The 72089-nt window shown below is 33.4% G+C and overlaps 4 protein-coding genes and 1 long non-coding RNA gene across 7 annotated transcripts in view; all 5 read left to right on the top strand.

Annotated features, from left to right (window-relative positions):
- The window catches only part of LOC114712753 (probable LRR receptor-like serine/threonine-protein kinase At4g31250), a 2541-nt gene extending 1856 nt beyond the window's left edge, over positions 1-685 (top strand). Inside the window, exon 2 of the mRNA XM_028897295.1 lies at positions 3-685. Within this exon, the coding sequence (XP_028753128.1) occupies positions 3-685 (683 nt within the window). The remainder of the gene's footprint in view (positions 1-2) is intronic.
- A 3442-nt stretch (positions 686-4127) lies between these two features.
- LOC114712772 (uncharacterized CRM domain-containing protein At3g25440, chloroplastic) lies at positions 4128-8051 on the top strand. Of its 3 annotated transcripts, none has more exons than XR_003737278.1 (6): positions 4128-4221; positions 4475-4559; positions 5798-6263; positions 6622-7023; positions 7333-7426; positions 7511-7590. XR_003737278.1 is itself a non-coding variant. In XM_028897311.1 (6 exons), the coding sequence occupies exons 2-5, from the start codon at positions 4501-4503 to the stop codon at positions 7637-7639; spliced, it is 1056 nt and encodes a 351-aa protein (XP_028753144.1). In that variant the 5' UTR covers positions 4129-4221; positions 4475-4500; the 3' UTR covers positions 7640-7657; positions 7867-8051. The 3 variants fall into 3 exon arrangements, 2 of the variants coding, with proteins under 2 accessions (XP_028753144.1, XP_028753143.1); XM_028897311.1 differs by lacking the exon at positions 7333-7426 and adding an exon at positions 7867-8051 and having other exon boundaries at positions 4129-4221; positions 7511-7657; XM_028897310.1 differs by lacking the exon at positions 7333-7426 and having other exon boundaries at positions 4129-4221; positions 7511-8051.
- Positions 8052-12560: 4509 nt separating this feature from the next.
- On the top strand, positions 12561-22807 carry LOC114712752 (uncharacterized). Its single transcript, XM_028897294.1, has 12 exons — positions 12561-15674; positions 17419-18033; positions 18115-18790; positions 19052-19110; positions 19721-19795; positions 19907-20044; positions 20459-20593; positions 21116-21262; positions 21354-21449; positions 21539-21622; positions 21732-21845; positions 22046-22807. Exons 1-12 carry the CDS (start codon positions 12561-12563, stop codon positions 22805-22807), a joined length of 6015 nt encoding a protein of 2004 aa, XP_028753127.1.
- A 6630-nt stretch (positions 22808-29437) lies between these two features.
- Positions 29438-47247, top strand: LOC114712773 (uncharacterized). The gene is made up of 3 exons (XR_003737279.1): positions 29438-29512; positions 39552-39556; positions 47236-47247. It is a non-coding gene; the product is annotated as an uncharacterized LOC114712773 (long non-coding RNA).
- Positions 47248-51672: 4425 nt separating this feature from the next.
- Positions 51673-70820, top strand: LOC114712751 (uncharacterized). Its single transcript, XM_028897293.1, has 16 exons — positions 51673-52017; positions 53690-53914; positions 59373-59519; positions 59616-62486; positions 64208-64822; positions 64904-65585; positions 65689-65768; positions 66482-66556; positions 66660-66773; positions 67246-67323; positions 67414-67509; positions 68577-68711; positions 69251-69385; positions 69476-69577; positions 69670-69756; positions 70077-70820. Exons 1-16 carry the CDS (start codon positions 51673-51675, stop codon positions 70818-70820), a joined length of 6531 nt encoding a protein of 2176 aa, XP_028753126.1.
- The last annotated feature ends 1269 nt before the right edge of the window (positions 70821-72089 follow it).

Raw genomic sequence — 72089 nt, 5'->3', positions numbered from 1 at the left:
AGGAAACAGAAATGGAAACCGGATTCCATTCACATGGAACTCAAGATTGTCAGTGGCAAAAGGGGTAGCCCGAGGATTAACTTACCTTCATCTCAATGCCAAGCCCAATAGCACCATGGCTCCCCATGGAAACTTGAAGTCCTCAAATGTCCTGCTAGATGAAAACGACACAGTTCTCATCTCTGACTACGGACTTTCCTCCCTCATAGCACAACCCATTGCAGCTCAACGAATGGTCGTTTACAAATCACCCGAATATGGGTACTCAAGAAAAGTATCAAAGCAATCTGATGTCTGGAGCTATGGAAGCCTTCTCATAGAACTTCTAACAGGCAGATTATCTGTGTGTTCAGCCCCACCTGGGGTTACCGGGTCGGATCTCTCTAGTTGGGTCCACCGAGCAGTGAGGGAAGAATGGACGGCGGAGATATTCGATAGGGAAATTTCTGTGCAGAGAAATGCACTTCCTGGGATGCTGAGATTGCTTCAGATCGCGATGCGTTGCACCGATAGGTTCCCTGAGAATCGGCCAGACATGAGGGAGGTGATGAGAGAAGTGGAGAAGATTGAGGTGGTTCCATTGATGTCGGAAGATGAAGAAGATGCATCTGGAGATAGATCTATAACAGATGATTCGCTCTACTCAACCAGTACCACCTCAGGGATTATTGGAGATGACAGGTAGAGAGATGCTCAAGCCTGGGACCCTAATCACACATTGTTTTTCCTTTCAAACGTGAAGACGAGGTTGAAAATACAGAAAATGTTATCATGATTCAGAGTAAAATAAATATGTTGATGCATCTAAGGCTCATAGATATTTCCCGCTGTACAATTCGGAGTAGGAAAAGTTAGGCGTAGCTTCCTCTTTACATTTTCTTTTCTCCGCAATAACAATTTGCCGCTGCTTAGCCTGCTTCGAGATCTATTCGAGGACAAAATTATTTGCAAGATTTAGCATACCGGAAGGAAGTTGCATACTTTGCAAGAATCTCAATAGTTGCGACTTTCAAGATGGAAAATCTACAAGAAAATTTTTCAGTGATTCTGTAATATCAGAAGCATTAATACAGCATCTTATTCTTACCGGTTGGTAACTGATGGCTTCGTTTATTATCACAGAAATCATGATCTCGCATATGTTATGGGAACCAAAATGTTGAATTTGCAGTTACAAACCGAATATATTGCGTCTGACACTGGGCTTCTTACTGAAGAACTGGTAATTAAAAAGTGATGGAGTTTGAAATAACGTGACAGAAATTTTATTTAGATTTGCTTGAAAATACTTTATTTTTTAATGGGTTTTCAAATACCCATTAAAAAGGAGGGAACCTGGTTGCATTCTAATGGAACTCAAATTTGACAGCTGCAAGAGGCGTATAACTCCGGACTGATTGCTTATTTATTTTTTATCCTTTCATCTTCACATGCATTTTTGTTAAAATTATCTAAAACAAATACGAGTATAAGATATTTAGATGTCTCCTAAATGCTAACGTCACAATCCAAAAATCTTTAGCGTTATCGGCGTTGGGGTATAGACTAGGTATTTTTTTAGGGAAAATTCCAAAAAAAATCCTTGGAATATAGAAAACTTCAGATTGGGTCCTGAAATTTTGAAAATGACAGAAATGGTCAGTGATCCAATTTGTCATTTGTAAAATCAAGAAGAATTGACAACTTTGTCTTCATTTGTATTCATTCACTATAATGATTTAAGGAATCACTACAAGGGTTTAGGCGTTACCTAGATTCATGTAGCGAATAACTATTCACTTTTTAATAGTCAGGTGTCTTGTTATTAACTACAACTAATTTTGTAATCACTAAAACAATGTAAGCATTACCTAGATTCATGTAAAGAATAACTACTCACTTTTTCATAGTCAGGTATCTTATTATTAACTACAACTAATCTTGTAATAACTAGAACAGTATAAGCGTTACCTAGATTTGTTTAGAGAATAACTACTCACTTTTGCTTAGCCAGAAGCAAAATTGTTAATTCGTCTTAATTTCACACATGACAGATTGGGTCAATGACCCTTTTTATCATTTTTGAAATTCCACGACCCAATCTGAAATTTCTTATATTTCAAGGGCTTTTTCTGAAATTTTTCCTTTTTTTTATATATATGATTCAACAACCAAGCACCTTATTCGAATCAAGCGAGTTGGACTTGTAAAGCCCTCTCAACCAAACAATTATTATGGTACTTGATGTTAGTATGTGTTGGGATCAAGGTGAGAAGGACAGATATTGGATAAAAGTGATTTATAAAATAGATTTTCTTGAATTATGATTTATGATAATTGATTATCAAAGGCTCTTTTAAATCGTTTATGGTTAAATCAAGATTTTAGCTCAACATTTCAGCATTGAGAGATGGTATTTTGATATTTTTAATAAGATCAAGGTTCTGTCCATTGATTGATTATAAGCTTGTTTAGAAAGATTTATAAACAGTTTTTAATTGTGATTTATAAAATATGTGATAAATATATGATTAAAATTTTATCTCAATTTATATGAGATGCGTTTATAAACACTTAAATAAGTAGATCCAAATAAGCTATATAAATTTAATCCAACGAAGACTCATGACTTCTTTGTTTTTTTTTTGTTGGCTAAATCGTATGTATTTATCGTTAAAAGTAATCCTATTTGAGATATTATCATATATTAAATATAAACATTTTTTTTTTAATAAGAATTCAAATCTTAGTTTGCTATATTATAAGGAACAGTTGTTTTTACTAGGCCCAATTTTAATAGAGTCATAATTATACCCACTCGCAACTCGATAAGATTGAGTTCGTGTGGGCCAGCCCAATAAAACTACGAAACAGACGAGCTTAAAACCCATATAACATACGCTGCTCGTGTTTGATTGCTCTTAGCCATAGCTCATGCATCCATTGTGCATTTGTGTTAGTTTGGAGCCAACTTTTGAATTCTAACTAGAAATTTTCCCCCGTGCGATGCACGCATTAAAATATTTTATTAGATTTTAAATCTTAATAAATTATATTATCTTAGTTAGCTCAAAATTCACTTTTTGTATGAGTATGATTTTTTTATTCATTTAAATGTGATTTGAATTAGAGATACAGAATTTAAGAAGAACATAAAAAAAAAAATAAGTAATTATTTCTCCATTTAAATCTCCAATTGATATAATATTTAATTATGATGCTCCCTATTTAATTTGATATATACAAATCCCTATTAAAATATTATTCAAATTCAAAATTAATTATTAATTTCTTCATGTGAGCCTCCAATTGAAATCTTATTTAATAATGATACTCCTCGTTTAGTTCAATATACTCAAATCCTAATCAATATATGATTCAAATCCTATCTAATAATAATGTTTCTTATTTAATTCAATATACCCAAATCCCAATCAAATCAAAATATCATTCAAATCTTATTAATTAAATATATTCAGATTGCATCATATCATACCCGACCCGTTTTTAAAACTAAATCGGGTATTACAAGTTTTCAAGAATATAGTTGATAGTTGATGATAGAGAGAAATATTTATATTTAACATTTTAATATTTGACAGTATCTTGAATATAGTTTTTTTAAGTAAAATTGTTCATAATTTAGACCCCAAAAAATATTCATATGTTTAATTAAATACTATCTCTAGTCCTTAATACGAATATAAGATCTTATTTGACTTTTATTTTAGTTTTAAATATAAAACTTCAATCCATTTTATCTCTCATATTTATGTATTTTTTCTCTAAAATAGTCTTTTTAACAATAACAGTTCTAACCAATATACTTGATTAGCAATGATATTTTAAAAAAGATAATACCTATTTATTACAAATGATTAATTTAACTTTTTTTTAATTTTTTAAATTAGTTAACTAGCTCTTATAATTAAGGTAAGAGGTAATATTAATATTAATATTGACACGGCTTTAATATTGATTCACTCACTTTAATTAACTGACTTAATAATTTAATTTATTATTCTAAACTTTTTCAGGTGGCGCTTCGGACCGACGGGGCCAAAAAAGGGGTCGAGCCTAATGCTTTCATTTTATAACGGAAGAAAAATAATTTAGAATTAACTCACTAACTCAGTACCCAGGGCACCACCCGCGGCGCAATTCCCTGCCTGGGCTGCTGCAAGTCGCCATTTATACTGGAACACTGATGCAGTAAGGAAATCCTGAGACCGTGTACAAAAGGTGCCAATTCCATGTCTGCTTGATTTATCTCAGATTTTAGGTTTAGATTCTTGAGTTTTCTTACAGGAAACTAGAAATATTATCTAGTTGGTTGAGTTGAATGTTCGATGCGATGACTGGGGCACTTCGACTTTTTGGCCCCATGAGAATGCTTCAAGATGTTTAATTTGGATTATCGATTTCTTTATCAATCCAAAATGCTTTAGCATTGACCCCTTTATTTCTCTCTGTTTTTTTAAATCTCGATTTTCAGCTGACATTTGGGATTTCGGCGATTCTATGTTTGCTGGAGCTTCAATCAGAGGATTCAGTCGCTGTTTTCCCTGCCCACTCAAGAGGTTCCTTGTCACTCTCTTTCTCTCTCTCTCTCTCTATTGAACTCATTACTCTATTTGAATCGCATTGGTTCTTTTCCTGTTATGTTTGTTCCCTTGTTCAGTTGCTTATTTTGTAGTTCTGAATTTTCTTTCTCTGCTCGGTTGCTTGTAAAATAATTGGAAAGCAACGATAAGAGAAGAAACAATTTTCCCCTTACTGTTGGATTGCAGTTTTTCTTTTGGCTGTAGAACTTTATGGCTGCTTAGAAGTCAGGTTCCAGATTAAAATTAACACTCTATTAACTGTTTTTCTTTTTTACTAGAGCTGGAAAATGGATTGCTGTAGTTTTTGCTTGGAGTCTCTCCAAAACAAGAATATACAATCATTGAAAACATACATGAATAGAACGTTCAAACTGCCAAGGAGTAAAACTGATAAGAATAAATAGAATGTTCGAACTGCCAAGGACTATGACTATTGCAGCACAAAAAAATTATTTTGTTGTGAATGAAAAACGTTTGAGAAATTTTCCCTTCGCAAAATCATAGTTATTGATACAAGTGCTCACTTATTGCAGTGTTTCTGATGAATCATCATACTGTCCGAACTTTATCTCAAATTCTTTACCTAAAATTTGGAGCTTTCCAAACAATCTACTTTTCAAATTCAGGATGTTAATATTATAGTTTCCATGAATTACATCTTGATTTATATTCTTATCAAGCAACTGCGATTATCTAAGATTACCTGAACAGATGTTGCTAAGTTAAATTGATAGTTTCAAAATTTGAAAAGGAACGTCAGAAGACTTTGAAGGTTTTTTTAGTTTTCATTTTTTTCCCACGAAAACCTGCAAAAATATAAAAATTTCTCTTAGGACACTTCCTAGAAGCGCTTGTACTGTGTACATTGGAAAGCACAGAGAAAAACCTCAAAATTTTTAAAAAGGCACAATTGTGTGTGTGTGTTTTTTTTTTTTTTTTTTTTTCAAAGGCTATAAACTATTGCGTGTAGGCATTGCCTTTGGCTATGGATAACACCATGTATGCCTATTGTGTTCTCAGATTATATTTATATATTTAAAGATCTCAACTCAACACAGCTTTTTTCCTCTTGAGCTGTTAGTTTTAATGGTAAATTATACTAAATTGGAGGAAAAGGTTTCTGCAGTATAACAGTTCATGTTGTGAACTTACTCTGGCTCAAGTAGCTCTTCATCTCTTGGGCTCCTGAATCTATTTATTTTCTCTCTCTGCAGAGGTAGCTTGTACTGGTCCTGCTATCTGGTTGAAAATGTTCCTGCTGTCACATCATCTCCAGGGGCAATCCTGTGTTCCATATCTTCCACTCATGCTACGTGTATGCATCCAAGAAACTACAGTTTGGCAAGGCCTCTTTCAAGTTTGGCACCATTACCTTCTTCCTCAGATTTCCTTTTCATTCAGAGATCAAATATGTCAGCCCAGGGTATTTTTAGGAGCTGGCTGCTAGCTAGGTACATGAGTAATGCCTCATTTGAGCTGAACACAAACAATGATGTTGTAAGGTTCTCACTGGGCAAGACGCCTGATAATAGTAATTCCACAACAACGGCTAAGAAGAAGAAAAAAGTTAAAATGTCTAGAAAAGCAAAATTGAAGGAGCTCAGATTCTATCGTTTGAAGGCTAAAAAGAAGATGAATTCTCCAAATCCAGAAGTGAGGATAAGATATAAGCTTGAGAAGGTTAGATAGTTTTACGTCAGGTGTTAACATACCTTTATGATGACTTTAGATCTGCATATTTTCAAGACATTCTCCGGTTTTCAAATGAAAATTTATGTGATACTGCGGTGGTTCTTACTTGACACTACTGCTGCTTAAAATACCCAAAATAAAGTATCCACTTGTTTTTCCATGGGATTTGGAAGTTACAAGCTTTTTGTTAATGTGAAAAAAGTCTTCATGAAGTTCTTGTTTTTTTAACTGAGACAAGCATGCTTTGACCATGCAGTTTCTCAATTGCCTTATTGATTAGTTTGATAACAGGGCATACATTTAAGAATCTGCAGTGTCTTTTTTAATCATTGGTGTCTTTCTGCAGGCCAAGCGGAAGGAAGCCTGGTTGATTGAGAAGCTGAGGAACTTTGAGGTACCAAAATCCCCAGCAGAAACATATGATCCAGAAATTTTAACAGAGGAAGAGATACATTACCTGAAGCGTACTGGTGAGAAAAAGAAAAATTATGTTCCAGTCGGGAGACGAGGAGTGTTTGGCGGGGTTGTTCTGAACATGCATCTTCATTGGAAGAGGCATGAGACCGTTAAGGTTGTCTGCAAGCCTTGCAAGCCAGGACAGGTTCATGAATATGCAGAGGAACTTGCCCGTTTGAGCAAGGGTATTGTGATTGACATCAAGCCCAATAATACCATGATTTTCTACCGTGGAAAGAACTATGTGCAGCCAAAAGTAATGTCACCTCCAGATACGCTGTCAAAAGAGAAGGTTATTTCAGCTCTGCTATTCATTGGCCTAATTTAATTGTTAATATAGCCTGGTTTTGTATGTTAGACACTATCATTTTCTGCCATTTAGAAGGCACAACTATTTTCCTCTCTTTTCATGGGCTATTTCATGTCAAAATGATCTACTTCATGATATGTTGTTATAAAATTAAGTGTCTTGTGTACGAGCCATCTTTTTCTGATGCCCTCATATACCATGATCTTAATGTGTGATTTGTTTCCATCTAAATTAATATTCATTAGGGGCATTTCCTTAGGCTTGGTTTATAAAATGCTCATCATATTCCAGGCTTGGTGATTTGACACAATAGATGGCAATATGAAATGGTGCAGAACTGACTCATAGTCTTACACTGGCAAATATTCCTTTTTATGAGTGTCTGGTACTATTGTTTTACCTCTTTTCTCGAGCTCATAATGATGCTTTTTAAAAAAAAAAAAAAAAATTCATTAACCTTAATTCCCAGGCCTTGGAGAAATATAGATATGAGCAGTCCCTTGAGCATACAAGCCAGTTCATTGAGAAGTTGGAGAAGGAGCTAGAAGACTATCGTCAACACCTTGAACGATTTAGAAAAGGGAGAGAAAGCACCTGAAGAATAAAGATGCTATGCGTGAGTATCATATTACCTGATTGACAACTTGCATAAATGATGCTTGTTTCGATAGCCCAAAGGGGGCAGAAAAGCTCTTAATATATGCATTTTTCTCGTTTCTGACTTTCTGAAGATTCGGTCTAGATGTGTAATTGTATTATATGATCAATCTGAAGTTCTGAATCTGCTGAGGAACCTTCTACCAGTTTTTTTGTTATTTTTTTTGAGTGGTAATGTCAATCAGGAAGAGCAGAAGTAAAGAAGCAAATTATGACAAGCGGAGACTACCTAAATTAAATGTTGAAACAACGTGTTGTTCTAGTGATCCTTTTGGCGGGCCATATTATTGAATGTTGCGGTTTTATCTCTGGGAATTGGGGCAGGGTAATTCTGCTTTTCCAGACCTGAGGTTCACGTACATGAGCAATGGACAAAACGACTTTGTTGTCTTGAGGAAATGTAACCATGCAAGTCGTTCTTTGACGTCATTCTGGGCCAGTATCGTAATTTGACATTAGGTCGCCATTGTTGGTGATCAAGCTGTACAATATCCCATTTGGAATGGTTTATAAATAGCTTTCTAATTATGACTTGCGGAATACGAAATAAACATATGTAAAGAGTTTTGTCTCAATTTATATCAAATATACTTATAAGTTCTTATACTGATACCAAACAGACTAGGACTATTAAATAGAGCTGTGATAATAGAATTTAACCAAATTTGTTGTCGTTTTTATCCTTCTATATGGCCTCATTTAAGAGGCCAAATATCTATTTTCCAAATTCGTACACCACAAATTCACCACTTATTCTGTACTCCCTTTGTTTTTTTTTCTTTTGAAAATAAGTTTTCTTCACATTGCTCCTATGAATAAAAATGGTTTCGGGAAAGATCAAATATGCCTTCCTTTAACGTATCAAAAGCCAAGCATCCATTAAACTATATATGAAGTAATACCTTTTTTTAAATGTAAAATAGTGTCCTACAACTATATATGATACCTTGCTTCAGTGTTCTAAAAGTAAAGCCTCCGTGAAAATTAAATCATTTAGTCCTTCCAGTCCTTATCACTCGCATCTAAATACCTCTTCAAAACTGAGGAGAGAAGGCTAACTCTTAAACTTTGCCTCGAAGTGAAAGATTTTTTCAACTTCATCTTTATTTAAGAGCATGGGAAGTCACTTTGCTAGTTAGTAAAAGGTACTATAATTACGGGAAAGCAAAGCTAAATGCATCAAAGTATTTCTCAACAAATTTAGTAAAATGTTGTCTTAGAAGATAATACCTTCAAAGTTTGAAAAAATGAAGCATCCATTAAACCATCTATGAAGTAATATCTTAAAGAATAATACCTTACTTCAATGTTTCAAAATTCAAGCCTCTAATCCATAAACCAAGTTACCAGATTCTATTGTTCATTATTCCTCCTGTCCATAATATAATAAGTTAGCTTCTCTCACATACCAAAAAATAAAAGTTTAATCATTAAATGGGTTCTTAAAAAAATAAAGTTTTACTATTTTACCCCTAAAAAATGACAAAATGGCCTTTAATATTACACTTTTATTACCTCTCATCTCTCTCCTCTTTCTCTCTTATATTTAATGGGGGTGAAAGTGAAAAAATCACATTAATTATCTTGACAACATCTCACGTTTTGGATCGCAATTTTCTTCTAACTAACAGCTTATATTATTGACCCGTGGGGGTATAAAAATATACATTCTAAAGCTGTAAGAGTTCTACGTCACAATTTGAAGTTCAGGGTTTGTCAATTCTCACATTCAATCATTGCAATTTCTTTGCCAATTCTCTCGTTCAATCATTACAGCTTCTGCTTCTGCAAATCAGTTTCCACACTCCCTTTGGATCCTTCTTTTTGATTATTCAGTCCATTAAAGGTTGTTCTTTTTCTCCTATATTTTTCCAACAACCGAAAAAAAAAAAGCCTTCTTCTTTTGCAACACTGATTTCCTTGTAGTTGATTTCTTCATTTATTCTCATCTCTGTCATTGTTCTATAACTGTTCTTCACCTCATTCAAAATACAAAAAAAAAAAAAGCCTTCTGTTATTAAATATTCTACCCAAATATTTCAATTTCTGCTTTTATTTAATACTTTTCGTGCCCCTTTTTCTGTGTCTTTGAAATCTTCCATTGATTCTTCTCTCCGTTATTCATTGTTGGTTTCGTTATTCTTAAATTAAAAAAAACTCCAAAAAATAAGAAAAACAAGGGTTAAAAAAAAGAAAGAGAGGCTTTCATATCCGAGGCATTGTTACGGAAAGGCATAGAAGTCTCTGCAGGAGAGGTAATTTTTGCATCCCATGGTACTTTTGAAATTTTGTTAGTATGTGTATTTGCATTTGGCCTTTTTGTTGTATATTTTAGTCCATTAAAGTATTTAAATTAATAACAATGTCTTTTCAGCTTATGGAAGATAAGTAGCATTTAAATTTAAGAGAGCATCGAAATTTGTGTGAATTTATATATAGTTTTTATCTTATTTGTACTTTGATATTTTACATGATTATATTGTTAATTTCTTAAACTTTCTCATTTTTATTGATCAGATTTTGGCTGATAATCTCAAGTCTGAAAATTGAAGATTCTCATGCCTTAGTGCGTTTGCCTGCATCCAAGTTAGCGTCGCAGATTTTCATAGCCTATTCTGTAAATTAAAAAATGAACCTAATTGTCGATCAATTATTAATATAATGCATAATATATTGCCATTGATATGGTTGGGGATCCTACAGGAAAAAATTCCCAATTTATGTCGCTATGAATTTTAATTGCCTAAGATAAAAATTTGTGGAAATGTAAAGAGAAAAGGGGGAAAATAAAAAGTAAAATAACATAATTAAAAAAGGAGAGAAAAACATGCGTAGGTTTATTGAATTTTTTAAAAAAGGTAAATAATAAAAAAAAAATTTCTCGTGTGAGTTTAATATTAGATTTTTTTTTTAATTATGATTTTTACTAAACATTATTAGACCATTGATAAAAACTGAAGTCATATTTTACATAATGTTCTGTGTAACACATATTTCACATAATGTTCTTCTTTATTTTCTCTTTCCTTCCCTTTTCTTTTTCATCTTGTATTCTTGGCATCGCTTTATCTCTTCATGTCCGAGTTGTGCTCTCTCTGAATATAGTTTTTTTTGTTCAAATGCGATAAAAATTTATATGCCTGAGTGTATATGTTGTCAGATAAAATTGTGTATAACTCTCCATAGGTAACTTTTTAATTAACAGTAATAAATTTTTATTTTTCATCAAACAATACATTTTCCATTTAAAATATTTTGGGTATTCTTAATTAAATCATCATGAGTATACAGAAGGGTGTATTTTTTAGTGTACCATAATTATGCATTATGCACGATTATTTAACACTTAAAGAATTATGTCTTGAATGGTGTTTAGTAAGTGTGGTTGTTAATACTTTGTATTTAACAATATAATTTTCAGTGCGTCAATCATTTATTAAGTTTTAACTCTCTTGACCCTTGAGAGGTTTGGGAGGAAACAAGACTTGTTAGTTCATTATAACTTTACTCTATTAATTAAATAGATAAATAAGCTTTTTACTTTTGGGTTAAGCTGCATCTAGCATCAGAAAGTATTAAAATATTTTGTGGTATATCTAGCACCTTGAGTGTGTCCAGGATATAAAAGTATTTTTTTTCATCTAACAACCTAAAGTATTAAGGCAAAAAAAAAAAATTTCAGGGTGTTGGACGGCTGGACGCCCTTAAAAAATACTCAAGAGTATTAGATGCATCACAAAAATACTTTAGAGTACTGAATACACATAAAAAAAAATTTCAGGGTGCTGGATGTATATTAACCTTTTACTTTTTGATATAGTGACTTTTTTTAAAAAGACAGTTTCATTTGCTTTTTACTTCCTTCCCTGTTGAGCCTCTTGCAGCGCAACAACCAATCCTGTTGCTAATTAAATAAAACATGATTCACGTATCTAATTTTGTTTTTAATTCATTCACCCTATTTTGCTTTAAAAAAATTCTTTCACCCTATTCTTATTTTTAGATAAATTTAATATATTTGAACATATAACAAACTCAAAATTTGAATTTCTCATTATAATAGGTGAATACCAAAAATAATATTTAATTTTAATGTGTTCCCACAATCTAAAATTTCTGGGTCCCTTGCTGGCACATGTAATAATAGGCTCATACCCTCTGTTGCATTTTTGCGCAGGAGAGAGAATAGTTTCTTATCTTATTTGTGCTTCCATCTCTTATATATTCATATAGCTAATATCTTAAACTTTCTCATTTTTATTTCGCAGATCTTGGCTCGTTAAATTAAGTGAAGCTGATATTGGCATACTTCCTTTGCTTGCATCCAAGTTAGTATGGATATTCATAATTTTAATTTATCGATCCATAGATAATTTCGTAGCTTATTTTCTCTATAAATTGAAGTGACCCTTTTTTGTTTGACTTTATATACTATGGTGACTCTCTTGACTTATATATAAATTGCTATCAACATGAGTTTGCTCATGATCATTGTTATTGCTAATGATCTTGACTTGTGAAGAAATCCAATAATTAGTAACTCATGAAATTTTAATATAACTAAGTCATGCTTCATAGATTTAAATCGTGGTAGTTGCCGAGGTTCTTATACATAAATTGCTATTTGATATGTTTCGGGTCATCATGATCATTAATTGCTATAGATTTGAGGATGAATATGCATCCTTTCTTAAGATATTATATAGATAGATGCACACTTAGTTGGGTGAAGAAGAGAAAGATGTCATATTCTTTCTATGATCTCACCCTCCTATTGAATAATATGGCTTTGATTAGTATATTATGATCTTAGATCATAGGATCTAGTTGATTTTGTAACTGTAATCCCATATGCATGTTAGATGGATATCTGTACCGGTGTTGCAACAACAATCATCCCAGACTTGCTACGTAAAACATGGGAGGAACTTCAGTATCAGCGTAAACACAAGAGTTTTGTTCAAGACTTCAAAAGGGAGCAAGAAGAGTTGTTAGCTATAGTGAAAAGTGTAGAGCTAAGGATAGACGAAGCCAAGAAAAAAAATAAGACTCAAGTTGACCCTATAGTTGAACACTGGCTTAAAAGTGCCAATGAACTTTTACAGCAAGACACTAAACCAGCCAAATGCTTTGGCTTGTGTACAAATTGCTGCTCACAAATTGCACAAGCCAAGGAGTTGGAAAAACTGATGAAAGAGTGGATACCAAAAATGATCACTGAATTTAAAGAATTTCCTAAAGAAGTAGCACGTGCTGCTGGAGTGCCAGGCATGGAATTCCATTCACAAGAGTTCATGCCCTTTGAGAGTAGAAAAGAAAAGTTTGAGGAACTCAGAAAGGAATTAGAACATGAGAATAACTGCATGATAGGATTGCAAGGACTAGGAGGAACAGGGAAGTCCACAATGGCAATAGAAGTTGGGAGACAAGTTGAAAAATCAAAACTCTTTGATAAAGTCATCTTCATTACTGTGTCTACCCCTGTGGATGAAAAAAGGATTCGAGATGATATTGCAAAGAAATTAGAGTTGCAATTAGAGGAAGAGATGCCAATGAGTCCTGCGCAACAAATATGGACCAGGATTGCTCATGTTGGAAAGGTGCTCATAATACTTGATGACGTATGGGAAGAACTCGATCTTAAGAACATGGGGATTCAACCTGGCTTTCATATCAAGGGTTATTGCTGTGTTCTGCTAACTACACGTTCTTTGATTGTTTGCAACAAAATGGGATGCCAAAAGACAATTCAATTAGATGTCTTGCCTATGGATGATGCATTGAATCTTTTCTTATCTCATACTACTATAAGGGGAAATGATTGTCCTGGCGATTTGAAAAAGTTAGCACAAGATATTGTGAATGAGTGTGGAGGATTGCCAATTGTGATTGTAGCAGTGGCAAAGGCCTTAAAAAGCCCGTCTCTACAACAATGGCAGGCAGCTTTGATTGCATTGAAAAACCCCATGCCTTCAAGGCATGGTATTGTTGATAAGGATAAAAGAAAGATTTATAATTCTCTGAGACTTAGCTATGATCATCTAAAAGATAAAGAAGCCAAAATTCTCTTCCTGTTGTGTTCTATCTTCCCAAAAGCTTATGAAATACCCTTAGAGCTTTTAAGCAGAATTGCTATAGGTTTAGGGCTTTTTGGAGAAGGTGACCAATACTACATAGCAAGAAGTCATGCTGATGGTATTGAAAATGCACTCATAAATTCTTCTTTATTGTTAAAGACTGGTGAAGTATATGTAAGGATGCATGACGTCATCCGCGAAATGGCCTTGGAAAAGATAGACAATGAAAAAATTCAAGTGATCATGGATTCTAAGACAAAATTGAAGGAGAATGTGATGTACTCATCTTGGATCATAAGTGGCTTTCCTAATTGTTCTGATGATAGCAAAGTCGAGGTTCTCTTTGTATGGATAAATACAAATGGTTCTTTGGAAGTTCCAAATACAATCTTTGGAGCGATGAAGAGCCTTAGAGTTCTGCTTTTGAATTCAAAAATTGAGTTTGGTAGAACTCCAGCTCAATCGCTACCAAAATCAATTCAATCATTAAATCATATCCGAACACTATCTCTCACAAATTTGGAGTTGGATGACATATCAGTGTTGATGAGCAACTTAGAAAAACTTGAGTCTTTGGAATTGACTAATTGCTCAATTACAGAATTACCAAATGGAATTCATGAGCTAGATAAGTTGAGATTTCTAAGCTTGATACGTTGTTCGCTTCAAAAGAGCAATCCATTTGAAGTGATTGCAAGATGCTCAAAATTGGAAGAATTGTACTATGTTTCAAATGATGATCATATTCCTTGGAGCAGAAAGGTTCCTCAAATTACAACCCCTCCTAATTATCGAACATTCCATATAGATGGCAGTGATTTCTCTGAGTTTGATTCTTCTCAGCTGGATGCTTCAATAAAAAAATGTTTCAAGCCAGCCAGGTTGCAAACAATCTTCTCCGATGAAGTTATTAAATCCTTGGCGGCGATAGCAGAGATTCTGGAGCTAGAAATAAATAATGAAGCAAGCTGGAGCAATCTTATTCCTGACGTTGTTTCAATTGAAGATGATGGAGCCATGAAAGATTTAATCAAGCTTTCTTTGAAGGAATGGTATAAGATGAAGTGTTTGATCTATACAGAGAATCCTCAACTTAAATCTGGAGTGAGTATCTTATCCAAGTTAGCTGAACTGCAACTTGATGAAGTGGGTTTGACAGAAATATGTTGTGGACGGTATCCTGATGGTTTTCTCAAGCAACTAGAGAAGCTCGAGTTAACTCGATGTCAGTGGTTGGAAAGCACATTATTTAAAGGGAAGCTAGAGCTGGGTAACCTTAAGTTCATTGAAATAAACGGTTGTTCAATGACTTGTCTTTTTCATCCATCCACTGCTCAAAGTCTAGAGAACCTAGAGACGTTGAAGATAGCTCGATGTTTTGAGTTGAAATACATAATAAGTGATGAGGGATCGTCAACAGCAAAAGAAGTGGATGATAAGGATCCTAATCCAATAAGAAGTCATGACTCAATGTTCCCAAAATTGAAACTACTCAATGTTGATAGTTGTGACGAATTGGAATTCATTTTGCCAACTTGTTTTTGCGAAGACCTTTCTCTATTGGAAGGTGTGGAGATTTTCTCGTGTAAGAAGCTAAAATACATGTTTGGGCAATATTCAAAAGAGGGAGGGTTGCATCAAATGCAAAAAGAAAACGCACTCCCTAGTTTGAAAGTGATGTCTATTGGAGATGTTCCATCATTTGTCAACATATATCAAGAATGTTATCTCCCAGAAAAATCCGTAGCAAATACGAGTGAGGGGTCAAAGGACAAAGACAAGAGTCCAAGTAGCTATGTTTCTTGGGGTCCTTTATGTTGTTTTCTGCCAAAATCAGAAACTGCAAACAATGATGCGTCATGTATTTCCACAACTCAGCTGAACCATACTACTTCACAGGTACATACATATGTTCCTCCCTTGCAGTTTTTATTGATGCTACATATGTTTCTTTGCAATGAGAATTAATTGAGTAGTGTTCATTTGAAAAAAAGAAATATTAGAATAAGCAATCACCCATTATACTTTCAAAAATTGTGTTGATCAAATTGGCTATAATGTTTAGCGTAAAATATTTTAAAAAGGCCTAACATTTGAGTCATTTACAGAGAGCCTCTATATAGCATTTTTTATATTTAAAATTAACCTCCCCAGATTCTTATCTTTTCATTTGATTTAAAAGAAAAATTAGGAAAATTCATCCATTAAAATTTTATTGGTACTTTGTACGTACAAATTTTACAGAGTATTAGTACTTTTATATATAAAAATTTATCAAGTACTTCTCGCTGATGAAATGAGGGGTCATTGTCTTCTTTCCGGAAATCCCATTTTGTACTTTAGACTAAATATATAGAGTTCTCTTTCAAAAAAATCCTAGTCAATAATATCACTAAAATTTTTAGGTGTTGCAAAAGAGCCACTTTCGACACACCACCAGCAAGACCCACTTAAATTCATTTCTATTTGTTCATAAAATTTTATATCAAAATATAGAAATAAATTTAAACCATTAAAATTTAATTTGAACATTTTGTTAAAATTTGATATAAACAGTTAACAACTTAAGTGAAAAAAAATAAAATGTTTTAATAACAGTTTACAATTATGAACTGCATATTTTCATATACAATTATAATAATAATTTTATGAGACATTAAATCTGAATGGTTAAAATCATAATGAATGGTGATGAGAATGGGAAAAAGAGGAAAAACAGAGTAAGGGTAAAGGAGAGAAGCCAATTTCGTGGTTTTTGTGCCACAAGTTTTGGTTTTGTTAACTGACAAATAGGTTTATAATATAAAGAGGGTTTTCTTGATGCCCCTTTTTTTTTTTTTCATGAGGAAAGAATATTTTGGCAGGTTTAATTTCATTTGTTGAGGGTATTACATCCTCCCCCCCCCCCCGCTTTACTGTTGAAACTTGGACCAGAGATATTGTAATTAAGATTTTTTTTTTTTCGTTGGGATCAACTGAAGATGAAGACGGATGGTGTTCGTGTGAAAATGGCATGAACCTCATGGTTTTTTTATTATGTTTTGTAGAATAATTTATATGAAATATATGTTGCTGTGGTATCTGTCTCTGTTTTTTTAATCATACTTCAATTTATACAACTTTTCTATAACCTCACGGTTCATATCTATTAAATGGATAATTTATTTTGTTTGCGGAGAAAATTTCTCCACCTATATGCTGCAGGGTACAGGGCATCCATAAATTTTTTTTCACATTACATTAACACTGAAATTTTTAACAACTAACCATTTTTAAATCTTGCTTCATTGTTTATTAATTAATTGATTGAGAAGAATTTAGAAGGTTGGAAATTGTTGGCAAAAAAGAAAAAGGAGGTTGGAAATTAAATTCGTAATAATTTTCTAATATAGTAGCTGAGACGTATTGAAGATTTTTTTTTGGACTCAGTATTGAAGATTAAGTTAGATGAGATGTGGAAAAAAAAATCTTTGATTATCCTTATTTATTTTGAAAAATTGAAATAAAATGTCTATCCGCTCCCGCTTTTGCATCCGTTCTTTTATGGTGCTACTACTCTAAGGAGACAAACAAAAAAGCTGCAATTTAATATACACATTTGTAATTTGTTAAAGATGAATTGATATATTTGTTTGGAATGCAGAATAAATATGTTGGCAATAGAGCTCATGGAATTTTTACACCACCGTTATACCCACGCTATTTGAGAAAGATGAATATTGGACGCATTTCAAACTTAAGGTCACTATTTTCCGTATCCGTTGCCTCATCAATGTCACTGCTAGAAAAATTGACAGTCCGGAGGTGTGATGAACTGGAGCATATAGTAATGGAGGAGGTAGATGGTCATGATCATATGAATGGCCAAATTTTCTTTCCCAACTTACGCACCATTGAAATAGGTTCATGTGACAAGTTGGAATCTCTATTTCCAGCTTCACGTTGTACAAACCTTGTGCTCTTGGAATCTGTGGATATCGGGTGGGCTGGAGAGTTGAAATATCTGTTTGGAAAATCTTGTGGTGATGATAAGTCACGTCAACAAAAGCAGAATTGTGAGATTCATCTCCCAGCTCTCAAGAAACTAAGCCTTAAAATAGTGCCAAAGATGGTGAGTATGTGCCCTGAAAACTATGATGTGGCAGCATCATCTCTAGAAGGCATCACTTTGAATAAATGTCAGAAACTTCCTATAGACTCTGTTATAGATGTATCAGTGGAGAGGCATGAAAGACAAGAACAAGTCTCAAGGAAAAAGGTAATTAATTATTTTTCAACAGTCAGTTTATGATTATTGATTTATTGCTTTGCTCTTTGATAATAACATGATACGATGCAGGTAATCGGGATGCGCTTGTGCAATCTGAGACATCTTTCTTTGGCATCCTTGGACATGGTGGAAACGATTTACGATCTTGAAAGACTTCAGATTGCAAGTCCTGTGAATTCAACCTTGAAAACCCTGAGTTTGGAAGACTTGGATGGGTTAAGAAACATATGTGTGGGACCAAAAAATCTTCAACTGAGCTTTCAAAATCTTTTCAAGCTAAAAATAGATGCATGCCGTCAGCTAAGATTTGTCTTGCCTGCGTCTATCTCGAGAAGCCTGCCATGTTTGAGACACCTACAGGTATCAGATTGTGAACAGCTAGAGCGCTTCATTGAGGATGATGAAGAATGTTGTTTCCCAAATCTCCACTGGATTGTGGTGGAAGACTGCAAGAGGTTGAAATGCCTATTCTCTGTCTCCACATGTTGTAGCTTTCCACAACTCTCGATGTTGCTTATAACAGATGCCCCAGAGCTGGAGCAAGTATTTGGAGGGGAGAAGGGTGCAACACAAGAGTTGCACATCAACCATGTGTTCCCAAAGCTATTTATGATACTCCTTGAAGATCTACCAAAACTTCATACCATCTGCCCTGCAATTGATTTCCAGACTGTGATATATCGTCAAGTAGAGGATTGTCCCAAGCTTTCTTTAACTTCAACTGATAATTCTGAGTCCTTTGATAGTAAGCACATCGGAAAGAATTAATTAATTATTTAACATAATTGCTATATACTTGCTATGATTTTTCTCAATATGCCGTCGTGTGCGGAATTGTCCCAATATCTCTTTAACTTCGACTCATAATGAGGTCCTAGACAGTAAGCATCCGAAGGAATTAATTTATTTTTTACAATTGCTATATACATCCTTGCAATGATTTTTCTCATTATAATATATATTTGTAATTGCTTTGTTTGGTTAGCATATATGGAATGGTTCACAGAATCTCAGAGCAAAGAGGGCAGCATGGATGAAGATGATCTTTTTGAACAGCTTCTTGATGTAAGTACCAAAATAAACTTAAATAAACAATGAACAATGCATGCCAAACTTAAATAAACTTAATGGGCCTCTTGTTCTTGACCCAATGGCCCATCATTACTCCATTTTGTTTTCACTTTAAAATTTAAATGTTTTATTAAATTTTGAAATTCACCCTGCATTGTCCAGGAGATTTTTTTTTAATATATTTTTAATCAATTCTAATAAAAAAAAATTGAATGAACAACTGGTCATTCCATTCAACCCGTAGAATGGCAAAATAAACCCTATTTTAGATTTAAAAAATTACTTATAACTCTCATTAAGAAAATTAAATATATAAAAGTCTCAAAAAAATTTATCTTTTATAATTAAATATAACAAGTTATGTTTACAAATCAAACTTTCATGTTTATAAGTTTTTTTTTTTTTGGTTGCCAACATGTTTATAAGTTGAATTGCATCATTTTAAGTGAAATTAGTATACCTTTTTCAGCACCTAGCTCTGTGATTAATTTTATTAATTGAAGCTTAAGGTTGATTTTTTTTTTTAAAAAAAGAAGTATTTAAAAAACATCTCATCTAATATACCATCTAACCATATTCACGGATATGTTCAATTATTTTCCAGAGGGCAAGAGAAGCAGCAAAGAAGCTTCTAAAGAGAGACCGACCAGCGGCAGAACAAACCAATGGTTCATCAAATGTATGTATACTATATTTTCCTATAATCTTGGTTTCTTCCAAATGTTGGTTCAATATCATTAAATTAAATCCAGAACTTTTTAATTTCTTTGCGGTCTCTTATATGTTATAGATCGAAGAAATAACACAGGCAAGTTACGAAGACAGTCCAAAACCAGAGGAAGCTACAAAAGCTGATGAAACCAAGTATTCAGGACAAACCAGCAAACGCGCACCATTTTCTGCTCCTTCACAAATTGAATCTCCACGAGTAAGATTATCATATTTTACAATACAAAACCGTTTGAGTTTTCCTCCAACACATCTTATCAAGTAAGTTTATACTTTATTGCATATTTTTTGTGAGTCATGTTAGACTTTAAAGCAGCTTGGAGACACACATTATAAACTCATCATATTTTACATTTTCCTAAAATAAGATAGTCTTACATCAACATCAGACATATTGTAAGCTCATGCAGTACCAAAGCAGTAGAAAATGAAATTGTTAAACGAGTTCATACTTGTGATATACCAGCGACAACAGCTATTATGGAAGCCAGTGTTATTCGATGTAACGCTGTGCAGAATATCGAAGCATTCTTGATTGCTTCCAAATTTTTGCACAATGTCATTAAATTAAATCCAGAACTTTTTAATTTCTTTGTGATATCCTATGTTGCAGATTAAGGAAATAACAGAGGCAAGTGAAGAAAGTCCAAAATCAGAGGAAGCTGCAAAAGCTGATGAAGTCAAGGATTCAGAGCAAACCAACAAACCCGCACCATTTTCTGCTTCTTCACAAATTGAATCTCCAAAAGTATGATTATCATATTTTACAATACAAAACAAACGTATCCTTCTGAACAATCACAGATAAATGTTTTCATGTAGTGTGAGAGAGGATTTCATCTGCATTCTAAAGATCCACAAGCAAAACCATCTGAACTTTCCTCCAATATAGCATCTTCTGAAGCAAGTCTATACCTTATTGCATTGTTTTGAGTGATTATACTTTATTGCATTGTTTTGAGTGATTAATGTTAGATTTTAACATCTTGAAAACACATGCATTATGAATTCCACATAAATGAAATAGGCTTGCACAAACATCCAATAGTACTTCTCTCCATTAACATATTGTAAGTTCAAGGTGTACCAAAGCAACAGCAAATGAAACTGTTAAACAAGTTCCTATTTCTGACATACCACCGACAACAACGCCTTCACGTGTGTATATATTATAAATTTATTTACCTAGTGCAGAATATTGTTGATGAAGAGATAATGGCGCTATAGAACTAACTCACTGCAAGATAAATTACTTCTTTGTTCTATGCAGCAAATTATAAAGGAAAGGTTGAAGCCAACATCTCAAGAAGGTTCTAAATTAGATGAAGCTCTTAGAACAAATCAAATAATGAATCCAGAATCAAGCAAGCCATCGTCAACAGCATTTGTTGTTCCTTCAAAAAATGAGTATCCACAAGTAAGAATATAGTCCTTCCCTGATATATAAGTTGAATTTATGGTAGATGACACAATTTTATGGTGCTTCTTGCGTATTTATGTTCATTTAGGATAATAAGGACAGCATTGTGGGCGAGGGCCAGAGAATCACACTTGATCAACAAGCACTAAAAGAACATACTATGCCTCTTGGTGATTCACAAAAGGTTAATTAACAATCTACAAAAAGATTATATGTTTTCTAATGTTATATTGTCACAAAAACAAGAAACTGATGTAATTCAACGCTGTGCAGAATATTGTAGCAAGTGTTGGAGAAACGTCAAATAAAATTGCAAATGCAATTCCATCAACTAGTATCGAAACAAGCTCTCCATTGGTAAATAATTACTCTTCTCATTTACCCTCATTTGATTTTTTTTCCCCCCTCACTATTGGTACTTTACTAACTTACGTTGATATTAATTTTTCTATTTTTCTGGTTTTAGATCCCTTCAATCTCTACTCCCAAGAAGCCTCAAATAACAACTTCAAGTATTGAATCAAAAGCTGAGAGCTCACAATCAGACCATTTAGATATTTACATTACTGAATCTACACAAGTATGTTTATAGTTTACCGCACTGTTTTTTGGGTGTAATGTTTTTCTTTTAAAATAATTAACAAATAAGTTTTGTGTTGATTACTATATATAACTCGACTTTTATTTATTAGAATCCTATATGTTTTAGGGAATAAATGTCACATTGTTTATTGAATTGTATTAGTAAGAATAATATTTGTTCACTCTTATCCACTTCAGGATGAAATTAAGGCCATCCAAGTAGAGACTTGCATGCCTAAACGACTTGAAGATGATGATCTAATGAGATCATTCCAAACAATGGAGGAAGATGCTGCTCATGAAGATGATAGTGAGGTGACCAAGGCTCTTGCTGATTTGGAAGCCTCATTGAAGATGGATCTCAATGAAATAGCTAGCTTTGAAGAAAGCAGACTTTGCCTTCAAAATGCTCTCCACACCTTGTCCTCTCACTGTTCTGATGTTAATCTCAAAGCTAAAGTACACTCTTTACAACAAGAAATCCCAACTATTCTATCTTCTTTCAGGCAAGCCTATGCTACCATTGAGACAGTGACCAACCTTGAACAAAAAGAGAAGGTAATGATTGAACAACGTTCACATCGAAAAGAAGCAGCCATGACTCTTCTATCTGAAATTCACAAGACTCAAAATTCGATGGTTGAGGCTCAAACAAGGGAAGCAGAGTTGAAGGAGCAAATCTCTAAGTTGCAGGCTCAATTGTATAACAAAGAAAAAGAAATCACAGAGTGTGAGATCAAATTGTCGTCTCTTCAAGAGCAGAAGAAGAAATGTGTTTCAGACACCATTGAATTCAAAAAGGAGTTGGAAGCAGTGAAGAAAGAGAGGTCTTGCATGGTGGAAGACCGAATAAAAGCAAAGCACCAACTAGAGAATGTGCATTCTAGCTGGTCTTCTTACCAGGCCCATTTGAAAAAAACCTCATCACAGTTGGGAATTCATCTTAAGCAGAAGCTCTGAATGTTGAAGACGTTCATTTAAATTTCGTAAAAAATATTAATAAAGGTCCTAGCCCGTTGGGTTGTTATTTATGTATTCTATGTTTTTTGTATTATCATTGTGGTGATTTTCACTATGTTGATAGTGATAAGCGGTTGAGTTGTTATCCAAAGAAAAACGCAAAATAAATAAATAAATAGCAGGGCTAGCTTGGGTTGAGAGTTGTGTGAGACCTATTGTTGGAAATATTAATTATAGTAAAAATTTGCTGGACTAAGTACCGTGGTTTTTATCTCTAACATTGAAGGGGTTTTTCACGTTAAAAAATGGTGTTCTTCTATTTGTTTACTTGGTGCAATTTTTTTCAATATCTTTAAGACATGATCTCACTTCATTTTATAATATGAAAAATGTGACTACCATGTTTCATCTTTGCAAATCCTTTTTTGTTTATAAAGTAATTTTTCACTCGTCAATTTCGGATAAGTTACGTTGTTAGAGCGGTACGGTTTCTTATGTTGACCCTCACAATTACATCATTTATTAAGCACATGGTTTGTGAGGTAACAAAGAAATACATGTGACAAAGTGAAATATGATATATATATATATATGTAGAAAATAATACGGGAATTGCACAGTATTTACTAAAATTTGTTGCATATTTACACGAACTGTATCCTAATAAAATCTCAAATATATATGTATAGATATAAACTATGGTGTTCAGCTTTATATGTTGGTTACCATAAGGATCATGTTCGGCTAGACATGTAATAAGATGCTCCTTTGGTCGTTAATACAGAACTTAATTATTGAGCTGATTTTGATACTAAATATAATACATATATATCATATTTATCATTTTTTTCTAAATTACTCCTACTGATATTCCGTCAATCATGATCAAGCAAGAGAGTGAGGGAAAATATCGAGAAATATGATTATAGTGTTTTAGGAAAAAAAACATATCATGTTTATTATAATTAACTGACTTACCTAACTTTGTTAATCTAATCAAATTAGTTAAGTTGGTCTTCATAGATCGGAGGAATATATAATATTTATCATGTTTTTTTATTTTTGTTTAACAATAATGATGTAAGTGGATTTGTACATGACACGGAGCCTAAAAATAAGTAGTATTGTTCATGGTTGGTATTGTTGCGGGTTTTTTATTTAATGGTTTTTGCCAACTTTTTATATGGTATATGTATGATATAATATTGATGGATTTTTTTATTATTTTTGATGTAGAAGTATTTTCCCCCATACCTATGCAATCACTTCTAGTTTCTGTTTTGCCTTCATTATATGAATTTCCTCTCCATTTCTGAAACATATATTTTAGTCTAAACTTTCAGCACCGTTAAAGAATATTCTAAAAAGTTTTATTTTATTTTTCTACATTTAAACATAACAAACTACATCGGTTAATAAATAGAAGCTTTTTACAATAGAAATTAGCAATTATGGTGAAGCGTAAAAAAAAAAAAAAATTCTTAAACCATATATGGCGTCTCAGTAAATATCCTGAATACTTAATTTTGAAACTTGTACACCACAAATTCACAAATTATATTTCGTACTCCCTCTGATATATAAATCTTTTAGAAATTCGTTACGTTTTACCTTCTAATAAAAATGGTTTATTGAAGGACAAGATATGCCTTCCTTTAATATATCAAAAGCCAAGGATCCCTTAAACCATATATGAAGTAATACTTTTTAACAAATCTAAATTGGTGTCCTGGAACTATAAACCACATATCAAGTCATCAACAGATTCCCTTGGACACAACTCTCTCTCTCTCTCTCTCTCTCTATATATATATATATATATAGTTAAAGAGTTCTATACATCACGATTCAAAATTTAGTTGCCAATTCTCACAATCGATCCTTACACTTTCTGCTTCTTCAAATCAGTTTGCACCCTCCATTTGGATCCTTCCTTTGAAGGAAACTCTTTTGCAAGACTATTTTCCTTGTATTTCATTTCTTTGTTTATTCTCATCCCTGTTATTAGTCATTGCTCTGCAGCCTTTCTTCTGTTTTCAAATACTCTATACACAAACATTGCAAAATATTTTTCTTGCTCTTTTTCTTTCTTCTTAAATTCTTCCTTTAATTTTGGTTTCGTTTTTCTGAGATAAAAAACCATCAAATTAAATAACAAAAGAGAAAAAAAAAGTCAATTAAAAAGGAAAAGGACAAAAGGAGGCTCTCATCGATGGCATTGCTGCAGAAAGACATAGAAATCTCTGAAAGAGAGGTAATTTTATTCCACGATACTTCTTCAATTAATGTGTGCGCGCGCGTGTTTGGACTTGATCTTCTTGTTATTTATTTGAGTTTGTTAAAGCATTTACATTAATGGCAATGTCTTTTCAGTTTACGATATATTCCTCCGATCCTAAATATAAAGACCTTTTTTGTAGTATAATTTACATTATAAAAGAGGTCTTATATTTAGGACCGGAGGAGTAAATAATTTTTTTTAAAAAAATTATTTTGCAGAGATTGTGATTTTTTTAAAAAATATATAAATAATAGGGGTAAAATTAAAAAGTTATTATCAAATTTTAAGATAAAGTTAAGGGAAAATCGCAAAAAAAAAAAGCTGAAATAGAAAAATTGAAAATAGGGACCTGTTACAATATTACTATGGGTTTTGACAATAATAGTATAGGTTTTGGCAACAATTTTTGTGAACGGATCCTTATCTGCAATTTTTTAAATTTGAGGGTCTTTTTTAGCATTTTTCCTGAAGTTAATGACTTATAAATATAATTAGAAGAGTATTTAAATTTATTATTATTATTTTGTTAGAAACGGTCATAAATTTGTATACTTCATCAATAAATATTTTCCAATTAACATGCTTTGGATTATTCCATATTAGATTATCATGGATATATAGAAGAGTGTGTTTTTATGCGTACAATTATGTTAATAAAACAAAGTTACGATGATGCAAACCATCTCGGTTATGAATAAATTTGTTGGCCCAATTACGTTTTTCCTTTCCCATTTTGTGTTGTATATCCCGTCATATTCTATCCTTCAATTAGTGTGTGCGGACTTGATCTTCTTGTTATTTATTCTAGTTCATTAAAGTATTTTATATTAATAGCAACGGAAAATGAATAATACTCCTATTGTTTTATTTGTAAGTTACTGAGAGAATTTTTTTGTGCTACTTATAAGTTACATTGTTAAATTTTTATATAAATATATAATTTTTTTTATTATGGTGCTGAGATTGTATTCTTTTTAAAAATATATATATTAAATATGGATAAAATTAAAAAGTTATTAAATTTTAAGATAGAACTAATGATATTTTTTTAAAGTTTTTCTTGATTACAATAAAATATGTTAAATTTGACTAACAAATAGAATTGGAAGGGTATCTAAATTTACCAGTGGTTCACTAAGTCTAGCACTTTTATAAGTTTTTTCAGTTAGCAAGGGTCATGAATTTGAATACTCCATCAATCAATATTTTCCGATTAAAATACCTTGGGTTATTCCTCATTAAATTATCAGGAATATATAGAAGAGTGTACTTTTGTATGTACCATTAAAAGCAAAGTTAGAATGATGCAGACTATGTTGGCCCAATTGTTTTTTGTTTTCTTCCTATTGTGTGATTTATATCCCTCCAAGCAGCAACTTCTATTTTTTGCCATATAATAGCAACTTCAAGCATTGAAACAGAATCTGCACAAGTGTGTTTGTAGTTTTTGCACTGTTTTTTTTTTTTGCCGATATAATGTCTTTTGTTTGAGCTGGTAGTAAAATTTTTGCCGAATCAGTATTTATAACTGTACATTCACTCCTCTGGTCTTATTCATAAGACACTTCCAGTTTATTTCACACAAATTAAGAAAAACTTCAAAATGAATGAACTCTTCATTAAAATATATTCCTCCAGTCCTTAATATAAGACCTATTTAACTAATTTGATCAGATTAAGAAAGTTAGGTAAGTTAGTTAATTATAAGAGATATGACATGTTTTTTTTAAAACACTATAATCATCTTCCTTAGTACCCTCTCTTCCTTTTCTACTTGATTATGGTTAAGGGAGTATCCATGGAGGTAATTTAGAAAAAATTGATAAATATGAGAACTAGATCTTATATTTAGGACCAAAATCAACTCAACAATTAGGTCCTATATTAAGGACCGGAGAAGTAATAACATTTCAACTTTACTCATATTCAAATAAATGATGAAATAGCACATTCAAGTTAAAAATTTAATAAAGTGACTTATAAATAAGACAAAAAAATAGCCTTCTTTCTCTCTTTATAAATAGGGCTAGAAGAGTATTTATTAGAGTCGTAAATGTCAAAAAATATTATTTTTCTTACTGGACTAATTTGTTAGTAAGGATAATATTTGTCCATTCATGTCCACTTCAGGATGAAATTAAGGTCACTCAAGAAGAGACCCACATGCCATATGTGTCTAACCAACATGAGGATGATGATCTAATAAGATTATTCCAAGTAATGGAGGAAGGTTCTGTTCATGAAGTTAATAGCGAGGTTACTAAAGCTCTTGTTGACCTGGAAGCCTCGTTGAAAATGGATCTGAATGATATAGCCGCCTCTGAAAAAAATAGACTTTGCCTTGAGAACACTCTTAACAGCTTGTCCTCTCTTTGTTCCAATGATGATCTTAAAGCTACAATACACTCTTTGCAACAAGAAATCCAAACTATTCTATCTTCCTTTAAGCAAGCCTCTGCTACCATTGACACAGCGACCAAGCTTGAACAAAAAGAGAATGTAATGATTGGACAGCGTTCGCAACGAAAAGAAGCAGCTATGACTCTTTTATCTGAAATTCACAGGACTCAGAATTCTAAGGTCGAGGCTCAAACAAGGGAAGTAGAGTTGAAGGAGCAAATCTCTAAGTTGCAGGCTGAATTGTATAGCAAAGAAAAAGAAATCAAAGAGTGCCAGACCAAACTGCTGTCTCTTCAAGAGCAAAAGAAGAAGAGTGTTTCTGACACTGTTGGATTCCTAAAGGAATTAGAAGCAGTAAAGAAAGAGAGGTCTCACACCGTGAAAGACCAAATAAAAGCAAAGCAACAACTAGAGAATGTGAATTGTAAGTGGTCTTTTTGTGTAGACAATTGGAAGAAAACCTCATTGCTGTTGGGATCTCATCTTAAACATAAGCTTTGATTGATGGAGATTGTCATTTAATTGTTTATTAAAAAAAACATGTAAAAATAGTTCTAGACTATATTCAAAGTTGGGTCGTACGTTATGTATGTATTTTGTGTTCTGTATTATACCTTTTCAGTTATTCTTATTTTGTATGTTTATGTTTAAAGAATCTCAATTGAACACAGATTTTTTCCTCTTGAGCTGTTTATTTTAATAAACAAGTTGCACTTTATACCTCTCTTTTTTCAGAAGTTACACCCAACTCCTATAATTTTCAGGTATTCTTATTTTCTCTCTCTGCCGAGGTAGCATGTACTGGTTCTGTTATCTAGTTGAAAATGTTCTACTATCACATCATCTCGAAGGGCAATCCTGTGCTCCATGTCTTCCACTCATGATATATTTGTGCATTCAATAAACTACAGTTTGGCAAGGCATCTTTCAAGATCGGCGGCATCATTACCGTCTTTCTCAGATCAGATTTCCTTTATATTCAGAGATCAAGGGGATGTTTAGGAGCTGGCTGCTAGCTAGATGCATAAGCAATGCCTCGTTTGAGTTGAACACAAACAATGATTTTATAATGTTCTCTCTGCCAAAGACGCTTGATAATAATAATTCCACGACAAAAGGCAAGAAGAAGAAAAAAAAACTTAAAATGTCTAGAAAAGAAAAGTTGAAGGAGCTCAGATTATATCGTTTAAAGGCTAAAATGAGATGAATTCCTCAAATCCTTACTTGACACAACTGCTGCTTAACATGCCCAGAATAAAGTATACACTTGTTGTTCCATAGGAAATGAACCTTAAAAGATTTTTGTTACAAATTGAACGTATCTTTTATGTGACAGAAGTATTTAAGAAGTTCTTGTTTTTTTTCAACTGAGACAGGCATGTTTTGATCATGCAGTTTCTCAGTTGCCTTATTGATTAGTTTGATAACAGAGCATACATTTAAAAATCTGCAATGTCACTGTTTCTCTAAATGCCTCAGATAGGCGGGAATTCGGCATTTTTCTTTGTCCCCTTATTTGATTTTTTTTCTGTTTTTTTTTAATCATTTGGTGTCTTTTTTTAAACTTGAAAATCTGCAGGCCAAGCGAAAGGAAGCTGCGGAAATTTGACTTAGCAAAATCCCCAGCAGAAACATATGATCCCGAAATTCTGACAGAGGAAGGGTCTTTTAGATGAGCCATCTTTTCCTGATGCGCTCACAACATCGTTTATGGAATGATTTGTGTCGTTTTACCTATCTAAATTAATATTCATTAGGATTATTCATTCCACTTGATTTATTAAGTTCTCATCATATTCTAGGCTTGGTGGTTTGATATGATTAGGTGGCAGTATGAAATAGTACAGAGTTAAATCTTATTCTTACACAGAAAGATATTCTTTTTTATCAGTGTACTATTTTTCCTTTTCTTCTTTTAAAAAAATTTTCATTGACATTAATTCCCAGGCCTTGAAGAGTACCATCAGCACCTTGAACGATTTAGAAAAGGGAGAGAAGGCACCTCAAGAATAAAGATGCTATGCGTGAGAATCATATTACGTGATTGACAACTTGTATAAATGATGCTTGTTTTGATAGCCAAGAAAAACTCTTAATGTATGGTTTTTTTCCCCCCTCGTTTCTGATTTCTGAAAGTTTCAGTCAAGATAATTTGTATTATATGATCAATCTGATGTCCTCAATCTGTTAAAAAACCTTCTAACAGTTTTTCTTATTATTTTACTTTTGTAGTGTCAATCTGTTGAAAAACCATATTATTGAAAACTGTAGTTCTATCTCTGGGAATCGAGGCAGGGTCGCTCTGTTTTTCCTGACCTAAAGGTCTCATATAAGAGCAATGGACAAAATGACATTGCCCGGCATTTTCATTTTTTGACGTCATTCTTGGCAATTTAACATTAGGTCGCCATTTTTGGTGATATATCAAGCTGTACAAATCTTTGACATAATAATGCTTAATGATGCCAGGGGAGCAAAAAAGAAAGTTGTTCTATATGAGCCAGTTGCAAGGTATGGGGCTTCAATTTTTTATTTTAGCTTTTGCCCCCTATTCATACCAAACAGACCAGATCATTAAATAGAACCTTTTTGAGAATGGAATTGAACAATTATAGCATACAGAATAAAATCAACCATGTTATTGCATTTTATATGGCCCCATTAAAGAACCCAAATATCCATTTTTGAAACTTGTACACCACAAGTTCACCAATTATTCTGTACTAGAAATGGTTTCTTGAAAGATAAAGTACGTCTTTAATCTACCATAGGCTAAGCATCCATCAAACCATGAATGAAGTAATACTAAACATGTCCTAAAACTATGTATAATACCTTACTCCAATGTTTTAAAAGTGAACCTTCCGTCAAAGTTAAAATCATATACTCCCTCTAATCCTTATTATAACTTACATCTAACTGCCTTTTCACGACTAAGAAGGATTCTTTTCAGTTTTACCTTAAGAGCATAAGAAATCACTATATTAGACTTCAAGTCTCCTTTCCTAATAAATTAGTAACTGCAATATTCACAAAATTATGAACAGTGCATTCATCTTGTGAATTTTATGCAAACACATGATGTCCAATTTATTGAATTAAAAAAGGGTGTAATTATGGGAAAGCAGAGTTAAATGCATCAAGTAATATATGAGGTAATATTTTTAAGAATAATATCTACTTCGATGTTTTAAAAGTCTAGACTCTAAACCACACATCAGATTCCATTGTACATATAAATGCATACATTCTAAAGTTGAAGAGTTCTTCTACATCGTCACAATTGGAAAGTCAGAGTTTGCCACTTCTCACATTCAATCATTACGATTTCTGCTTCTGCAAATCAGTTGGCACGCTCCATTTTCATCCTTTGATTTTTCAGCCCATTAAAACTTGCTTCTTCTTCTTCTTCTTTATTAGTTTTCAAAAAAAAAAAGGCCTTCTTTTGCAATGCTGATTTCCTTCTATTTTTTCTTTATTTATTCTCATCTCTATCGTTCTTCTATAGTTGTTCTTCACCTCAATCCCGGAAAAAAAAAAAGAAGCCTTCTGTTATTAAATATTCTACCCAAACATTTCAATTTTTGCTTGTGCTTAGCACTTTTCGTACTCTTTTTCTTTGTCTTTAAAATCATCCTATGATTTTTCCTCTCCATTATTCATTGTTGGTTTCGTTCTCCTTAAACCCCAAAAAAAAACCAAAAAAAGAAATCAACAAAAAAAAAACAAGGGAAAAAAAGGAGGCTTTGATATCATAGGCAATTGTTGCAGAAAGGCATAGAAGTCTCTGGTAGAGAGGTAATTTTAGTATTCGATAATACTTTTGCAATTTTGTTGGTGTGTTTATTTGCACTTCACCTTTTTGTTATATATTTTAATTAGTACATTAAAGTATTTAAATTAATAAGAATGTCTTTTCAGTTTATGGAACATAATTAGTATTTAAATTTAAGAGAGCATCGAAATCAAGTGTGTGTATGAATATATATAGATATAGTATTTATCTTATTTGCACTTTGATATTTTAAATGATTATATTAGTCCACTAGTAAAAACTAAAGTCATATCTTACATAATGTTCCTTATTTTCTTTTCCCTTCCCTCCTGTTTTCCATCTTGTATTCTTGGCAGCGCTTTATCTCTTCACGTCGCTCTCTCTGAATATAGTTTTTTTTTTAATACGACGAAAATTTATATGAGTGAGTGTATATGTTGTTAGATACAATTGTGTATAACTACCCTCTATAGGTAATTAATTAACAGTCATAAATTTTTACTTTTCATCAAACGACATATTTTCCAATTAAGGGTATGTTTGGGATCAAGTTTGGAGGTCCAAACTGACTTTCCAAATGGCAAAAAGAGCTTTTTGGATTTGAAATGCATTTGGAATACCGTTTTTGCAATCTGACTTTTAAGAGTAACCGGCCTTTTAAAGAGAAGCTCGCTTATTTTGCTTTTACCAGTGGGTCAGCATTAATGTTTCTCACCGACCCATCAAATATCCAATTTGGCTTTCTGCATGCATTTATTTCCCTCATTGTGGCTCGAAAAAAACGAGAAGAACAAAAATTATATATATATGATTTCTAATTTATATATATATTTATCCATTAAATATATTTAATTAAATATTTAGTATTTTTTTAATTTCCTTCTAAAAATAAATTAAATTTCTTTATTTTTAATATTTCTTTTAAAATGGTCACATTATATACCTATAATATTAGATATGTATTACTTAAAAAAATTCATGTCCTTTTAAGTTATTTTACATATAAACTTACTTTTATATTTATCATCCAAATAAGTTTCAGCTTCTTAAACTGACTTTTTACAAAACCCAATATAAATATAAATCATATTACACTATCTAACTTTCACTCAATCTGACTTCTGTAAAAGTCAAATTGAAAAAAAATTACTTTTGTCACCGCTATCCCAAACACACCCTAAAATAGGTTGAGTTATTCTTAGTTAAAAAATCAAAAGGCCTTTTTTTACCGTACAATTGCTATGCATTATTGCACTATACACGAGTATTTAACACTTAAAAAATATGTCTTGAAGGGTGTTTGGTAAAGTGTGGCTTGTCAATACTTTGTATTAAACAATATAATTTTTAGTACATCAATCATTTATCTAGTTTTTCTGGTAAAAAAAAATCATTTATTTAGTTTTAACTCTCTTGACTCTTGAGAGGTTTGGGAGGAAACGCATTGCCAACAAGGAAAATTAATCTTTTAGTTTTTTAACTTTCAACTCATTTATAACTCAGTCCCTCAACTATGACTCAATACAACTCAGTTCCTGAACTTTTGATTTGTCTATAATTCAGTCCTTTATCTTTTCATTTTTTATATTATTGTTCTTATAATTTACAGCTCATCATGGCTGATCCGATGTGGCAAGAATGGATAATAAAATAGCTCTCAGCTCAGCTCCACGTGATCAGAGAAGGGAGGAGTACCGGAGAAGACGGACCAACAGGGGAAAAAAGAAAGTTGCAGGAGAAGAAAAGAGAAGAAGAGGCGTCAAGAAGAATCAGAACTGTTGAAGATGAAAAGAAAAGGTGAGCAAGGTGAGCTAGACTGGGTTGTTGAAAAAAGGGAATAATCTGAAATGAGTTGAACTTGATCAACTTTGGGAGGCTTGCGAGTTGAAGATTCTTTAAATTTTGAAATGATTTCTCCTGCATCTTACATGACTCTAGTTTTAAGGCATTCAAAATAACAAGTTTTTCCGGTAAACACTCTATTTCTAGTTTAACTAGTTTACCAAGCTCCATAATCCCTCTTGGATCCTTGTTCCATACGCAAATCAAATTGGGTAAACGAAGTAAATGCACTATGTTCAAATCGGGGAATTTCATATTGGTTTGTGCTTCATTCAGCACCAAATTTTGTAAGACCAAAAACATGTTCCGGCAATTCGCAGCTTTTGAATATTAATCTCTTCAGCATATACGACCAGTGAAGCAAATGAGAGAAGAGAGGCATGGCCACATTCAGTCATTGCCCTCCTTTATTTCCTTTTCCTGAAGTTGTTTATCCCTGTAACCCACTTTGATGAATAATCTCGCTGCCATCCCTTTCCATTTTATCTTTGGGCCTAATTCATTTTCTATTACTCACCTCCAATCTCATACGCCTCCAACATTCAATCTCAGGAGTCTTATTCTTCTTTGTTGCTTGTGCTCTGTTCGACGCCTCCGTTTCTTTTTTTTGCAACTTTTTTTTCCCCTCTTGGTCGATCTTTTCCGGTACTCTTCCCCTCCTTGATTACATGGAGCTGATGTGGAAGTTAATATTTGCCACATAGGATGACTCATGATGAGTTGTAAATTATGAAGATAATAATATGAAAGTTAAAAAGATAAAGGACCGAGTCATATGCCAGTCAAAAATAAGCTTATTGCTTTTTTATATAATGACCTTTTTTTGTTAAATTTCATTTGTTTTTGCTTCCTTCCCTTTTCAGCCTCTTGCTGCGCAACCAAGTCTGTAGCAAATCAAATAAAACGTGATTCATTATCTAATTTTATTTTTAATTTATTCATCCTATTCTTAGTTTTAGATGAATTTAATATATATTTAGACTTATAATAAACTCAAAATTTAAATTTATTATTATAATAGGTGAATACCAAATAATATTTAATTTCACCTTCTAACAGAAAAGTGTTATTTTTTATTGGAAAAATTAGAGAGAAGGATCTAGCAAAAATAATATTTATTGGGAAAGATATTAAAAACTATAATTATTTTTAAGGACCAAACAATAAAATATAAATTTAAAAATACTAAATTACCCTTTACTAAATTCCTACATTTTCCCTTATCACACTTCCATTAAGTTTTTTTTTTTTTAATAATCTCCTTAATATTGACTAAATTTATTTATAATATTTTTCTCATCAATATTTGCAACAAAATTTATTAAAATCAAATCAAAATCATTTTTTAATAGCTCAAAACATCTCATATACCTAAACACAGAATGAAATGAAATTATTTGTTTAATTTTTATCTTTTTTTTTTGTTTCAATTGAAATTGTCCCTCTCTTTGTTGTCAAATATCTCTTTCTTTTCCCTTTTTTGTTTTATAAATTGTTTTACTATGTGTGTATACATTTTATAAAATATTTACATTTAAGAAATATACTTTAATTTATTTCAATAAATGCAATTAAAATTTTTGTAAATATTTTTCATAATTCCAATTTTTAAAATATTAAATAATTATAAATGACATTATTCAAATTCACTTTTATATCTAAAATTTTTCAAACTTCATTTTAATAATTTTTAGTTATTATTTAAATTATTTAAACTAGAATGTATTACCCGCGCATATTAGGAAATTATATTATTTTTTATTGAAATTAGTACAACGAATTCACATAAAATGAAAAAAAAAAATTACATCACAGGTCCAAATACTCTTACTTAGAGTAAAAATAAGTGCATATGTGAAATTATTTGGAACTCTCCACGATAATGAAGACTTGGAGAAGTAACCTCAAATCAAATGAACAGAAGAATACAACCATATTCAAGTGTAAGTATCAGTTAGCTAGAAATTCACATCAACGTAAATTGTTGAACCAAACATTTCACCAAGGAAAATATTGTTCAAATATTCAATTCCAATTTTATTTCAAATAGTCATCAACTTCAAACAATGCATATCATTAAATAGAAGCCACAGTTCCTACCAAGATGTAAAAAGGAATAATCTTACTTTATGTTAGATTATAGCATCGCCGGTCCTTACTCTTGTGGCTAGCGAGGATCGGACATTTGGACTTAATTTATAAAGCAACATATTGGTAAGGTTATACCCTCATATCATAACCGCAACCGCTCAAGAAAAATCTCACACAACGAAATTAATTGAAATTAAAAATGAAAATAAAGATAAAGAAAAATCACATAATCATGTTTCAGCAAACACTATTTCCAGATAGAAAAAAAGCTCATCACTTTGCCAACATCTCTGCAACATGAACATGAAGCTCTGATATGACAAGTCAAAAATTTCAAAATGCTCAATTTGTAAGCAAGAAAATAATGATCAATTTAGCTGTACTTTGCTGCCTTTATTTAGCCATGTCAAAAAATTTCTATATATCAGCAAATCTGAGATTTTTAAATGAATGAATTCATAATGTGACGAAATAAAAAAGTTGGTGAAGAATAAGCATTTTACCGTAGATTGAAGGCTGAGCAGATTCCAAATATATTGCCACCAAACTAAAGCCAGATTTGATAGAGAAACATGACACAAGCTTTTGCTACCTTCATTTGCCGGCGTTGAAAAATTTCCAGCAATTGCTGCCTCCACCTTTACATAAGGATTAGTCTGAAACAAAGTATATTCCACATCAGAAAATTTATTTGCCTATGTTGGAAAATTTCCAGTCTTAAGCACTTGACAATGATCAAGATGCATAATCATCATATACTTATCTAGAAGAATAGCTTTTACATGATTATGCTGATTATTTAGTTGCTCAGAATCTTGTGAGATCAAGCACAAATGGTCTAAAGAAAAGGTATTACTTCCCCAGGTGGTCAGAATCTTGTGAGGTCAATGAAGTTACCAAACTACGATTTTACAAAAAATAGAGAGAGAAGAAAATAACAAGCCAAAGAAAAAGATTATTGAAATTTCAAGAAATGTTGATGGCCATGGGTAAGCAAGCAAAATGAGAAGCTGCCAGAGAATAAAAGGAAACTGAAATGCAGAGAGGGAGAGAGAAGCATATAAATCAAATGGGAAACTATTCGTATCCAAAAGTTTAATTTCCAGACTCACTACCAATGAATTACCCCCACAAGAAAAGTTGCCCATAAGAGAATCCAGAACTGAACAACAAAAAACTTGAGTTGCCCATAAGAAAACTTATTTTGATGCGTGCTTTCTTGGTCAAGCTTCTTAAAAAATCTATGTTGTTAGCATTCGGGATAGAAGATTCAGTGGAGTGAGAGAGGGAGTTGTTCAGAGAAAGCTTGATACAAGGACTTGTCTTGCTTCAAGGTGCCTTCTTTCTCTACCTCGCTGGTTCCTCTCCATGCTCGCATCCTTGCCCGACAAAGCTATTTCCCGTTCATTTATAAAACTGATAAAGCCAGCTTCTACCTAGGAGTAGAGAGATGAGAATGTAAGGGAGAGAAATTTGATCACATCCTTCTCGATTCTTTCCATCGTGTTTGATACTTGAGGAAGGCGAGAAATAATTTTGAATTTTGAATTTGAAAGGAACCTTACCTCTCCAAGCATCAAGGACTGACCAAAAATGGAAAAAGCTTCTCTCACATCTAGAGTTCTTGGCCTCTTCTCCATCTTCATGCTTCTCGGCCTGCGATTCAGATTCCTACAGTTCTGCATCACTGCCACTCTGAATTCACTGCTTCACCCTTTTTTCTTCTTTCCGTCCCCGAGCAGCGTGAAGGGCCATGGTATAAATGGAACCTCCTTTATTTTTTATTTTTTTTTAATAATCTCCACTCCCCTCCATCTCCCTTCCCTCTTCAATCCGAGGCAGTTTTTTTTAGTCGTTATACGATGGAATTTTATATATATTCGACAATAATTATCATCATGCATTTAAAATAGAGAAAGAAATGTGAGATAAAAATTTTATACAATTATATTATTTTTTTACCAGCTACAATTATATTATATTGAATAATAAAAAGACGTATAAAGATTTGGGGAAAAAAAAAAGGTTATGAGATTTTATTCTTAAAAGAAACTTCATAAGTAGTGAATGTAATAGCTCATAAAAAAAAATAAAAGATGCTTTAAAAGAAACTCCTAAAGATATGGAATAATTTAAAAAATAAGTTTCTCTAATTTATAAAAAGAAAGGCAAGAAAGATCTCAAACCCTTTTTTCTACCAGACTTAAAAGTCTATTAAAATAATAATTCAATAATAATTTTTGTTAGATATTGAAATTTTCTTACCAGCTGTTAGATATTGAAAATAGAGAAAAGAAAGTCAGGAAATAAAAATTTTGTATAAACCCATCTTTAATATTGCACAGAGCCCAAAGTTTATTAAAACAGTTATTTAAATGAGCCACAAGACACAAAGCCTGAGAATTTTTTTTGCAAGCTACACATCCCTTATGATGGCTTCTGAACAGTAGTTTCAGTGTAAAGCCAATGATAAGCCATTTTTGAAGTCGGCTTAGTGGAAGAGTTGATATTGATGATAAGTTTACATATTATTGTGGTTGGTCAAACATGGAGTATAAGAGAGATAGGAAATTTAGCAGTTTAGTTCGGGGTAGTATGGTATATTTAAATTTATATTTTGAAATCTAGTCCTTCTAGATAATTATATTTTTTAAGATCCTCTTTAATAAATATTATTTTATTCATATCTTCTCTTTAATTTTCCGCTTTTTATTTAGATTAATTCTAGTAGCAGTAGGAAAGTCATAATCTTTTACTGTAATATATCATGTTGTTTTTAATGTAACAAATACACAAAAATGTTTTTCACACGATCTAAAATTCCTGGGTCCTATGCTACATGTAATCGTAGTATCACACACGCTGTTGCATCGTTTTGCATGAGAGATTTGTTTCTTATATTGTCTTTCATCTTTTATATATTCATATTAGCTAATATCTTAAATTTTCTCTTTTTCTTTCGCAGATCTTGGCTCATTAAATTACTTGAAGCTGATATTTGGACACCTCCTTTGCTTGCATCCAAGTTAACATGGATATTCATGATTTTAATTTATCGATCCATAGAAAATTTCGTAGCTTACTTTATCTACAAATTGGAGTGAACCTTTTTTTTTTTTTGACTTGTGAATATATATTATGGTGACTGTCTTGACTTGTATATAAATTGCTATCAAAATGATTTTGCTCGTGATCATTGCTATATCTGGTTTTAGTTCATTCTTTTTATGATCTATCCCTACCAGTGAAGAACTGCACTAATTAATTACTCATTATGAATTATGAAATTTTAATATAACCAACAAATCATGCTTCATAGATAGAGAAATTCTTGTATGGACCTGGAGCACCACTTTATCTGTGGTCTATCCAATCACAATACAACATATCACCTTATTTTGTTATGAGCTGGCAGCTTCTTAATTATGGATAAATACAGTATTTTTTAAATAAAATTTCTGAAAAGATAAATTATTTTAGTCATACGATTCCTTCCTCTCTCCTTTCCTCCTCCTTCCTCGATCGGAACCCTTTTTCTCTAAAATTCAATTTCTTTCATGGTAAGCATAGTTGCTATCGTTGCCCTCAGTGTTGACTGTTAGTGTCTCCATTGATTAACTTGCTTAGCTTGAAGTTGCCTGATTTTGTCCAAAAAAATCCCTCAGCCTAAAAGTTGCTTGAATTTGTTAACAAAAAAAAAAAAAAACATTCCTCAACCTAAAGGTTCTTTTCTCTTTCTCTCCTCTCTTCCTAAAATCATGGGTTTCTTTTCAAATTCAAATAGATTGAAACTGATGGAAAAAACCACTTGAAATTTTGTTTTTTGTTTATGTTTCTTCTAACTTTGCTCTTTATTTCTAAATAAGCTAATCTTTCACCTCCATCAGTGTGATTCAAAACTTTGTTTCGGCACCTGCTGCATCTAGGTTTCCACTACATTAAAATAGAATAGGAAGCATTTATAATAGCATGAGTGTGAAGAGGGCATTAAACTAATTCATGCACATCACATTTGAATCCCTATCCCAGCCCACTACGTGCATTTGAAATCTGAAAACTATTTTGAACATTTCACCTAAAGAAAAGCTATGTAAGGGATCAGAGATGGCAAAGCAATAATTGGATTGGAAGAAAAAGGGTTCCAATGGAGGAGGAGGAGGAGGAGGAGAGGAGAGAGGAGAGTGGAGAGAGAATCTGATCAGTAATTTGATTAAAATATTGTTTTAGTGTACTTATTTGTTTAGCAATTTTATTTTTAAAAAATGACATATTCATATAAATTAAAAAAGAACTGTCAGCTCAGATTAAAAAATGAGGTTATTTGTTGTATTATAAGGGGACAAAGCATAGATGAGGTGGTGTACCTGGTGCATTCAAGAATTTCTCTCATAGATATAAATCTTGGTAGTTGTTGTTGTTCTCATATATAGATTGCTATTTGGTATGTTTTGGGTCATCATGAACATTAATTGCTATAGATTTGAGGATGAATATGCATCCTTTTTTAATATACTATATTACACGTGTGTGTACTTATTTAAGTGAAGTAGAGAGAGAGAGAGATGTCATTCTTTCTATGATCTCTCCCTAATATTGAATAATAGGGTTTTGAGTAGCATATTATAATCTTAGAACACAGTTGGCAAGTACCTAGATATGATGATTTAGCTAATTTTGTAACCACAATCCCATATGCATGTTAGATGGATATATGTACCGGTGTTGCAACAACAATCATCCCAGGCTTGTTACGTAAAGCATGGGAGGAACTTCAGTATCAGCGTAAACATAAGAGTTATGTTCAAAACTTCAAAAGGAAACAAGAAGAGTTGTTAGCTATGGTGAAAAGTGTAGAACTAAGGATAGAAGAAGCCAAATGAAGAAATAAGACATGAGTTGACCCCATAGTTGAACACTAGCTTCAAAGTGCCAAGGAACTTTTACAACAAGACACTAAACCAACCAAATGCTTTGGCTTGTGTACGAGTTGTTGCATGCAAATTGCGCAAGCCAAGGTGTTGGAAAGTTTGATGAAAGAGCTGATCCCAAAGTTGATAACTGAAGTTAAAGAATTTCCTGAAGAAGTTGCATATGCAGCTGGAGTGCCAGGCATGAAATTCCTTTCTCAAGAAGAGTTCATGCCCTTTGTAAGTAGAAAGGAAAAGTTTGAGGAACTCAAGAAAGAATTGGAAGATGAGAATAACTATATGATAGGATTGCAAGGGCTAGGAGGAACAGGGAAATCTACAATGGCAATAGACTCAGGAATCAAGTTGAAAACTCAAAACTCTTTGATAGAGTCATCTTCACTAGTGTGTCTACCCCTGTCAATGAAAAAAAGGATTCGAGATGACATTGCGAAGCAGTTAGAATTGCAACTAGAGGAAGAGAAGCTATTAAGCCATGCGCAACAAATATGGACCAGGATTGCTCTTGTTAGGAAGGTACTCATAATACTTGATGATGTATGGGAAGAGCCTGACCTTAAGAACATGGGGATTCAACCTAGCTTTAATATCAGGGGTCACTGTTTTGTTTTGCTAACCACACGTTCTTTGGATGTTTGTCAAAGCATGAGATGCCAAAAGACAATTCAATTAGATATCTTGCCTATGGATGATGCGTTGAATCTTTTCTTATTTCATATTATTGGAAGTAGGAATGATTATCTTGGAGATTTGAAGAAGTTAGCACAAGTTATTGTGGATGAGTGTGGACGATTGCCAATTATGATTATAGGCTATAGCAGTGGCAAAGGCCTTAAAAAGCTGGTCTCCGCAACAATGGCAGGAAGCTTTGATTGTATTGACAAACCCCATGCCTTCAAGGCATGGCATTATTGATGAACAAAAAAAGAAAGATTTATAATTCTTTAAGACTTAATTATGCTTATCTAAAAGATAAAGAAGCCAAAATTCTCTTCCTATTGTGTTCTATCTTCCCGAAAGCTTATGAAATACCCTTAGAGCTCTTAAGCAGAATTGCTTCAGGTTTGGGGCTTTTTGGAGAAGGTGACCAATACTATGTAGAAAGAAATCATGCTCATGAGATTAAAAATGCACTCAAATTCTTCTTTATTGTTAAAGGCTAGTGAAGAATATGTGAAGATGCACGATCCGCGAAATGGCCTTGGAGAAGATAGATAATGAAAAAATTCAAGTGATCATGGATCCTAAGACAAAATTGAAGGAGAATGTGATCTACTCATCTTGGATTGTAAATGGTTTTCCCAATTGCTTTGATGATAGCAAACTCGAGGTCCTCTTTGTATGGATAGATGCAAATGCTTCCTTGAAAGTTCCAAATATAGTCTTTAGAGCAATGAAGAATCTTAGAGTTCTGCTTTTGCATTCAAATATTGAGTTTGGTAGAACTTCAGCTCTATCGCTACCAAAATAAATTCAATCACTAAAACATATTCGAACATTGTCTCTCACAAATTGGAAGTTGGGTGACATATCTATGTTGATTAGACACTTAAAAAAGCTTGAGTCTCTAGAATTGACTAATTGTTCAATTGTTCAATTGCCAAATGGAATTAGTGTCTAGATAAATTGAGATTTCTATGCTTGATGCATTGTTCACTTGGAAAGAACAATCCATTTGAAGTGAATCAAGTGATTGCAAAATGCTCACAACTAGAAGAATTATATTATGTTTCAAATGATGATCATATACCTATTGATGCTAAAGTTCCTCAAATTACATCCCTTCCTAAACATCAAATATACCATACAGATGGCAACGATTTCTGAGTCTTCGATTCTTCTAAGTTGGATACTTCAATAAAAACTAGTTTTAAGCCAACCAAGTTACAAAGAATCTTCTCCAAAGAATTAATTCAATCCTTGGCAGCAAGAGCAGAGATTCTAGAGTTAGAAGGAGATGATAAAATAGGGTGGAGCAATCTAATTCCTAATATTCTTTCAATTGAAGATGGAGCTATGAAAGACTTAATCAAGCTTCTTTGAAGAAGTGGTCTAAGATGAAGTGTTTGATCCATACTGAGCATCTTCAACTTACATCTAGTGTGGCTATCGTGTCCAAGTTAGTTGAATTGCAACTTTTTGGAGTGGATGTGAGGAAAATATGCAATGGTCCTTATCCTGATGGCTTTCTCAAGCAACTAGAGAAGCTGGAGTGAAGGGAATGTGAAAAGTTGAAAAGCATATTATTTAAAGACAAGCTAGAGTTGGGTAACCTTAAGTCTATAGAAATAAGAGGTTGTTTAATGACATGTCTTTTTCATCCATCCACTGCTCAAAGCCTAAGGGAGCTAGAAACTTTGGATATTGCTAGATGTTCTGAGTTGAAATACATAATAAGGAATGAAGGATCATTAGGAGAGGTAAAAGTGGATGATAAAGATCCTAATCCAATGAGTCATGACTCAATATTTCAAAAATTGAAACTCTTCAATGTTAAAGGATGTGACAAATTGGAATTTATGTTGCCAATTTGTTCCTGTGATGACCTTCCTAAACTAGAAAGTGTGAAGATTTCTTAGTGTGAGAATCTAAGATACATGTTTGGACAACATCCAGAAGAGGGAAGGTTGCATCAAATGCAAAAGGAAAACACACTCTGTTTGTTGAAAGTAATGTCTATTAAAGGTGTTCGATCATTTGTCAACACATATCCAGATTGTTATCTCCCACAAAAATCAGCAGCAAATACAAGTGATGAGGGGTCAAAGGCTAAAGACAAGAGTCCAAGTCACGATGTCTCTTGGGTTCGTTTGTGTTGTTTTATGCCAAAATCCAAAACTACAAATAAAGAAAAGACATCTACTTCCAAGGCAGCTGAACTGGACCTTCCTATCCCACAGGTACATATATATTATTAGAGTAACTCAAGTTAGTTCAGAATCTGTTTTAAGATCTGTTAGAGTTTAGTTACAGATATGTACACGTGTTACTATTCTAGAAAATACTGAACTCTATATAATGTAATATCGCATCTCAGTCAATACAGAATGCCACATTATACAATTCATTATTCTCTCTCCTGCTATATTTCTCTCTAAAGTGTGGCTACTGACATGGTATCAGAGCTAGTCGCCGCCGACTAACTCTGTTCTCCAGCGAGAAATAGCATTTCTATTATCTTCAATTCATCAGTATTTTTTTTCTCTCATCTATCCTACATCATGTCTACATCTAGCTCTTCCATCAGCAGCTCCTCGGCGTTTCCGCTCACTGCAGCAGCTCAAAGGGGCTTCTCTAACAAAAAGATTACAATTCGACTGGACGATCACAACTTCTTGCTCTGGAAACAGCAAGTATATTTGATGGTGAAGTAGCATCGTCTGCATCATTTTCTTGATGGCAAGGTTACCATTCCACCGGCACAGGTTCAAGGTGAAGATGGCCGTCCTATTCCAAATCCTGCACTAGACGAGTACGAGTCGCTCGATTCAGCCTTAGCTTCATGGCTATTGGCCTCTGTTGCGCCGTCCATCCTACCAGAACTGGTTGGTTTAGAATCTTCTGCGCAGATCTGGGATAAACTCACGAAGCTTTACTCAAGCAAATCTGATTCCAAGATCCTATTGTATAAGAATCAACTGAGCAGTCAAAAGAAAGGAAGCCTAAGCATGAGAGAATATCTTGCAAATATAAAGTCGATCTGTGACCATTTAGCTGTTCTTGGAGAAAAGGTGGAAGCGTCGGCACAGATCTCATATATTCTCAATGGACTTACCACGGAGTTTGAAGCTGTTATTGCGGTCATCAATGCTGCCAGACCGAAGTTCGACCTTGATACGGTCACAAACATGCTTATAGATACAGAAGCAAGACAACAAACACTTTTGAATAATAGTGTTCCTGCTCAAGCACACCTTACTCAAGAAGATGAATCTGATGATACTTATGCGTTTTATTCGCAAGCACCTTTCCCAGCAGTTGGCGGCCGTGGTCATCGACCACCGAATGGCGGACCTAATATGTTTCGAGGAGGAAGATCCAACCGAGGCAGAGGCGGTCGGTCATATCCGCGACCTCAATGTCAAATCTGTTTCAAGATCGGTCATACAGCAATGAAATGCTATTACAGGTATGATAATGCCTACACACCTTCTCCTTCAATTGATCCGGTTGCTTATTTTGCAGCATATGGTCCATATGTCAACCATCCTTCATTATCCGCACCAATCTCTACACCTGAATCACTTTCATCCACTTCAACTCACTTCACTCCTGTCACTTCTACACCCTCGCCTAAACCTGAGCCTTCTAATATCACCACTACCTCACCTTCTACTACTGCACCTGCCTTAGCCCAAGCCTACATTGCCTCACCTGCAACCATTACTGATTCTGACTGGTACTTCGACTCTGGTGCTACTCAACACATTACCTATGATCCAACCACGCTCAACACTCTTACTACTGGTGCTTCACATGGATCAGTCCAAGTTGGAACTGGTGATACTGCGTCTATAACTCATATAGGTGCGTCTACTATTCCAGCTCCTGTTGGTTCATTTCATATGCAGAGAGTTTTATGTGTTCCGAGAATGAAGAAAAATCTAGTGTCTATTGCTCGATTTACTAAGGAAAATGGTGTATCAGTAGAATTTTTTCCTCATGGGAGTGTTGTTAAGGATTTGCAGACTCGACATATCCTTATGCATGGTCCTGAACGGCATGGCCTCTACCCAGCAACTACTGCACTCAATTCATCACAGCCTTCTGATGCTGCAGAAGCATATCACACTGTTATGTCTAATGATGTTGTTCTTTGGCATTGTAGATTAGGACATCCGTCCTTTGACACTGTCAAGAAAGTTTTAAAAGACAATGCTATACGTGTTACATCTTACTCCACTGATGTTTTTTGTTCTGCTTGTCAGTTAGGGAAGAGTCACAAACTTCCTTTCTCTGCTTCTACTACTGTGTATCAACAGCCATTAGAACTGATAGTAATGGATTTGTGGGGTCCTGCTCCCCTTACTTCTCATGGTTTTGGGTACTATATTGCATTTATTGATGCTTACAGCCGCTTTACTTGGATTTACATGCTGCATAAGAAATCTGATGCCCTTACTAAATTCAAAGAGTTCAAACTATTAGTTGAAAACAAATACTCCAAGAAAATCAAAGCAGTGCAAAGTGACAATGGAGGTGAATTTGTTGTATTTAAGGATTTTCTTGCACAACAAGGGGTTGAACATAGGTTTTCTTGTCCATACACATCTGAACAAAATGGCTTGATTGAACGAAAGCACAGAAGCATTGTTGAGATTGGGTTGACCTTACTGGCACATGCTTGTCTGTCCTTATATTACTGGCCTGATGCTTTCATGACCGCTGTATTCTTAATCAACAGACAACCCTCAAAACCTCTTGGAGAAAAATCACCATATGAGATGATTCATGGCTGCGTACCTGATTACACTTTACTAAAAGTATTTGGGTGTCAGTGCTTTCCATATACACGACCTTTTCATGGTCAGAAACTTGACTTCAGGTCCACACCCTGCGTTTTTCTTGGGTACAGTACTCAACACCGTGGCTATAAATGTCTTGACTTGCAGAGTGGGAAAGTGTACATCACTAGAAATGTTCGCTTTAATGAACATGTTTTCCCTGGAGGGTCACAATTCAGCGTGCAAAAAACAACCACCTTATCAGATGATCTGCCAGTACTGTCACCACCACCTTCTCCACCTTCTCAGTCACACACCATATCTCCCGCCTCCCCCCTTTCACCTATTGTACCAACTGCCTTACCCATCAACTCCCCTGCATCCCCTACTCGCCTATCTATCTCCCCAACCTCATCAAATTCATCAGCCTCTCCACCCTCAACCACCCATCTACCTACATTCACTAATCACCACCCTATGACCACACGAAGCAAAGCAGGGATATTCAAGCCAAAAGTGTTCCTTACTCTGGACACTCCTTCCTGTCCCACCTCTATTCAAGAGGCCTTATCAGATCCTTTGTGGAAACAAGCAGCACAAGAGGAGTTTGATGCTCTAGTTAAGTTTGGTACTTGGGATAAAGCAGTATTGCCTCCTGATAGGCGACCAATTGGCTGTAAATGGCTTTTTAAAACTAAAACAAATGCTGATGGTTCCTTAGCCAGACGTAAAGGCCGGCTGGTTGCAAAAGGTTACTCTCAAGAAGCAGGAATAGACTATACTGAAACTTTCAGTCCAGTTGTGAAGGCTGCTACGGTTAGAATTCTTCTCACAGTTGCTGTGACATATGGTTGGAAGTTGCATCAAGTGGACTTCAATAATGCCTTCCTTAATGGAGATCTGAATGAAGAAATATTCATGGACCCACCACCAGGCTTCGAACAATTCTTTGTTGATGAAATCTCTGGTCAGTCTTTGGTCTGCAAACTGAAAAAGGCACTCTATGGGCTAAAACAAGCCCCCCGGTCTTGGTTTCAAAAACTCAAGGAATTCCTATGCAGTCTTGATTTCTTACCATCAAAGGCAGATCCCTGTCTCTTTGTTAAGACTAAGTCTCCTGAGGATACAACTTACTTACTTATATATGTTGATGACCTTGTTATTACAGGATCAAATGAACAGTCGGTTGCACAATTAATTGAACATATGAGTGGCATGTTTTCCCTGAAAGATCTTGGTGAACTCTCCTACTTCCTAGGTATTGAGTTTACTACTATGGCATCTGGCTTGCTCATGACTCAAAGGAAGTATATTCTACAATTGTTAGAAGAAACTGGAATGGCAGCGGCTAACCATGCGTGCACTCCCATGGTTGCTAACTTACAGCTTAGCTCTTTTACTGGTGATTATCTACAGGACCCTAAAACATATAGAAGTGTTTTGGGCAAACTTCAGTATCTTTGTTACACTCGCCCAGACATTGCGTTTTCTGTCAATCGCCTAAGTCAGTATCTACATCAACCACAAGTTGATCATTGGAAATGTGTCAAACGCATACTTAGATACTTAGCAGGCACAGCAAACTATGGACTATTGCTTAAACCAGCCACAAACCTCAGAGTACAATCCTTTGCTGATGCAGACTGGGGAACTAACAAGGATGACAGAAGGTCAATCAGTGGTTTTTGCACGTTTCTTGGGCCCAATCCTATCACATGGGTCTCTCGAAAACAACAAATTGTATCACGTTCAACCACTGAGGCTGAATATCGCAGTGTTGCAGATGCAGTCACTGAAGTTATGTGGGTCATGGCATTACTCAAAGAAATGCATATTCAAACAATTTGTCCTCCGTTAGTCTGGTGTGATAACTCGCAGTGTTCCTCCCTCGCAATTTTTATTAATGGTACATATGTTTTTTTTTAAAATTGAGAATTAAATAGAGTAATGTTCATTTGAAAAAAGAATTATTAGAAAATAAAATAATCACCCATTACTTTGAAAAATTGCTTTGATCAAATTTGTTATAATGTTTAGGCTAAAATAATATTAAAAAAATCCCAACATTTAAGTCGTCTATAGATAACCTCCATATAGCATTTCAAATTTGAAAGTTAACCTCCCCAAATTTTTTTTTTTTTACCTTTTCACAAAGTTTAAAGGAAAAATTAGGAAAAAGAATCCGTTAAAATTTTTATTGGTGAGAACGATATAGATCAGAGTATTGGTGCTTTGTATATGCACTAAATATAGAGTAGTTCTCTTTCAGAAAAAAATCATAGTTAGCAATAACCCTAAAAATTATAGGCTTTGAGAAAGAGCCACTTTCGGCTTGCGGCAGAAGCCAACGCTAGCAAAATCCAATGTTATAATTAACAAGTTTTGGATTGTTTATGCTAGTGATTTTTATTTATGCCACAATTTTTGATCTCTTTAACTAACAATATGATGAGGGGTTTTCTGGGTATTTTATTTCTTTGAGGAAAGCATAATTTTACAGGTTAAAATTCATTTGTTGAGGATATTTCGGCCACTACATAATTTTATTCTTAATTTCGCAGTCGATATCTATTAAGTAGATAATTTATTTTGTCCGCAAAGAAAAAAATTACTTTTGTATATATGTAAATCAAATTACGAAATTTTGTCCACTCATTTATATACTACAGGGTGTTGGGCATTCAAAAACTACTTTTTCACATCAAATTTTGCCCTATGAATTTTTTTGAACAATCAACCTTTTAGATTTTGCTTCATTGTTTCATTAATTAATTGATTTAGAAGAATTTAGAAGGTTGAAGATTCAAATTAATTTTTAACACAGTGGCTGAGATGTAGTAAAGACTGAATTAGAGGAGATGAGAAAAAAATCTTTGATTATACTTATGTATTAAAAATTTAAAAAATTAAAATAAAACGTATCCTCACTCCCACTTTCACATTTATTTTCTTATACTTCTCTAGTCATATTTACAAGTCACTCCAACGTGTTTCATACAGAAAAGGAAAAATCTTAAACTTTATTAACTCATTTAAAATTTAATAATTTTTTAATTTTATCTCTATTTAATACACATTATACTTCGCGTAAGCAAAGTCAATATAATAATAAATGAAAGATAAAATTGTCTATCCATACAAAAAATTTCTCTCCTATAAATAGGACTAAAAAACTTCTTTTTCTGCCCTTATAAATAGGACTAGAGGAGTATGGTACTAGAATCCTAAAAAGAGGAAGGAATTAAAAAAATTGCAATTTAATATGCACATTTATAATTCGTTAAAGATGAATTGATATATTTGTTTGGAATGCAGGATAAATATGTTGGCAATAGAGATCATGGAATTTTTACACCACCATTGCACCCATGCAATTTGAGAGATGAATATTGGACTTATTTCAAACTTAAAGTCACTATTTTCTGCATCTATTGCCTCATCAATGTCACTTTTAGAAAGATTGAAAGTGATCGACTGTGATGAACTGGAGCATATAGTGATAGAGGAGGTGGACGGTCATCATTATCATATGAATTCCAACCCTATGTTCCCCAACTTACGCACAATTGAAATCGAGGAATGTGACAAGTTGGAATGTGTATTTCCAGTTTCTTGTTCTTGGAATCTTTGCATATCTGGGAGGCTACCCAGCTAAAATATGTGTTTGGAAAATCTTATGGTGATGATAACTCACCTCACCCAAATCAAAATATTGAGATTTATCTCCCAGCTATCAACAAACTAAGCTTAAAGGGGTGCCAGATATGGTATGTGTCCTGAAAACTATTATGTGAAAGCATAATCACTAGAAGGTGTCATTTTGGATGCATCTCCAGAACTTCCTATAAACTCTTTTATAGATGTATCAATGGAGGAGCATAAAGGACACGAACAACTCTCAAGGAAAAAGGTAATTAATTATTTTCCAACAGTTGGTTAATGATTATTGATTCATTGCTTTGTTCTTTGATAATAACATACATATATTGTGATATGATACAGCCAAGCGGGATGCGCTTGTGCAATTTGAAACATCTTTCTCTGGCATCCTTGGAAGTGGAAACAATTTATGATCCGGAAAGACTTCAGACTACAAGTCTTGTGAATTCAAGCTTGAAGACCCTGAGTTTGGAAAACTTGGATGGGTTAAGAAACATATGTGTGGGACCAAAGAATGTGCATTTGAGCTTTCAAAATCTTTTCAAGCTAAAAATCAATGGATGCGATCAGCTGAAATTTGTCTTGCCTGCGTCTATCTCGAGAAGCCTACCATGTTTGAGACACCTACAAGTATCAGATTGTGGAAAGCTAGAGCACATCATTGAGGAGGATGATGACGAAGAATGTTGTTTCCCAAATCTCCATAGGATTATTGTGGATGACTGCCAGAGGTTGAGATGCCTGTTCTCTATCTCCGCATGTGGTAGCCTTCCACAACTCTTGATGTTGGTTATATTAGATGCCCCAGAGCTTGAGCAAGTATTTGGAGGAAAGCAGGGCTCAACACAAGAGATGCACCCAAGAATGTGTTCCCAAAGCTATTTGTGATAGATCTTCACTGCCTACCAAAACTTCATAACATCTGCCCTTCAATTGATTTCCAGACCGTGATGTATCGTCATGTGCTGGATTGTCCCAATATCTCCTTAACTTCAACTAATAATGAGCTCCTAGACAGTAAGCATCTGAAAGAACTAATTAATTGTTTACAATAATTGCCATATACTTGCTATGATTTTTCTCGCTCTAATATACATTTGGAATTGTTTTGGTTGGTTAGGATATATGCGATGGTTTAGAGAATCTGAGAGGAACAAGGGCAACGTGGATGTGGGTGATCTTGTTGAACAGCTTGTTAATGTAAGTACCAAAATAAATATAACAATTTATGTTTACAAATCAAACTTTCATGTTTAAAAGTTGAATTGCGTATTGTTTAAGTCGAATTGGTAAAAATTTTCAGCACCTAGCTCTGTGATTAATTTTATTAATTGAAGCCTAAGGTTGATTTTTTTAAAAGAAATACTTAAAAAAACGTCTCATCTAATATACCATCTAATCATGTTCATGGATATGTTTAATTATGGCACAGAGGCTGAGAGAAGTAGTAGAGAAGCTTATAAAGGGAGACCGACCGGCAGCAGAACAAAGCAATTGATTCATCAAATGTATGTATACTATACTTTTCTATAATCTAAGAAGCCAGCAAATATTTCTTTCTTACTTATTATCTTTCTTATTGCTTATAAATTTTTGGTGCAATATTAAAAAATAAAATCCAGAACTTTTTAATTCCTTTGTGGTCTCCTTTATGTTACAGATGAAGGAAATAACAGAGGCAAGCGATAAGGAAAGCCCAGAAACAAAGGAAGCTGCAGAAGCTGATGAAGTCAAGTTTTCTGTTTTTTTGGTTTTCCATCTCTTTAATCTCTGGTCCCAGTAAGCCTCAAATAGTAACTTTAAGTACTGAAACAAAACCAAAGAATTCATCATCAGACCTATTAGATATTTACATTACTAAATCTACACAACTGTCTATAGTTTATTGCATTGCTTTTCCGATATAATGTTTTTCCTTTGAAACAATTAATAATATATTTTTTTATGATTACCATTTCTAACCCCACTTTCATTTAGAGTCCTCTAAGTTTCAAGGAAAAAAATTCTTATTTTCTTATTGGATTCTGTTTGTAAGAATAATGTTTGTTTATTCTGATTCACTTCAGGATGAGATTAAAGTCGCTGAATCAGAGACTTGCATGCCTTTTGTGCCTAAACAACATGAGGATGACGATCTAATGAGATTATTCCGAATAATAGAGGAAGGTGCCGACAAAGTCAACTTACCTTATGCATCCAAGATTACTGCTCATGAATATGATAGCGAGGCGACTAAGGCTGTTGCTGACTTGGAAGCCTCATTGAAGATGGGTTTGAATGAAATAGCTAGCTCTAAAGAAAACAGACTTTGCCTCGAGAGTGCTTTCAACACATTGTCCTCTCATTGTTCTCATGATGGTCTTAAAGCTGCAATACATTCTTTGGAACAAGAAATATAAACTATTTTATCTTCCTTCAAGCAAGCCTATGCTATGATTGACATAATGACCAAGCTAGAACAAAATGAGAAGCTAGTGATCGGACAACATTCGCAACGAAAAGAAGCAGCCATGACTCTTTTATCTGAAATTTACAAGACTCAGAATTTTACGGTTGAGGCTCAAACAAGGGAAGCACAGTTGAAGGGACAAATCTCTAAGTTGCAGGTTGAAGTGTATAGCAAAGAAAAAGAAATCAAAGAGTGTGAAATCAAACTGTTGTCTCTTCAGCGGCAAAAGAAAAAGAGCGTTTCTGATACCATCGGATTCATAGAAGAGTTGGAAGCAATGAAGAAAAAAAGGTCTCACATGGTGGATGACCAAATAAAAGCAAGGCATCAACTAGAGAATGTGAATTCGAAGTGGTCTTCTTGTACCGCCAATTTGAAAAGAATCTCATTACTCTTAGGAATTCACCTTAAGCAAAAGCTTTGACTGTTAGAGACTGTCATTTGAATTACCCAAGAATACATTAAAAAAAGCTCTAGACTGTAGCCAATATTGGGTAGTTATGTATGTATTTTGTGCTTTTCTGCATTATCATTGTGGTGATTTTCACTATGTTGATAGTGACCGTTGGTTGAGTTTGTATCCCCTAAAATATGTCATAAAAAAAGTATGTTATAGAAGCAATTCTGTCGGTCCAGCTAAAATGCTCACATCAGATTATGTTGTTAACACTAGCACATTAAATAAAATTAGTATTTATTCTCTAAGGGTCAAGCTTCACAGGCATTATGATTGAAGTTGAGGGAGGGAAGATGAACACAAAGCAGCTAAGGGGAAGAAAAACATGGAGAGAAAAAATATGTTCAGAAGTTATGTTGAGCAAAAGGTTTCCACAGAAGAAGAGTTCTAAAGTTTTTCTTCCTCAGCCATTTGAAGGAATCATTCATCGCTTGTTGGTTAATGTTCTTCCTCCAACCTGTTGAAGAAAACGCCTTGAGAAGTGAGGGGGCTAAAGCTAGATGACGCTACTGTTTCTGTCAAATATGATCACTAGAGAGAGAGAGAGCAAAACAAGAGATTTGAAATGATCCAAAAAAAGAAAAACAAAGAAGAGGATTGCCCCTGGCCTCTATCACTACCATGCTCTGAATGGCCGTCCAAGTGAGCTGTTGATGTGCTGTTATTTTCTACTCTAAAACTTGTTAATACATGTTGTTCAGTTGTTACTATACTTTTTAACAATTATTTTCCTTCATTGGGTTTTTCCACATATTTATCAATGTTTGGAATTCCAAGGTGTTGGAGAGATATACAAATCCTTTAATTTAAAAAAAAAATGAAAGTAAGGACTTGAAGCAACACACGCTGTGAGACATACACTCAGGATATGTGTATGCATCCAAGAAACTACAGTTTTGCAAGGCATCTTTCAAGATTGGCATCATTACCTTCTTCCTCAGATTTCCTTTTCATTCAGAGATCAGTGGAATTTTTAGGAACCGGCTGCTGATACATCAGTTTATTTTCTCTCTCTGCAGAGGTAGCCTGTGCTGGTTCTGCTATTTAGTTGAAAATGTTCCTACTGTCTCATCATCCCCAAGGGCAATCCTGTGCTCCTTGTCTTCCACTCATGATATGTTTGTGCATTCAAGAAACTACAGTTTGGCAAGGAATCTTCCAGGATTCTATCTTTCGAAGGCTAAAATGAAGATGAATTCCTCAAATCCTTGCTTGACACTACCGCTGCTTAAGATGCCCAAAATAAAGTATCCACTCGTTGTTCCATGGGAATTGAACGTCATAAGATTTTTATTACAAATTGAACATATCTTTTATGTGAAGAAAGTCTTTACGAAGTTCTTTTTTCCCCCCTAAAACTGAGACGGGCATGCTTTGATCGCGCAGTTTCTCAATTGCCTTATTGAGAACAGGGTATATATTTAAGAATCTGCAGTGTCACTGTTTATATAAAGTGCCTTAGATAGGCTGGAATTCTACATTTTTCTTTGCCCCTTATTTGATTTTTTTTTTTTTAAATCATTTGGTGTCTTTTCTTAAACTTGAAAATCTGCAGGCCAAGCGAAAGGAAGCCTGGTTGACTGGCAAGCTGCGGAAATTTGAGGTACCAAAATCCCCAGCAGAAACATATGATCCAGAAATTCTGACAGAGGAAGAGATACATTACCTGAAGCGTACTGGTGAGAAAAAGAAAAACTATGTTCCAGTCGGGAGACGAGGAGTGTTTGGCGGGGTAGTTCTGAACATGCATCTTCACTGGAAGAGGCATTGGACAGTTAAGGTTGTCTGCAAGCCTTGCACTGGAAATGATATACTTCATGATTCGTTGTTATAAAAATTAAATGTCTTGCATACAAGCCATCTTTTTCCGAGTCCTTATATACTATGGTTTTAAGGAGTGATTTGTATCGTTTTAGCTATCTAAATTCATATTCATCAGGAGCATTTCATTACGCTTGATTTATTAAATGCTCATCATATTCTAGGCTTGGTGGTTTGATATGATAGATGACAATATGAAATAGTGCAGGACTAACCCAGAGTCTTACACTGGAAAATATTCTTAATAGATGGCCATATGAAATAGTGCAGAACCAACTCATAGTCTTACACTGGAAAATATTCTTTTTTACGAGTGTCTGACACTACTGTTTTACCTTTTTTCTCGAGCTCATAATAACACTTTTTTTTATAATTTCACTAACCTTAATTCCCAGGCCTTGGAGAAATATAGATATGGGCAGTCGCTTGGGCATACAAGCCTGCTCATTGAGAAGCTGGAGAAGGAGCTAGAAGAGTTCCATCAACACCTTGAACAATTTAGAAAAGGGAGAGAGCACCTGAAGAATAAAGATGCTATGCGTGAGTATCATATTACCTGATTGACAACTTGCATGGATGATGCTTGTTTCGATAGCCCAAAGGGGGCAAAAAAGCTCTCAATATATGCCTTTTTCTCGTTTCTAACTTTCTGAAGATTCGGTCTAGATATTTAATTGTTTTATATGATCAACCTGATGTTCTGAATCTACTGAGAAACCTTCTAACAGTTTTTTTGTTATTTTTTTTTTTTTGTGGTAATGTCAATCAGGAAGAGCAGAAGTAAAGAAGCAAATTATGACAAGTGGAAACTACCTAAATTAAATGTTGAAACAACGTGTTGTTCTAGTGCTCCTTTTGGCGGGCCATATTATTGAATGTTGCGGTTTTATCTCTGGGAATTGGGGCAGGGTAATTCTGCTTTTCCAGACCTGAGGTTCACGTACATGAGCAATGGACAAAACGACTTTGTTGTCTTGAGGAAATGTAACCATGCAAGTCGTTCTTTGACGTCATTCTGGGCCAGTATCGTAATTTGACATTAGGTCGCCATTGTTGGTGATCAAGCTGTACAATATCCCATTTGGAATGGTTTATAAATAGCTTTCTAATTATGACTTGCGGAATACGAAATAAACATATGTAAAGAGTTTTGTCTCAATTTATATCAAATATACTTTTAAGTTCTTATATTGATACCAAACAGACTAGGACTATTAAATAGAGCTGTGATAATAGAATTTAACAATTACAGCGTGAAGAATAAAACCAAATTTGTTGTCGTTTTTATCTTTCTATGTGGCCTCATTTAAGAGGCCAAATATCTATTTTCCAAATTTGTAACACCACAAATTCACCACTTATTCCGTACTCCCTTTGTTTTTTTTTTTTCTTTTGAAAATAAGTTTTCTTCACATTGCTCCTGTGAATAAAAATGGTTTCGGGAAAGATCAAATATGCCTTCCTTTAACGTATCAAAAGCCAAGCATCCATTAAACTATATATGAAGAAATACCTTTTTTTAAATGTAAAATTGTGTCCTACAACTATATATGATACCTTGCTTCAGTGTTCTGAAAGTAAAGCCTCCGTGAAAATTAAATCATTTAGTCCCTCCAGTCCTTATCACTCGCATCTAAATACCTCTTCAAAACTGAGGAGAGGAGGCTAACTCTTTAACTTTGCCTCGAAGTGAAAGATTTTTTTCAACTTTATTCTTACTTAAGAGCATGGGAATCACTTTACTAGTTAGTAAAAGGTACCATAATTATGGGAAAGCAAAGCTAAATGCATCAAAGTATTTCTCAACAAATTTAGTAAAATGTTGTCTTAGAAGATAATACCTTCAAAGTTTCAAAAAATGAAGCATCCATTAAACCATCTATGAAGTAATATCTTAAAGAATAATACCTTACTTCAATGTTTCAAAAGTCAAGCCTCTAATCCATAAACCAAGTTACCAGATTCTATTGTTCATTATTCCTCCGGTCCATAATATAATAAGTTAGCTTCTCTCACATACCAAAAAATAAAAGTTTAATCATTAAATGGGTTCTCAAAAAATAAAGTTTTACTATTTTACCCCTAAAAATGACAAAATGGCCTTTAATATTACACTTTTATTACCTCTCATCTCTCTCCTCTTTCTCTCTTATATTTAATGGGGGTGAAAGTGAAAAAATCACATTAATTATCTTGACAACATCTCACGTTTTGGATCACAATTTTCTTCTAACTAACAGCTTATATTATTGACCGTGGGGGTATAAAAATATACATTCTAAAGTTGTAAGAGTTCTACGTCACAATTTGAAGTTCAGGGTTTGTCAATTCTCACATTCAATCATTGCAATTTCTTTGCCAATTCTCTCGTTCAATCATTACAGCTTCTGCTTCTGCAAATCAGTTTCCACACTCCCTTTGGATCCTTCTTTTTGATTTTTCAGTCCATTAAAGGTTGTTCTTTTTCTCCTATATTTTTCCAAAAACCGAAAAAAAAAAGCCTTCTTCTTTTGCAACACTGATTTCCTTGTAGTTGATTTCTTCATTTATTCTCATCTCTGTCATTGTTCTATAGTTGTTCTTCACCTCATTCCCAAAAAAAAAAGCCTTCTGTTATCAAATATTCTACCCAAATATTTCAATTTCTGCTTGTATTTAATACTTTTCGTGCCCCTTTTTCTGTGTCTTTGAAATCTTCCATTGATTCTTCTCTCCGTTATTCATTGTTGGTTTCGTTATTCTTAAACACAAAAAAATCCAAAAATTAAGAAAAACAAGGTTGAAAAAAAACAGGAGGCTTTCATATCCTAGGCATTGTTACGGAAAGGCACAGAAGTCTCTGGAGGAGAGGTAATTTTTGTATTCCATGATACTTTTGAAATTTTGTTAGTATGTGTATTTGCATTTGACGTTTTTGTTGTATATTTTAGTCCATTAAAGTATTTAAATTAATAACAATGTCTTTTCAGCTTATGGAAGATGAGTAGTATTTAAATTTAAGAGAGCATCGAAATTTGTGTGAATATATATATAGTTTTTATCTTATTTGTACTTTGATGTTTTACATGATTATATTGTTAATCTCTTAAAACTCTCTCATTTTTATTGATCAAGTCTGAAAATTGAAGATTCTCACAGCCTTAGTGCGTTTGCTTGCATCCAAGTTAGTATTGCAGATTTTCATAGCCTATTCTGTAAATTAAAAAATGACCCTGATGGTCGATCAATTATTAATATAATGCATAATATATTGCCATTGATATGGTTTGGGATCCTACAGGAAAAAATTCCCAATTTATGTCGCTATGAATTTTAATTGCCTAAGATAAAAATTTGTGGAAATGTAAAGAGAAAAGGAGGAAAATACAAAGTAAAATAAAATAATTAAAAAAGGAGAGAAAAACATGCGTAGGTTTATTGAATTTTTTAAAAAAGTTAAATAATAAAAAAAAAATTTCACGTGTGAGTTTAATATTAGATTTTTTTTAATTATGATTTTTACTAAACATTATTAGACCATTGATAAAAACTAAAGTCATATTTTACATAATGTTCTTTGTAACACATATTTCACATAATGTTCTTCTTTATTTTCTCTTTCCTTCCCTTTTCTTTTTCATCTCGTGTTCTTGGCATCGCTTTATCTTTTCATATCTGAGTAGTGCTCTCTCTGAATATAGTTTTTTTTTTCCAAATGCGATAAAAATTTATATGCCTGAGTGTATATGTTGTTAGATAAAATTGTGTATAACTCTCTATAGGTAACTTTTTAATTAACAGTAATAAATTTTATTTTTCATCAAACAATACATTTTCCATTTAAATATTTTGGGTTATTCTTAATTAAATTATCATAAATATACAGAAGGGTGTATTTTTTAGTGTACCATAATTATGCATTATGCACGATTATTTAACACTTAAAGAATTATGTCTTGAATGGTGTTTAGTAAGTGTGGTTGTTAATACTTTGTATTTAACAATATAATTTTCAGTGCGTCAATCATTTATTAAGTTTTAACTCTCTTGACTCTTGAGAGGTTTGGGAGGAAACAAGACTTGTTAGTTCATTATAACTTTACTCTATTAATTAAATAGATAAATAGGCTTTTTACTTTTGGGTTAAGTTACATCTAGCATCTGAAAGTATTAAAATATTTTGTGATATATATAGCACCTTGAGTGTGTCCAGGATATAAAAGTATTTTTTTTCATCTAACAACCTAAAGTATTAAGGCAAAAAAAAAAATTTCAGGGTGTTGGACGGCTATATGCCCTTAAAAAATACTTAAGAGTATTAGATGCATCACAAAAATATTTTAGGGTGCTGAATATACCTAAAAAAAAAATTTCAGGGTGCTGGATGTATATTAACCTTTTACTTTTTGATATAGTGACTTTTTTAAAAAAAAACAGTGTCATTTGCTTTTTACTTCCTTCCCTGTTGAGCCTCTTGCAGCGCAACAACCAATCCTGTTGCTAATTAAATAAAACATGATTCACGTATCTAATTTTGTTTTTAATTCACTCACCCTATTTTGCTTTAAAAAAAATTCATTCACCCTATTCTTATTTTTAGATAAATTTAATATATTTGAACATATAACAAACTCAAAATTTGAATACCAAAAATAATGTTTAATTTTAATGTGTTCCCACAATCTAAAATTTCTGGGTCCCTTGCTGGCACATGTAATAATAGGCTCATACCCTCTGTTGCATTTTTGCGCAGGAGAGAGAATAGTTTCTTATCTTATTTATGCTTCCATCTCTTATATATTCATATAGCTAATATCTTAGACTTTCTCATTTTTATTTCGCAGATCTTGGCTCGTTAAATTAAGCGAAGCTGATATTGGCATACTTCATTTGCTTGCATCCAAGTTAGTATGGATGTTCATAATTTTAATTTATCGATCCATAGATAATTTCGTAGCTTATTTTATCTATAAATTGAAGTAAACCTTTTTTGTTTGACTTTATATACTATGGTGACTCTCTTGACTTATATATAAATTGCTATCAACATGAGTTTGCTCATGATCATTGTTATTGCTCATGATCTTGACTTGTGAAGAAATCCAATAATTAGTTACTCATGAAATTTTAATATAACTAAGTCATGCTTCATAGATTTAAATCGTGGTAGTTGCCGAGGTTCTTACACATAAATTGCTATTTGATATGTTTCGGCTCATCATGATCATTAATTGCTATAGATTTGAGGATGAATATGCATCCTTTCTTAAGATATTATATAGATAGATGCACACTTAGTTGGGTGAAGAAGAGAAAGATGTCATATTCTTTCTATGATCTCACCCTCCTATTGAATAATATGGCTTTGATTAGTATATTATGATTTTAGATCATAGGATCTAGTTGATTTTGTAACTGTAATCCCATATGCATGGTAGATGGATATCTGTACCGGTGTTGCAACAACAATCATCCCAGACTTGCTACGTAAAACATGGGAGGAACTTCAGTATCAACGTAAACACAAGAGTTTTGTTCAAGACTTCAAAAGGGAGCAAGAAGAGTTGTTAGCTATAGTGAAAAGTGTAGAGCTAAGGATAGACGAAGCCAAGAAAAGAAATAAGACTCAGGTTGACCCTATAGTTGAACACTAGCTTAAAAGTGCCAATGAACTTTTACAGCAAGACACTAAACCAGCCAAATGCTTTGGCTTGTGTACAAATTGCTGCTCACAAATTGCACAAGCCAAGGAGTTGGAAAACTTGATGAAAGAGCGGATACCAAAAATGATCACTGAATTTAAAGAATTTCCTAAACAAGTAGCACGTGCTGCTAGAGTGCCAGGCATGGAATTCCATTCACAAGAGTTCATGCCCTTTGAGAGTAGAAAAGAACAGTTTGAGGAACTCAGAAAGAAATTAGAATATGAGAATAACTGCATGATAGGATTGCAAGGACTAGGAGGAACAGGGAAGTCCACAATGGCAATAGAAGTTGGGAAACAAGTCGAAAAATCAAAACTCTTTGATAAAGTCATCTTCACTAATGTGTCTACCCCTGTGGATGAAAAAAGGATTCGAGATGATATTGCAAAGAAATTAGAGTTGCAATTAGAGGAAGAGATGCCAATGAGTCTTGCGCAACAAATATGGACCAGGATTGCTCATGTTGGAAAGGTGCTCATAATACTTGATGACGTATGGGAAGAACTCGATCTTAAGAACATGGGGATTCAACCTGGCTTTCATATCAAGGGTTATTGTTGTGTTCTGCTAACTACACGTTCTTTGACTGTTTGCAACAAAATGGGATGCCAAAAGACAATTCAATTAGATGTCTTGCCTATAGATGATGCATTGAATCTTTTCTTATCTCATACTACTGCAAGGGGAAATGATTGTCCTGGTGATTTGAAAAAGTTGGCACAAGATATTGTGAATGAGTGTGGAGGATTGCCCATTATGATTGTAGCAGTGGCAAAGGCCTTAAAAAGCTTGTCTCTACAAGAATGGCAGTCAGCTTTGACTGCATTGAAAAACCCCATGCCTTCAAGGCATGGTATTGTTGATGAGGATAAAAGAAAGATTTATAATTCTTTGAAACTTAGCTATGATCATCTAAAAGGTAAAGAAGCCAAAATTCTCTTCCTGTTGTGTTCTATCTTCCCAAAAGCTTATGAAATACCCCTAGAGCTTTTAAGCAGAATTGCTATAGGTTTAGGGCTTTTTGAAGAAGGCGACCAATACTACGTAGCAAGAAGTTATGCTAATGAGATTGAAAATGCACTCATAAATTCTTCTTTATTGTTAAAGGTTGGTGAAGTATATGTAAGGATGCATGATGTCATCCGTGAAATGGCCTTGGAAAAGATAGAAAATGAAAAAATTCAAGTGATCATGGATTCTAAGACAAAATTGAAGGAGAATGTGATGTACTCATCTTGGATCATAAGCAGCTTTCCCAATTGTTCTGATGATAGCAAAGTCGAGGTTCTCTTTATATGGATCAATGCCAATGGTTCTTTGGAAGTTCCAAATACAGTCTTTGGAGGGATGAAGAGTCTTAGAGTTCTACTTTTGAATTCAAAAATTGAGTTTGGTAGAACTTCAGCTCAATCGTTACCAAAATCAATTCAATCGCTAAAGCATATCCGAACACTATCTCTCACAAATTTGGAGTTGGATGACATATCAGTGTTGATGAGAAACTTAGAAAAGCTTGAGTCTCTGGAATTGACTAATTGTTCAATTATTGAATTGCCATATGGAATTAGTAAGCTAGATAAGTTGAGATTTCTAAGCTTGATACGTTGTTTGCTCAAAAAGAACAATCCATTTGAAGTGATTGCAAGATGCTTGCACTTGGAAGAATTGTATTATGTTTCAAATAAGGATCGTATCCCTATTGTTGCAGAGGTTCCTCAAATTACAGATCGTCCTAATTATCAAACATTCCATATAGATGGCAGCTACTTCTCTGCGTTTGATTCTTCTCAGCTGGATGCTTCAATAAAAAAATGTTTCAAGCCAGCCAGGTTGCAAACAATGTTCTCCAATGAAGTTATTAAATCTTTGACGGCAAGAGCAGAGATTCTGGATCTAAGAGAAGATGATAAAACAGGCTGGAGCAATCTTATTCCTGATATTGTTTCAATTGAAGATGATGGAGCCATGAAAGACTTAATCAAGCTTTCTTTGAAGAGATGGTCTAAGATGAAGTGTTTGATCTATACAAAGAATCTTCAACTTAAATCAGGAGTGACCATCTTCTCCAAGTTAATTGAACTGCAACTTGATGGAGTGGATGTGACAGAAATATGTTGTGGTCAGTATCCTGACAGTTTTCTCAAGCAACTGGAGAAGCTGGAGCTAATTGGATGTGAGAAGTTGGAAGGCACATTATTTAAAGGGAAGCTAGATTTGGGTAACCTTAAGTTCATAGAAATAAAGCATTGTTCAATGACTTGTTTTTTTCATCCATCCACTGCTCAAAGTCTAGAGAATCTAGAGACGTTGAAGATAGCTGTATGTTCTAAGCTGAAATACATAATAAGCGATGAGGGATCGTCAACAGCAAAAGAAGTGGATGATAAGGAACCTAATCCAATAAGGAGTCATGACTCAATGTTCCCAAAATTGAAACTACTCAATGTTGATAGTTGTGACGAATTGGAATTCATTTTGCCAACTTGTTTTTGCGAAGATCTTCCTCTATTGGAAGGTGTGGAGATTTCTCAATGTGAGAAGCTGAAATATATGTTTGGGCAATATTCAAAAGAGGGAGGTTTGCATCAAATGCAAAAAGAAAACGCACTCCCTAGTTTGAAAGTAATGTCTATTGAAGAAGTTCCATCATTTGTCAACATATATCAAGAATGTTATCTCCCAGAAAAATCCGTAGCAAATACGAGTGAGGGGTCAAAGCACAAAGACAAGAGTCCAAGTAGCAATGTTTCTTGGGGTCCTTTATGTTGTTTTCTGCCAAAATCAGAAACTGCAAACAATGATGAGTCATGTATTTCCACAACTCAGCTGAACCATACTACTTCACAGGTACATACATATGTTCCTCCCTTGCAGTTTTTATTGATGCTACATATGTTTCTTTGCAATGAGAATTAATTGAGCAGTGTTCATTTGGGGGAAAAAAAAATTAGAATAAGCAATCACCCATTATACTTTCAAAAATTGTGTTGATCAAATTGGTTATAATGTTTAGCGTAAAATATTTTTAAAAAGACCTAACATTTAAGTCATTTACAGAGAGCCTTTATATAGCATTTTTTTTGTATTTAAAATTAACCTCCCTAAATTCTTATCTTTTCACTTGATTTAAAAGAAAAATTAGGAAAATTCCTCCATTGAAAATTTTATTGGTACTTTGTACGTACAAATTTTACAGGGTATTAGTACTTTTATATATAAAAATTTATCAAATACTTCTCACTGATGAAATGAGGGGTCATTGTCTTCTTTCCGGAAATCCCATTTTATACTTTAGACTAAATATATAGAGTTCTCTTTCAAACAAATCCTAGTCAACAATATCACTAAAATTTTTAGGTATTGCAAAAGAGCCACTTTCGACACACCACCAGCAAAACCCACTTAAATTCATTTCTATATGTTCATAAAATTTTATATGAAAATATATAAATAAATTTAAACCATTAAAATTTGATTTGAACATTTTGTTAAAATTTGATATAAACAGTTAACAACTTAAGTGAAAAAATAAAATGTTTTAATAACAGTTTACAATTATGAACTACATATTTTCATACACAATTATGATAATAATTTTATGAAACATTAAATCTAAATGGTTAAAATCATAATCAATGGTGATGAGAATGGGAAAAAGAGGAAAAACAGAGTAAGGGTAAAGGACAGAAGCCAATTTCGTGGTTTTTGTGCCACAAGTTTTGGTTTTGTTAACTGACAAATAGATCTATAATATAAAAAGGGTTTTCTTGATTTTCTTTTCATGAGGAAAGAATATTTTGGCAGGTTTAGTTTCATTTGTTGAGGGTATCACGTCCCTTTTTTTTTCCCCTTTTACTGTTGAAACTTGGGCCAGAGATATTGTAATTAAGATTTTTCTTTTATTGGGATCAACTGAAGATGAAGAAAGATGGTGTTTGTGTGAAAATCCAGCATTACAGAAAACTTATATATTCCAAATATGTTTTGTAGAATAATTTATATGAAATATATATTGCTGTGGCATCTGTCTCTGTTTTTTTAATCATACTTCAATTTATACAACTTTATTCTATAACCTCATGGTTCATATCTATTAAATGGATAATTTATTTTGTTTGCGAATAAAAATTTCTCCACATATGTGCTACAGGGTACAGGGCATCCATAAATTATTTTTTCTCACATTACAATAACAATGAAATTTTGAACAATTAACCATTTTTAAATGTTGCTTCATTGTTTATTAATTAATTGATTGAGAAGAATTTAGAAGGTTGGAAATTGTTGGCAAGAAAGAAAAAGGAGGTTGGAAATTTAAATTCATAATAATTTTCTAATATAGTGGCTGAGACGTAGTGAAGATTAAGTTAGATGAGATGTGGAAAAAAAAAATCTTTGATTATACTTATTTATTTTGAAAAATTGAAATAAAATGTCTATCCGCTCTCACTTTCACATCCGTTCTCTTATGGTGCTACGACTCTTAGGAGACAAACAAAAAAGCTGCAATTTAATATACACATTTGTAATTTGCTAAAGATGAATTGATATATTTGTTTGGAATGCAGAATAAATATGTTGGCAATAGAGCTCATGGAATTTTTACACCACCGTTATACCCGTGCTATTTGAGAGAGGTGAATATTGGAGGCATTTCAAACTTAAGGTTACTATTTTCTGTATCCGTTGCCTCATCAATGTCACTGCTAGAAAAATTGACAGTCTGGAGGTGTGATGAACTGGAGCATATAGTAATGGAGGAGGTAGATGGTCATGATCATATGAATGGTCCAATTTTCTTTCCCAACTTACGCACCATTGAAATAGATTCATGTGACAAGTTGGAATCTCTATTTCCAGCTTCATGTTGTACAAAGCTTGTGCACTTGGAATATGTGGATATCCAGGGGGCTAGAGAGTTGGAATATGTGTTTGGAAAATCTTGTGGTGATGATAAGTCACGTCAACAGAATCAGAATTGTGAGATTCATCTCCCAGCTCTCAAGAAACTAAGCCTTAAAAGAGTACCAAATATGGTGAGTATGTGCCCTGAAAAATATTATGTGGAAGCATCATCTCTAGAAGCTGTCGATTTGGGTGAATGTCCGCAACTTCCTATAAACTCTTTTATAGATGTATCAGTGGAGGGGCATGAAGGACAAGAACAAGTCTCGAGAAAAAAGGTAATTAATTATTTTTCAACCATTAGTTTATGATTATTGATGTATTGCTTTGTTCTTTGATAATAACATGATACGATACAGGTAATCGGGGTGCGCTTGTGCAATTTGAAACATCTTTCTTTGGCATCCTTGGACATCGTGGAAACGATTTACGATCTTGAAAGACTTCAGATTCCAAATCCAGTGAATTCAAGCTTGAAAACCCTCAATTTGGAAGACTTGGATGGGTTAAGAAACATATGTGTGGGACCAAAAAATCTTCAACTAAGCTTTCAAAATCTTTTTAAGCTAATAATATATGGATGCGATCAACTGAAATTTGTCTTGCCGGCGTCTATCTCAAGAAGCTTGCCATGTTTGAGACATCTAGAGGTATCAAATTGTGAACAGCTAGAGCGCTTCATTGTGGATGATGATGATGAAGAATGTTGTTTCCCAAATCTCCATAGGATTATGGTGGAAGACTGTAAGAGGCTGAAATGCCTATTCTCTATCTCCACACGTGGCAGCTTTCCACAGCTCTCGTTGCTGTTTATATCAGATACCCCAGAGATGGAGCAAGTATTTGGAGGGAAGCAGGGCGCAACACAAGAGTTGCACATCAAGGCTGTGTTCCCAAAGCTATTTGTGATAGATCTTCGCGATCTACCAAAACTTCATACCATCTGCCCTGCAATTGATTTCCAGACCGTGATATTCCGTCAAGTAGAAGATTGTCCCAAGCTCTCTTTAACTTCAACTGATAATGCTGACTTCATTGGTGGTAAGTATCCAAAAGATTATTTAATCATATATTTACGATTGCTATATAATTGCTATGGCTTTTCTCATTATAATATATATTTGGAACTGTTTTGTTTGGTTAGGCTATTTGAAGTGGTTAGAGGAATCTGAGAGTAAGAAGGGCAACATGGATGACGATGATCTTTTTGAACAGCTTCTTAATGTAAGTACCAAAATAAAATGGGTCAATCCAAGGAAAGAGAAAGCACGAGGAGACAGGACAATGAACGATCCATACACCAAACTTAAATAAACTTAATGGGCCCCTTCTTCTTGAACCCATGGCCTATCATTACACCATTTTTATTTTTAGTTTCAATGTTTTATTATCTTTTCAAATTCACCGTGCATTGTCCGGGACAAATTGTTTTCATATTTTTTATCAGTTATATTAAAAAAAATTGAATAAACAACTTGTCATTTCATTTAACCCATGGAAAAAATTACTTATAAGTCTCATCAAGAAAATTAAATATATAAATGTCCCAAAAAATTCATATTTTACATATCAAATTTGTATATTTACAAATTAAATTTAACCGTTTGTGTTTACAAATCAAACTTTTATTTTTACAAGTTGAATTGGATCATTTTTAAGTCAAATTGGTAAATCTTTTTTAGCACCTGGATCTCTGTGATTAATTTAATTAATTGAACCCTGAGGTCATTTTTATAGAAATATTTTTAAAAAGAGTAAAGATGTAATTTTGCTTTTGATCTTATTTTTAAGTGTATCCGGCACCTCGATTTTTTTAATGGTGCAAAAAAAATTATTGGTAAAATCACCGGAAATAGGGCTAAATTTTCACCTTTTTACCCTTTTGAAAAATGTCTCATCTCATGGACCATCTAACCATGTTTACGGATATGTTCCAGAGGACAAGAGAAGTAGCAGAGAAGGCTATAAAGGGAGATCGACCAGCAGCACAACAAAACAATGGTTCGTCAAATGTATGTATACTATAGCCACCAAATACATTCTTCTCTTACTTATTGCCTTTCTTATTGCTCATAAATTTTTGGCGCAATATTAACAAATTCCTATATGTTACAGATTGAGGAAATAACAGAGGGAAGTGTTGAAGAGCGTCCAAAACCAGAGGAGGCTGCAGAAGCTAATGAAGTGAAGGATTCAGAACAAACCAGCAACAAACCTGCTCCTCCACAAGTAAGATTATCATATTTTAAAATACGAAACCATTTGATTTTCCTCCAACAAATCGTCTTCTCAAGTAAGTTTATACTTTATGGCCTTAATTTGAGTGATCGGTGTTAGACTACTGCTAGACAACACGCGCATTATAAATTCATCATACTTCACACTTTTCTAACATAAAATAGTTTTACTTAAACGTCAAACAGTTCCACATTTTATTAACTTATTGTAAGTTGATGGAGTACCCAAGCAGTAAAAAATGAAACTGTTGAACAGGCTCTTCTTTCTGATACACCAGCGACAACAACACCATCCAGCAATTCAGATATGATATTTTAAGCGAAAATGCCCAACAAACACCTTCACTTGTTTTTATACATTGTAAAATTTAGTTAGCTAGTAAAGAATATTGTCGATGAAGAGATGGTGCTAGAACTCACAGCAAGCTAAATTACTTCTTTGTACTATGCAACAAATTATAAAGGAAACATTGAAGTCAACCTCTCAGGATGGCTTTAAACCAGATGAAGCTCCCAGAACAAATGAAATCATGAGTCCACATGTAAGAACATAGTCTTTCCCGATATATAGATTGAAGTTATGGTAAATGATACAATTTTGTGGTGCTTTTTTGATATTTGTGTTCATTTAGGATAATAAGAATCGCATTTTGGGTGAGGGCAAGAGAATCACACATGATGCACTACAAAAAACAGAACGTATTATACATCTTCGTGATTCACAAAAGGTTAATTAACAATCTACAAAAGACTATATATATGCATTATAATGTTTTATTGTCACACAAACAAGAAATTGATGGCATGCAATGCGGAGCAGAATATTGAAGCAAGTATCAAAGAAACAGCAAATAAAATTGAAACAAGCTCTCCATTGGTAAATAATTACTATTCCCATTTACTTCTGTTTGATTTTTGCACTATTTTTACTATTTGAGACGGCATTTAAATTTCCTAAAAAATTATTCAATAAAAAGTTTTTTTATGGAAGTTGGATTGTTATGTATGTATTCTTTGTTCCTTGCATTATCGTTATATTTATTTCACAATGTTGATAGTTATCATTGCTTCTCCTACTTATTCTCACAAGATGAACTACTTTAAATAAATAAATAAATTATTTTAGTTATCCTTTATGTCATAATAATAGTTTAAAATAAATCTATTGACGGTCAATAAGTCTTCCAAATTTTAATGTATATATGTTTACTTTTTAATTAAATATATTTTTCTCACATTATTATTTATATTTAAATTAAGTTTATTAAAAATTAAATTTACATGGCCCGGCTGAAACACATAAAATATCATTTTCAAGCTAACACTCCGGAAGATTAATTCACGAGTATTTTAAAAACCACTCTAGGATTCAAATTAACTTGATTTAGAATAGCAATAAAAAGTTTTCAATTTTCTTAGAAAATATTAAAGTTATTATTGATAATCAATAATTTCACTTCACCAACCATTACTTCAAAATTGTATTTATTTTTCTTTATTGTACAAAGTTTCGAAATACTATTTATTTTCTTATTTTTGGTCAGCCACAAGGGGTAGTGGCCTTTAACTATTTGTTTGGATGACAAGAGTCCTCTTACTCTGTAGCGATAATTATATTTAGCATGCATAGCATATCAGAAGCACGCTCAACTCTGATTCAGATATGCAAAAGACAACAACAAATATATTTCTCTCTTACTTATTACCTTCTTCATTGCTTCCAAATTTTGGTACAAGATCATTAGATTAAGTCCAGAACATTTTAATTTCTTTGCGGTCTCCTATAATGTTACAGATGAAGGAAATAACTGAGGCAAGTGAAGAAAGTCCAAAATCAGAGGAAGCTACGAAAGCTGATGAAGTGAAGGATACAGAACAAACCAACAAACCTGCACCATTTTCTGCTCCTTCACAAATTGAATCTCCACAAGTAAGATTATCATATTTTACAATACGAAACAAATGAATTAAATATATGCGTCCTTCTGAACATTCATAGATACATGTTTTCAGTTGCATTTCAAGGATCCACAATCAAAACCATTTGAACTTTCTTCCAATATAGCATCTTCTGAAGTAAGTCTACACTTTATTGCATTATTTTGAGTGATTAATGTTAGACTTTAACAGCTTCAAAACACATGCATTATAAGTTCATCATACTTTAAAATTTCCTAAAATGAGTAGACTTGCACAAACATCAAATTGTACTTCTCTCCATTAACATATTGTGAGTTCATGGACTACCAAAGCAACAGCAAATGAAATTGTTAAACAAGATCCTATTTCTGATATACCAGCAACAACAACACAGATATTCAGCAAATCACCAACAAACATCGTCACATGTTTTTATATATTGTAAAATTTAATTACCTAGACAAGAATATTGTTGATGAAGAGATGGCGCGAGAACTCACAGCAAGCTAAATGACTTCTTTAATTTCTGCTATGCAACAAATTATAAAGGAAACATTGAAGTCAACCTGTCAAGAAGGTTCTAAATCAGATGAAGCTCTCAGAACAAATCAAATCATGAGTCCAGAATCAAGCAAGCCATCACCAACAACATTGGTTGGTCCTTCAGAAAATGAGCATCCACATGTAAGAATATAGTCTTTCTTGATATAAGATGAATTATTATGTTAAATGATATAATATTATGGTGCTTTTTGCATATTTATGTTCATTTAGGACAATATGGATCACATTGAGGGCGAGGGCAAGAGAATCACACTTGATCAACAAGAACTGCCAAACACAGAACCTGATATGCTTCTTGCTGATTCACAAAAGGTTAAATAACAACCTACAAAAGACTATATATATGTATTATAATGCTTTAGTGTCACGAATACAAGAAACTGATGTCATTTGATGCTGTGCAGAATACTGAAGCAAGTGTTGGAGAAACATCAAATAAAGTTGCAATGTCAACTCGATCAATTACTACTACTGAAACGACCTCTCCACTGGTAAATAACAACTCTTTTCATTTACCCTTGTTTGATTGTTGCACTATTGGTACTTTACTATCTTTGGTTGAAATTAATTTTTTGATTTTTCTGGTTTTGGATCCCTTCAATCCCTACATCCATGAAGCCTCAAATAGCATCTTCAAGTGCTGAAACAAAAGCAGAGAGCTCAAAATCAGACCATTTAGATATTTACATTACTGACTCTGTGCACAAGTATGTTTGTAGTTTATTTCACTTCTTTTTGGAAAAAAAAAATCATATTTTCTTATTGTATTCTATTAGCAAGAATAATATCTGTCCATTCTTATCCACTTCAGGATGAAAATAAGGTTATTCAAGCAGAGACTTGCATGCCTCATGTATCTAAACAGCTTGAGGATGATGATCTAATGATATTATTGCAAATAATGGAGGAAGGTGCTGAGATGGAAGTTCACATGCCTTATGCATCTAAAATTACCCATCATGAAGATGATAGCGAGGTAACGAAGGCTCTTGCTGACTTAGAGGCCTCAATGAAGTTGGGTCTGAATGAAATAGCTAGCTCTGAAGAAAGCAAACTTTTCCTTGAAAACGCTCTCAACACCTTGTCCTCTCATTGTTCTGATGATGGCCTTAAAGCTATAATACACTCTTTACAACAAGAAATCCAAACTGTTCTATCTTCCTTCAAGCTTGAACAAAAACAGAAGCTGATGTCTGAACAACGTTTGCAAAGAAAAAGAGCAGGCATGACTCTTTTATCTGAAATTCAAAAGACTCGGAATTCTATGATTGAGACTCAAAAAAAGGCAGCCGAGTTGAAGGAGCAAATCTTTAAGTTGCAGACTGAACTAGATAGCAAAGAAAATGAAATCCATGAGTGTGACAACAAATTGTTGTCTCTTGAAAAGCAAAAGAAGGAGAGTGTTTCTGACACCATTGAATTCATAAAGGAGTCGGAAGCAGTGAAAAAAGAGATGTCTCAGCTGGAGAATGTGGATTCTAAGTGGTCTTCTTGTGTAGCCAATTTGAAAAAAACCTCGTTGCTGTTAGGAGTCCATCTTAATCAGAAGCTTTGACTATTTGAGAGTGTCATTTAAAATTCCTAAAAAAAATTATTTGGGGGGGAAAAAAAAGTTCATTGTGGAAGTTGGGCTCTTATGGGTGTATTTGTGAGCTCCGAGCTCTTCGAACATGCGTCCTTTGTTTCTGGGTTGAGAAACTTTGGCTTCTTCCTTCAATTCATTCTTGCTCTGTTTTCACGAAAAGAAAAATATATGAGCTTATCTTCAATGAGGACCTCCACATCTATTTTCCCTTAAATATATTGACAGTCAATAAGTTTTTCCAATTTCAAATTTTAATGTATCTGTACTTTTTAAGTAAAAATATTCATTCTGACATTTTTATTTATATTTAAATTAATTTTATTCAAAATTAAAATTGTATGGCCAGGCTAGGCTAAAATACATAATAAAATATCATTTTCAAATTTTGAAATACTATTTATATTCTATTTTTTTGGGGAGCAACACTGACTGTATCCAGCTCAAAGCAAAGTCTAATTATTGAGGGCAAAATAGATGAGAGCAAAAAGACACACAATTTAGCTGCTACGTCCATATGAAATCTGAATCTTTAATGTAACCACTTGTTTAGATGAAGCGAGTCCTTACTTCATAATGACGTCAATCTAAATTGATTTTATTTTCCATTTTGATGAAAGCATTGTAATTCAAAATTTTTGTATTCAATTAATCGATTATATATATTACCTCTAGTTGTTAATATAAGAGCCAAATAACAAATTTAAAAATATTAAGAAAATTAATTTTGTTAATTATTTATAACAAATGTGTATTAATTTTCTTAAATTATTCTACATTGAAACTATCTCTTAATAAAAACCCTTCACAATCAACTGTGATATTTTAGGGGAAAAAATATAAATTTACAATAAATTGAATTATATAAGTTAACTACTTAATTTTACAATACAAAACAAATGAATTAAATATATGCGGCCTTTTGAATATTCATGAAGAGTGAAGGAGGACTTCATTTGCACTCTAAGGATTCACAATCAAAACCATCTGATTTTGCCTCCAATACAACATCTTTTGAAGTAAGTTTTTACTTGACTGCCTTATTTTGGTTGATTAATGATAGACGTTGAAACAGCTTGAAAACACATACATGCTAAATTCATTTGCAATAGAAAAAAAAAGCTTCCAGACACCTAGCGTTTATAAGTAAAAATTTTCAGATCAAATTTTTACGTTAACCCTCTTTTATTTATAGAGTAATTTTTCACTTGTCACGTTTGGATAGGTTATTTTGTTAGAGCG

The sequence above is a fragment of the Neltuma alba genome, unplaced genomic scaffold (genome assembly GCF_004799145.2).
Source record: "Neltuma alba isolate B1F8T4 unplaced genomic scaffold, ASM479914v2 tig00011396_pilon, whole genome shotgun sequence".
NCBI lineage: Eukaryota > Viridiplantae > Streptophyta > Magnoliopsida > Fabales > Fabaceae > Neltuma > Neltuma alba.
The sequence above is the reverse complement of the archived record's forward strand: the minus strand, read 5'-3'. Positions and strand labels throughout refer to the sequence as shown.

Excerpts from the sequence above, each read along its gene's own strand:
- LOC114712751 (XM_028897293.1), top strand. The coding sequence starts at position 51,673 with ATGACCAAGCTAGAACAAAATGAGAAGCTAGTGATCGGACAACATTCG. Across the intron at positions 59,520-59,615 it reads TGTTAGCTATAGTGAAAAGT|CAAGACACTAAACCAGCCAA; the intron begins GTAGAGCTAAGG and ends GAACTTTTACAG. Across the intron at positions 65,586-65,688 it reads TAATGCTGACTTCATTGGTG|GCTATTTGAAGTGGTTAGAG; the intron begins GTAAGTATCCAA and ends TTGTTTGGTTAG.
- LOC114712772 (XM_028897311.1), top strand. The coding sequence starts at position 4,501 with ATGTTTGCTGGAGCTTCAATCAGAGGATTCAGTCGCTGTTTTCCCTGC. Across the intron at positions 6,264-6,621 it reads TAAGATATAAGCTTGAGAAG|GCCAAGCGGAAGGAAGCCTG; the intron begins GTTAGATAGTTT and ends GTCTTTCTGCAG. Across the intron at positions 7,024-7,510 it reads ATACGCTGTCAAAAGAGAAG|GCCTTGGAGAAATATAGATA; the intron begins GTTATTTCAGCT and ends CTTAATTCCCAG.
- LOC114712752 (XM_028897294.1), top strand. The coding sequence starts at position 12,561 with ATGGATATCTGTACCGGTGTTGCAACAACAATCATCCCAGACTTGCTA. Across the intron at positions 19,111-19,720 it reads TTTTTGAACAGCTTCTTGAT|AGGGCAAGAGAAGCAGCAAA; the intron begins GTAAGTACCAAA and ends ATTATTTTCCAG. Across the intron at positions 21,846-22,045 it reads ACATTACTGAATCTACACAA|GATGAAATTAAGGCCATCCA; the intron begins GTATGTTTATAG and ends TATCCACTTCAG.